Source organism: Triticum aestivum, chromosome 6D (assembly GCF_018294505.1).
Source record: "Triticum aestivum cultivar Chinese Spring chromosome 6D, IWGSC CS RefSeq v2.1, whole genome shotgun sequence".
NCBI lineage: Eukaryota > Viridiplantae > Streptophyta > Magnoliopsida > Poales > Poaceae > Triticum > Triticum aestivum.
The window spans coordinates 14,149,685-14,221,133 of record NC_057811.1 but is presented as its reverse complement, the minus strand read 5'-3'; the positions used below and the strand labels follow the sequence as shown (position 1 = coordinate 14,221,133).

Here is a 71,449-nt window from a genome sequence, read left to right as displayed (position 1 = left end):
TACGGCGATCGAACGAGCTGGGCAAATCGTGTGGAACGAGTCGTTCGGGTGCATGCCGTCTACGGACGGCAATCAAGGTACCACAACAGGGGGAAGAAGCCATGAACGGGTCAAGCCTGCTCAGCGTATTAAAATCCCTTCACAATTGGCATCCACGCTGAGTTCATTGCTAATTAAATAGGCAATTTTTCGATTAACTTAATCCATGAGTAAATCACTACCATAGCATTGACATAAATAAACGCATACTGATATTCAGTGAAGCAAGCACATACTACGCTAATTACAGAAAGATCTACGTAAACGCTAGCATGGCTAAAACAGAAAACAATAGGAGCGGAATAAACGAGTTATACCCTCCAGTAGGCCATGCAGAGGCCGCGGCGGTGGTGGCGGCAGCAGCATCCTGGGCGGCCTTCTTGTCGGCTTCAACTTTCTCGGCAGCGGCACGTTCGGCGTTGGTAGACATGGTGATGACAAGGGCGAAGCGGGCATAGAGGAAGTAGACGAACAGCGAGCACTCGCGTAGTCGTTTCTCAAAAACCTATCCGCCTCTCTCCCGTACAGGAACCGGAGAGAAGGGGTTTTGCAGACTTGCTATCCCGTCGATCGTGCACGCGGCGGACGGGATGGAGTCACCGGCAACAGCAGCAGCAAAAGGAACGACGGTGGGCATGCGTGTGGAGCAAGTGTGATCTGTTCGTGGCGGCTAGGGTTAGGAGACACCACAGGAAAAATAAGCGCGTTGGTGTGAGCTCAGCTCGGATCATTCCCGCCGCGCCGCGCCGCGCGACAAGGCGAGGCGGGCGGCGGAGGAGGAGTGCGCGAGAGCCTCTTCTATTCTCAAACTCCAATAGCATGTGGAAGAACATCCCTTATAAAGAGGTCCAACTCTTTCTCCACTAGCGAGATGAGACTAAACTTTCCACTACACCCAATGCCAATAAAGGACAAATTGAAAGAACCAAAACGCCGCCGGCGCTCCCTAGCTGCCCGAGATCCAGGAATAGTCACACGGGCGTACTGACTGCTAACTTGCTGACTGTGTTTTGCGGAACTGTTCTTTTGACGATTTAGTGCTGCATAATGCTTATTCCAATGAATAAGACGGGCACACTTCTCAAAATCAGACTTTGACCATAAATTATATGAATAATATATATTGTTGTGACTTAAAAAGTAAACCAATGAAAACTTTCTTTTCAATACAAATTCAACGATATAATTTTTATTACCACATATAATCCACATTTAGTTGGTCTAATTTATGATCAAACATGAATCCATTGAAATGGGGGAGTATAAAATAGCCATCGAAGTTTAGAGGGATGTTTGTTTTTTATCCTCCTAAAAGCGTCAAAATAGATAATGGAGCTACTTGGACAAACGGTGCTATATATCACAATCCCAGGTTTTGGCCTGCCCTTGGCTTCGATAATTTCTCTAGATACCACTCGACCGGATTAACTTACCAGCTGGAATGGAGCCAGAACTATAAGACTAAAAATCATAGGATAGATAGATACATACAGTACTACATATTGGAAGATCTAGGATCCATTTCAATTGCGTTGTGTCATCCAGCCAACCAACCCGTGCCAAATTTTGGTGGAGAAAAGGACCTGCAAGGCTCCAACGCCTCGTCAAACATTTGGTTGTGTAAACAGGATGAGGTAACCAAGCTTGGGAGAGCCAAATAATTGGATCTCAGTCAAACAGAACTATCACTTTCATCAACGCCAAAATATTTTGTCAGGCACTTTGAGGCTCTGATCCAAACTTGGCCCGAGATAGTTAATTCAAAATCTGATTTACGAGACACTATCAAAGATCAAGTTTTTTATCTAGTCTTTGATGTTTGTATATCTATTACTACCTTCGTCCTGGTTTATTAGCCCCCCTCGTGTTTAGGGTCATATTTTGACCATAAGTTTAACTAATAAAATATCAGTTATACATAGGAAAATTAGTATTACCGGAAACTATGTTCAAATACGGATTCATTGATATCGTTTTTTGTAACATGCATTAACATATTTTTATTAAAATCTATGATCAAAATCAGGCATAAAATACAAAGGGGCCAATAAACCAGCACAAAATAGTATTACTCTTCTATGATTTGAAAGATGCAAACTAATCTAATGCTAAAATTAAACTAACCATAATTTGATTGCTCATTCATGCAGCCGGCCGGCCGGCCAGAATGCACGGTAGATCAACAGGATTTGAACCCTGATGGGCTGGGGATACCACAGTTCCTCTAACCATCCAACCACAGGCTGGTTCGTGATTGTTCTTTTGTTTGTGCATAGAAAAAAGAGGAGTCTGCATTAATTATTTTGCTTAAATTTTCTTTTTTTTGAGAAATTTTTGCTTAAATAATATAGGACATCAGCACCAACGTGTACTCTACCATCACGCTTTTTTTATGGGACGCTTTTGTTTTTTTGGTGGACTTGCGATGGACAATCTATTCCCTACCATTCCTTTTATAAACTGGGCACTTTCCTAATTATCTATTGTATCTTTTTTTTGTTGCCTTACTTTTTTTAACAGAGTAACAAACGCAAGCGCTTATACATACGCGCATATACTCATCCTTATGAACACACACGCACACCCTACTCATGTGAGCACATTCAAAAGACTGAGCCGGCATATCATCTTGAGATTTAGGAAGTCACCACAGGCGCTTCGTCGTCGACGGAAACGTCTCCTCCACTGAAAGCGCATCACCGAAAATTCTGAAATAAATCCAGTAATAACGCGAGCGCCAAGACTTGAACCTTATTGGGCTGGGTTACCACTGTCCCTCTAATCATTCAACACAGGTTGGTTCGGTTTTGTTGCCGTACTTTCCTACACCAACCAAAGGCAGTTTTTTTTATATATAGATCTTTTAGTAGAAACACAAGTGAGTTAACCAAAAACGTGTTGGTTCTAGGAAAAAATAGACGTGTTGTACGTGACATGTCAAACTATTTGTCCATGGTAATATTTGTTTGTAAAGGTTGTATCTTTTAAATCTTAGCCGTTAATCTCTAAAATTTACAGTCAGGATAAATGTGAAGTAACGTGATGGCTCATTTGACTACTGTTTGATAAGTATACAATAGATAGATAGATTTGTGATCCTTATGGCACAAGCTGAACTGACAGCTGACGACGCCCATGTACATTTGGGGGCACAGTATATAACAATTTATTCAAACACGTTCACAAACGTAAACTCGATACAAAATGTCTTGCGCGTGCTAGGCCACAACACTTTAGATTCAGACAAGAGGAAAAGAGCCTTCGTATGAACCTCGCGCTCCCTGCACGCTGCTAATTATTGGCCGTGGTACTAGACGGGAATGGCATAGATTGTTGGTACGTACGTCGTAGCAGCCTACTACGGTTTGGTCGCCTTCTTGCCAATGCCAAACACCGGATTGGCGTACGGCATGAAGTGGCACACCGGCGTTCCAGGGTGTGTACCTAGCACCTGGAACGATGGATGAGCCGGGCTCCACTTGGACGTGTCAAAGTGGCAGAATGCTAACAACTTGGCTGTCGGGCTCCCGCCGACGAGTCCCTGGAGAGAGACCACGTAGCCCTTGTCCGTCAGCCCGGCCGTCATGTGACACTGGTAGACGCGGTAGGGGAATGGCATCTTGTGGCAGCCGACGAAGTAGTCACCATGGAGCTTGGTGACCGCCTGGACCTCGTACAGCTGACGTGGCAGGCCGCCGCCTGCCGGGAGCACCGACGTGGCCGTCCACATACCGTGGTCACCACCGGTGGAGCGACCAATTAGCATGTTCATGGCGCTCCGCACGGTGCTCTCCAGCGACGTGGTGCAGACCCTGATCTCGCCGGCGTGCGGCAGCGACTGGCACAGGCTCAGTGTTTTCGCCACGTGGGATGCCTCGGCGGAGCCTGTTGGGATGTTGAAGGTGGTGAGGACGGCGCTTAGGTTTGCGAAGGGGACCTTCTCGGCGAGGTCGTGTGGGAGGATGGGTGGCTCAGCTTCTGCAGGGAAGGACATAGTCATGGTGCTGCCCGGACGCAGCTGTGCCTCGTAGAAGAAGATGCCCGTCGGTGCCGCCAAGCTCGCCGTGCACATGCCGGTCCAAGCACCGCACAAACTGATGCTGGGGAATGCAGGGTAGCGCCTCACTCGAGGCGCATCATCGATGCCTGGAGAAGACAGCAGACTTATTTAGAAACTCGTGTCAACATGACATGGTTACTTATATTATATCTAAGCAAAAGTGACGTACCTTTCCGCACAAGGTCTGCGATGGCCTCTGGCATCGGCGTGCCCGGGAGCTGGTTGTGGGACAGCAGGCTGGTTGTGGCGGAGCTGCCGGACCCGGTGCTGAAGGGCGCGTTCCCGCCCGAGGAGATGCAGATCATGGCGCACGTACCATGAGTGCCTGCAGTGGGACCCCGAGGCCAGGCCCGCCATGACCGAGGTCGTCCAGATCCTCTCCACCATAGCGCCCCTCGCCGAAAAGCGCCGCCGCCACCACCTGTTGAAATATTAGGGTGGGCCTAGAGCCCATCTACCAATTTTTGATAATCTCTAAGGACCCATGTGGGTATAATTGGCACTAGGTGTAGTGGAAAGTTAAGTCCCACTCTGAAAGTTGTAAAGGAGTTGGACCTCCTTATAAGGATTCCTCTTTCACATGCTATTTGACCTTGAGAACAGAAGAGACCCTCATGCACTCCTCCTCCGCCGCCCGCCTGATCACGACATGCCGCGCCGCGGGATGCGGGAATGAGCTGAGTGGAGCTCACACCTATGCGCTTATCACTAGTAGGAAAAGGGGCTTTTACCCCGGTTCATAAGGGTCTTTAGTCCCGGTTCAGGAACCGGGACTAAAGGGTCGTTACTAATGCCCTAGCCCTTTAGTCCCGGTTCTTACACGAACCGGGACTAAAGGCCGTCCACGTGGCCGGTGCGGGGAGCCCAGGCAGGAGGGCCTTTGGTCCCGGTTGGTGCCACCAACCGGGACCAATAGGCATCCACGCGTCAGCACCTGGCAGGAGCTGAGGTTTTTGTTTTTTTGAAAGGGGGTGGTTTAGGGGTTTTGGGGGGTTAATTTAGGTGTTTCATATATTGTGTTAGCTAGCTAATTAATAGAAAGAAGTGTCCTCTCTTATCTTCGTGCTTGGTCGACGCTACGTACTATATACGTATGGAGAGGAGTAGACACGCTAGCTAGTAATCAAATGAGGGAAACAGAAGATCGTCATGAACATATGCATACAGAGAGAAGTGATATCGACCACCTCTCCTTCTCCGAGATATTGGTCGAACAACAAGTTCTCGTATATCTATCCGACACTACCGGCTACATATATACAATAATTATCTCTTACAATACAATCTCCTAATTATATTGTAGGAACGCAGGGTCCACATAGTATTCTCCGTTTTCAGCGATCACGTGGTCAAGGAAGAATGCCGCCAATTCCTCTTGAATTCCTAGCATACGATCTTCTGCTAGGAGTTGATCCCGCTTCCGAAAAATCTAATTTGAAGAAGGGGGTCAATACGTATATATATGAATAAATGAAACTCAACACAAATGATGGTAATAAAATAAAATTGTGAATATTATTGCTTACGCACTTCATATTGTTCTTCAGTGGAGCCCCGCTCACAGGTATGGTAGCGGATGGACTCGCAAACGTAGTATCCACAGTAATTATTCCCGGGTTGCTGCCACAACCACTTTACAAGAAATAGAGGTCAATCAAACTGATAAGCAAGCATGCTAAATGGTATTGATCAAACTAGTGCTTGAATCACTAGGAGATGCGCGGAACATGCTACTATAGTACTTACTTTCGGGTGTCTAACTTGCAGCTGGTTCGGCAGTCCCGGGGCTTTTGAGGTGAATTTTCTCCAAACCCTGCCAGACAAAGAAAACAATTACTTGATATCAGGAAATGAACAAAGTTGCTGATATGGTGGATAATGATCGATTTAACTTACTTCTGGAGCATTTGAGTCATGTTCGCATAGTCCTGGGGATCTTTTCGTCTCGAGTCTAAGACGGTTACTACTCCCGGCTCAAGCTTAATCTCTAGGAGAATATAGTGGAAGCTGCGCATGCATGCATAAGTCATCAATTACATTACCATAACCTGGACTAATAAGGGAAACCGAATATGCAGAAGACAGTAACACTCACTTGAAGTTGTAAGGAAAGAGTATTATATCTTTGTTTTGATTTAATACCAACGATTGTAGCAAGTTGGCCTCGGCTTCTTTGGGATGTTTTTCAACCGTATATGCATCTATGAGATTTGTGTTGATGAACCCAATATCACCGATTTGTCTTCTCTTCAATTCGGCGATCTTCAATCTGCATAATATAGTGAGGATAAGTATAAATACATGCAATGAAAGAGCTGACCTATATAGAGAGACTTAATGACAGAAGTAGTACTACTTACAGACAGTAGCAAGTGATCGTTGTTTTATCGAGGGACTTTAGATTGTAAAACTGGAAGAAATCCTCAAATGGAACATTCAGCAGTTCAATTCCAATGAGGTCATGCTCCGGTTTAACTCTCAGCGTCAAAGTACTCATCCCATCAGACTCTCTGCAGGTTTTCATGTACCAATCATGTAGTCTTCGCATCATCATGCTTAGAGTTCTGACATCTTTGACGAGAGGCTTCCCGTAATGGTATTTGTGGTTGTCCACCTCCATGATTTCATAATGTACATCGTCGGGCAGGTAATCTCCAAGATTACTATAACCGGGCACCATACCCGGATCATTAGCGACGATGTCTTTTGACACCTTGAGCGGGGGGCACGATTGGTTCGCTTGTTCGCCGAGCTGGGCAATTTTTTTCCCAGCTCGTCGTTCTTTCATCCTTTTATCACTGACAGTACTTCCGACCGCTCCGCTTCGGCATATGCCTTTCCAAGAACGCGCTCATAGTTGCCTCTTGGCGGAGACTTTGGTGGTTTTGTCAGGGCAGCCAGAGTGCGCTTTGCTTTCACCGGATCTACCTTCTCCTCCGGAGGTGGATGTTTCTTTGCTTTGACCCCTTCAAAGAAGTTCTTCACTTCGGCTCGCACGATCTCCGCGTTCTCCTCCTCGGTCCTCTCATATGGTAACTTCTCTGGAGTCTTCAGAGAAGGACCGAATCTGTATTGCCTCCCGCCTCTGGCAGCTGTACTGCTAGACGCCGGCAGAGCAGACGGAGCGGCTGCGGCTGTCTTCTTTCCTTGCTTACGAGGCGGAGGAGAAGGACTACGACGCGCCGGAGCAGCTGCAGCGGCGGCGGGTCTCTTCCGCCCTTGCTGACGAGGCGGAGAAGGAGGAGGCTGGCTGCTCTGGCGCGTCGGCGCTGGCTGAGAAGGAGGCGGAGTGCCGCCACGCGCCGGAGAAGGAGGCTGAGTGCCCTGATCACTCGCCGGAGGAGGAGGCGGAGGAGGAGGCGGAGTGCCCTTACTCGCCGGAGCCGTCCAGTTCGGAAGCTTGAATAGCTCCTTCCGCCATAGGCATGGAGTCTTCAGAGCTAAACCCAGCCGAGTCTCCCCTTCACCGGTAGGGTGGTCAAGCTGGAGGTCCTCAAATTCCTCCGTTATTTCATCCACCATCACCCTAGCATATCCTTCTGGAATCTGCCGGCAGTGGTAGGTTGCGCCGGGTTCGGTAGGTAAAACAGAGCCAACAGCCGCCTTGACTTCCAAGTTCTGCCATTCCGCCATAAGGTGGCAATGTTGAGACTCCGTGATAGCATCCACGGGGTAGCTAGGAGTAGCCGCATGCTCCAGCTGAGGCAGCTCGATAGAAGCCACGCTGCTTCTACGTTGAGATGGCGGTGTAGCTTCGGGGGCAGTTTCAGCATCTCTATTGCCGTCTCGTTCCTCTAGCACTTGAATCCTTTCGTGCAGACGCTGAATTTGGATCTGCTCCACTTTTTTCCTCCTCTCCTGGGTTTTGTAACCGCCCGCGTCCGGAAAACCAGCCTTCCACGAAACGGAGCCTGGCGTGCCTCGTGTCCGTCCAGGGTGCTCAGGATTCCCGAGGGCCATTGTGAGCTCGTCGTTCTCTCTGTCTGGAACGAACGTCCCTTGCTGCGCTGCATCGATATAGTGCTTAAGCTTCTTGACGGGTATTGCAAGTTGCTCGTCCGTCCAACGACACCTCCCTGATACAGGGTCCAAGGTTCCGCCAGCCCCGAAGAACCAAGTCCGGCAACGGTCTAGCCAGTTCATTGTCTCTGGTTCGATCCCTTTATCAAGCAGATCCCTCTCAGACTTGGCCCACTTAGGCCGGGCTTTGAGGTAGCCACCTGACCCCGTGCGATGGTGAAGCTTCTTCTTCGCAGCATTCTGCTTGTTTGTCGCTGACATCTTCTTACTCTTTTCCGATGTCTTGTGGGCCACAAATGCGGGCCAGTGATCTCTGATCTTCTCATACCGGCCGACGAATTCTGGTGTCTCTTCTTTGTCGACAAAAGTTTTCAGCTCATTCTTCCACCTCCTGAATAGGTCTGCCATCTTCTTCAGAGCATGAGACTTGATTAATTGCTCTATAACTGGCTTCTCCGGATCCTCCTCTGGCGGTAGGGTGAAATTTGCCTTCAGCTCAGTCCAAAGATCATCTTTCTGCATATCATTGACATAAGACACCTCAGGGTCTTCCTTCTTAGGCTTATACCATTGGTGGATGCTGATCGGGATCTTGTCCCTAACTAGAACCCCGCACTAAGCAGCAAAAGCATCCTTTGTCCGGAGGGGTTCAATCGGTTGGCCGTCGCGCGCGATTGCTATGATCTCAAACCTTTCATCCGAGCGCAACTTTCTCTTCGGGCCTCGTCTCTTTACCGCAGTTGTGCTCGATCCGGAGGGCTAGAAAAAAGAAGAAAGACGAGTGTTAATTAATATGTGTACATACCAAAACAATGAATGCATCAATTAGCTAGTCAGCACAGGCTTAACTAATATATTTACCTGGCCGGACTCTGTTCGGTCACCGGAGCCGTCACCACGGGCTCCTTCTTGCACCAGCATTGGGTCACCGGAGACATCATAATCATGTCTTTCCTCCTCCACTCTTCGATCACCGCAGCCTGCTTCTTCACCCTGTTCTTCCAGACCATCATTGTCGTTAAGATACGACAAGATATCACCTCCGGCTAAGATTATGTCCCCCAACACATCTTCTGCTTGCCCATCTCGTCCGTGCTCCATTGTTTCTGCAAATATTACAACATGGCAATTATTACACAAACATGACAGCAGGTGGATATATTAGTGCAAACGTAGACCTAGCTTATTCCGGGTTTGGGGTGGCCTAGGCAACGCTTCAAGGGTAGGGGCGCGGCGTCGGGGGGTAGGAGACCGACATCGTTTTTTTCTAGGGTTTGGGTGTCCTCGAGAGTTTTGGTCGAGCGAGAGGGCCGGGGGGTGCTCCCGTGGTATAAGTTATCACGGTCGAGAGGGGGTATACATATCGACCGTCCATCATGTCGAAGTTATCTGGGAGGGAGTTATATATATCGACAACGACGACATACATACACGGGAAAATAATGTTATCGGGGAGGGGGTATATATCGACCCCCCCCCCCCACGTGTTGAAGTTATCGGGAGGGGGTTTTATATCGACAACGATGACATACATACACGGGAAAATAATGTTATCGAGGAGGGGGTATATCGACCCCCCCTCGTGTTGAAGTTGTCGGGAGGGGGTAATATCGACAACGACAACATACATACACGGGAAAATAATGTTATCGGGGAGGGGGTATATCGACCCCCCCCCCACGTGTTGAAGTTATCAGGAGGGGGTTATATCGACAACGACGACATATATACACGGGAAAATAATGTTATCGGGGAGTGGGTATATCGACCCCCCCTCGTGTTGAAGTTATCCCCCCTCGTGTTGAAGTTATCGGGAGGGGTATATATCGACGACGACAGACCCGATAAAACATAAGAAAACGAAGAAGAAATAAAAAGAGGAGAGAAGAAGAAAGGAATAGAGGAGAGGATTGAAGAAAAAAGAAGAAGAAAAAAAAAAGAAAAAAAAGAGGAGAAGAAGAAAGGAATAGAGGAGAAGAAGAGAGAGCCACCTCGCTAGCTAAGAGAGAGCCGCACCTGTTTATAAGGTGCGGTGCGCCTGAGCTGTCGAGCTCCTCTCTAAAGCAGGCTTACGGGCCTAACCTCTCTGCACTCAGGGCTTATAAAGCATTTCAAATGAACTCTGAAAAGGTTGAAAGTTGGCGTGGTATCATCATTTCATCCACATAGCATGTGCAAGAAAGTTGAGAGGGTTACGGCAAAAACTAGATGCACTTCTTGTACAAAACGGACAATGGTATCATACTCGTCTATTACAAAGTTGGCATGGTATCATCATAATAGTTGCGGGAGAAAGTCTTCACTTTTTCTTCGCTTGTGTCATTTGCTTATTGTGCCATAACCATGGATAATCTTCATCGTTTATCAGGATGCTTGGGTCAGCCTTGACTTTGAAGGGAGGAATTTCATGAAACTTTTCATAATCTTCAGACATGTCTGTCTTGCCCTCCACTCCCACAATGTCCCTTTTTCTTGAAAGAACTATGTGCCGCTTTGGCTCATCGTATGATGTATTCGCTTCCTTATCTTTTCTTTTCCTCGGTCTGGTAGACATGTCCTTCACATAGATAACCTGTGCCACATCATTGGCTAGGACGAACGGTTCGTCAGTGTACCCAAGATTGTTCAGATCCACTGTTGTCATTCCGTACTGTGGGTCTACCTGTACCCCGCCTCCTGACAGATTGACCCATTTGCACTTAAACAAAGGGACCTTAAAATCATGTCCATAGTCAAGTTCCCATATGTCCATTATGTAACCATAATATGTGTCCTTTCCCCTCTCGGTTGTTGCATCAAAGCGGACACCACTGTTTTGGTTGGTGCTCTTTTGATCTTGGGCGATCGTGTAAAATGTATTCCCATTTATCTCGTATCCTTTGTAAGTCAATACAGTCGAAGATGGTCCCCTGGACAACGAGTACAACTCATCACAAACAGTGGTGTCACCTCTGAGACGTGTTTCCAACCAACTGCTGAAAGTCCTGATGTGTTCACATGTAATCCAGTCGTCACACTGCTACGGGTGTTTGGAGCGCAGACTGTTCTTGTGTTCATCGACATACGGGGTCACCAAGGTAGAGTTCTGTAGAACTGTGTAGTGTGCTTCAGACCAAGAATATCCGTCCCTGCATATTATTGAGTTCCCCCCTCCAAGCCTGCCTTTTCCAGTCAGTGTCCCCTCATACCGCGATTTAGGGAGACCTATCTTCTCAAGGCCAGGAATGAAGTCAACACAAAACCCAATGACATCCTCTGTTTGATGGCCCATGGAGATGCTTCCTTCTGGCCTAGCGCGGTTACGGACATATTTCTTTAGGACTCCCATGAACCTCTCAAAGGGGAACATATTGTGTAGAAATACGGGCCCCAGAATGACAATCTCGTCGACTAGATGAACTAGGACGTGCGTCATGATATTGAAGAAGGATGGTGGGAACACCAGCTCGAAACTGACAAGACATTGCGCCACATCACTCCTTAGCCTTGGTATGATTTCTGGATCGATCACCTTCTGAGAGATTGCATTGAGGAATGCACATAGCTTCACAATGGCTAATCGGACGTTTTCCGGTAGAAGCCCCCTCAATGCAACCGGAAGCAATTGCATCATAATCACGTGGCAGTCATGAGACTTTAGGTTCTGGAACTTTTTCTCTGGCATATTTATTATTCCCTTTATATTCGACGAGAAGCCAGTCGGTACCTTCATACTGAGAAGGCATTCAAAGAAGATTTCTTTGTCTTCTTTCGTAAGAGCGTAGCTGGCAGGACCTTCATACTGCTTCGGAGGCATGCCGTCTTTTTCGTGCAAACGTTGCAGGTCCTCCCGTGCCTCAGGTGTATCTTTTGTCTTCCCATACACGCCCAAGAAGCCTAGCAGGTTCACGCAAAGGTTCTTCGTCACATGCATCACGTCGATTGAAGAGCGGACCTCTAGCTCTTTCCAGTAGGGTAGGTCCCAAAATATAGATTTCTTCTTCCACATGGGTGCGTGTCCCTCAACGTCATTCGGAACAGCTAGTCCGCCGGGACCCTTTCCAAAGATTACGTGTAAATCATTGACCATAGCAAGTACGTGATCACCGGTACGCATGGCGGGCTTCTTCCGGTGATCTGCCTCGCCTTTGAAATGCTTGGCTTTCTTTCGACATTGATGGTTGGTCGGAAGAAATCGACGATGGCCCAGGTACACATTCTTCCTGCTTTTGTCCAGGTATATACTTTCAGTGTCATCTAAACAGTGCGTGCATGCGTGGTATCCCTTGTTTGTCTGTCCTGAAAGGTTACTGAGAGCGGGCCAATCGTTGATGGTTACAAACAGCAACGCGTGCAGGTTAAATTCCTCCTGTTTGTCCTCATCCCACGTACGTACACCGTTTCCATTCCACAGCTGTAAAAGTTCTTCAACTAATGGCCTTAGGTACACACCGTTTCCATTCCACAGCTGTAAAAGTTCTTCAACTAATGGCCTTAGGTACACATCAATGTCGTTGCCGGGTTGCTTAGGGCCTTGGATGAGAACTGGCATCATTATGAACTTCCGCTTCATGCACATCCAAGGAGGAAGGTTATACATACATAGAGTCACGGGCCAAGTGTTGTGATTGCTGCTCTGCTCCCCGAAAGGATTAATGACATCCACGCTTAAACCAAACCATACGTTCCTTGGGTCAGCTGCAAACTCAGCCCAGTACTTTCTCTCGATTTTTCTCCACTGCGACCCGTCAGCGGGTGCTCTCAACTTCCCATCTTTCTTACGGTCCTCACTGTGCCATCGCATCAACTTGGCATGCTCTTCGTTTCTGAACAGACGTTTCAACCGTGGTATTATAGGAGCATACCACATCACCTTCGCAGGAACCCTCTTCCTGGGGGGCTCGCCGTCAACATCACCAGGGTCACTCGTCTGATCTTATACCGCAATGCACCGCATATCGGGCATGCGTTCAGATCCTTGTACGCACCGCGGTAGAGGATGCAGTCATTAGGGCATGCATGTATCTTCTGCACCTCCAATCCTAGAGGGCATACGACCTTCTTTGTTGCGTATGTACTGTCGGGCAATTCGTTATCCTTTGGAAGCTTCTTCTTTAATATTTTCAATAGCTTCTCAAATCCTTTGTCAGGCACAGCATTCTCTGCCTTCCACTGCAGCAATTCCAGTACGGTACCGAGCTTTGTGTTGCCATCTTCACAATTGGGGTACAACCCTTTTTTGTGATCCTCTAACATGCGATCGAACTTCAGCTTCTCCTTTTGACTTTCGCATTGCGTCCTTGCATCGACAATGACCCGGCGGAGATCATCATCATCGGGCACTGGTTCCTCTTGATCTTCAGCAGCTTCCCCCCTTGCAGCATCATTGGGCACATCGTCTGGTTCCTCTTGATCTTCAGCAGCTTCCCCCGTTGCAGCATCACCGTATTCAGGGGGCACATAGTTGTCATCGTCCACTTCTTCTTCGCCGTCTTCCATCATAACCCCCATTTCTCCGTGCCTCGTCCAAACATTATAGTGTGGCATGAAACCCTTGTAAAGCAGGTGGGCGTGAAGGATTTTCCGGTCAGAGTAAGACTTCGTATTCCCACATGTAGGGCATGGACAACACATAAAACCATTCTGCTTGTTTGCCTCAGCCACTTCGAGAAAATCATGCACGCCCTTAATGTACTCGGAGGTGTGTCTGTCACCGTACATCCATTGCCGGTTCATCTACGTGCATTATATATAATTAAGTGTGTCAAAAACCATTACAGAACATCATGAATAGATAATTAAGTGACCAAATTAATAGAAGTTCATCATCACATTAGAACCAAAGTACATACATAGTTCTCATCTAACAACATATATATAGCTCTCCAGAGCATCTAATTAATTCAACCATACATTGAAACTATGTAAAACATTTCAATGCGAAAACAAATGCGATCATAATCGCAACCAAGGTAACAATTGATCCAACGGCATAATGATACCAAGCCTCGGTATGAATGGCATAGTTTCTAATCTTTCTAATCTTCAAGCGCATTGCATCCATCTTGATCTTGTGATCATCGACAACATCCGCAACATGCAACTCCAATATCATCTTCTCCTCCTCAATTTTTTTTATTTTTTCCTTCAAGTAATTGTTTTCTTCTTCAACTAAATTTAACCTCTCGACAATAGGGTCGGTTAGAATTTCCGGTTCAACCACCTCCTAGATAAATAAAATCTATGTCATGTTGGTCGGTATATTTGTCATAAACAATAAATGAATCAAATAGTTATAAAAAGATAATATATACCACATCCGAATCATAGACAGGACGAGGGCTGACGGGGGCGGATACCAAAACCATCGCACTATGTAATAAGAAGGAATAAAATAGTAAGAAAATTAGACAAGTATCTATCTAAAGTAAGAATTTTTTTCTTTCAAAAAGAAGATAAGAACAAGAGGCTCACCACGGTGGTGCCGGCGACGAGATCGGCGCGGGCGGTCGACGGCGGTGAAGACGGGAATGGGACGTGACGGGCCGCTAAACCTAGACAAATCTCGAGGAAAATGGAGCTTTGAGGTCGAGCTTCGAGAGGACAAAGCTTAACTAGTGTGGCTCGGGCATTTCATCGAACACCTCATGTTCATAGGAGGTGAGCTAGAGCACCACAAAGCCCTCCCCTCGCCGGCCAGAGAAAAACAGAGCACTGGAGTGCTCTGGTCGCGGGCGAGGGGTATATATAGGCACTTCATTGGTCCCGGTTCGTGGCATGAACCGGTACTAAATCCGGGCCTTCTATCCCGGTTCATGCCAAGAACCGGGATAAATGGTTGTGGGCCAGGAGCGAGGACCATTAGTCCCGGTTCGTGGCTCGAACCGGGACAAATGGTTCCATACGAACCGGGACCAATGCCCACGAGGCCCCGGCCGGCCCCCTGGGCTCACGAACCGGGACGAATGCCCCCATGGGTCCCGGTTCGTGACTGAACCGGGGCTAATGTGAAAACTGCCCTGTGACCTATGCCCTGTTTTCTACTAGTGTATTTTTGCCAGTCAGTAACGAAGAATTTTCGGACTGCTAGGCCACGATCTGGGACGTTGGATCGTGGGCTGTCACGGAGTCAGACGTGGGTCGAGCCCACGTCTCTCCACGCGGTTGTGCCTATATAAGTGTGAGGTGTCTCCTAACCCTAGCCACCACGAACAGATCACATCTGCTCCACGTCCACCGTCGTTTCTTTGCTGCTGCTGCCGCCGGTGACTCCATCCCGTCCGCCGCGTACGCGGTCGACAGAACAGTAGGTATCCGAAACTCCGCCTCTCCGGATCCTGTATGGGAGAGGGGCGGATAGGTTTTTCGAAAGCGACCACACGACTGCTCGCCTCTGATCCGCTACTTTCTTTACGTCTGCGTCGTCTTCGTCAACACCATGTCTCAGACCGAAGCCGACTGTCTCGCCGCCCAGAAGCTCGAGGCCGACAAGAAGACAGCTGATGACGCCGCTGCTGCCATCGCCGCCGTGGCTTCTGCTTGGCCTACTGGAGGGTATAACATGTTTATCCCACTCTTGTTTATTTCGTATTAGCAGTACTAGCATTATGTGTAGATGTGTCTACTGTTTGCATAGTACATGCTTGTCTAGATCAGAATCAGTATGTCTTTAATTCTGTCAATGCCATGCTAGTGATTTAGCTATGGATTAAATTAGTCGAAAATTGCCTGTTTACTCAACAATCCAAAAACCTATTATGTGTAGGAATTTTTCGGCAAGTGGCTTTGCCGCTGCACTGAAACCGAATAAATTTATCAGTATGTACTTTAAGCGTCGGCAGACTAAGACCACTTTATAGCTCACGGCTATGAATGTGTTCTAGGTCGCCGGTGTCTCCACAGGAACGATTACTCCTGAACAGGAGAACGCGTTCAGGGAGGCCACCATCGTATTTGTTGGAGCAGTTCTTAGTGTGATCGGAGTTAAATTGGTCGACGCATATTTATATGTGCACGTTGCCAAGGACTTGTGGGAGGCGCTCGAATCTAAATTCGGGGCCGCCGATGCTGGGAGCGAAATGTATATTATAGAGCAATTCCACGATTACAAGATGGTTGAGAACCGTCCTGTATTGGAGCAGGCTCATGAGATAATATGCATCATCAAGGAGCTTGAGCTTCTTAAGTGCAATTTACCGGGAAAGTTTTTGCGGGATGTATAATCGCTAAGCTCCCTAATTCGTGGAGAAACTTTGCTACCACTCTGAAACATCAGAGGCGTGAATTCTCAGTAGAGGATGTCATCGGCCATCTGAGTGTTGAGCATAACTCAAGGGCAAAGGACTCACATGGAAAAGGGGTCGAAGGAACTTCTGTCGCCAACATGGTGAACCAGAGGAACTTTAACTCCCACAAGTCCAAGGGAAAGAACGATGTCCAACACAATACTGACTGGACATTGGGCCAACAAGTGACCAAACAAGTATAAGAAGTCAGGATAGGATTCCAAGTCAATCAACATGATTGTGGGCAACAATGAGAATGGTGCATCTGGGTACGGTAATTTATTTACTGTTTTTTCAGTGTTTCAGCCCACCGATTGGTGGGTGGACACAGGTGCAGATGTTCATGTGTGTGTGCTGGCATTTCATTGTTTTCTTCTTACCAGGTCACAGGCCACGGATCCGTATTGATGGGGAATGGCGCGAGGGCTTCTGTTCATGGTGTTGCCACGGTCAATCTGAAGTTTACTTCGGAAGATCATGCAGCTAAATAATGTGTAGCATGTCCCCGCCATCAAGAAGAACCTCGTTAGTGGCTCCCTTCTATGTAGAGAAGGATTTAAGTTGGTCTTCAAGTCTAATAAATTAGTTGTTACTAAATATGGACTATTTGTTGGAAAAGGATATGAGAGCGGAGGGATGTTCCACCTTTCCCTTGTAGATTTTTGTAACAAAGTCATGAACCATATTCATTCGAGTGTTAATGAATCTGAAGTTTGGCATTCACGTCTTTGTCACATTAGTTTCGGTGTTATGACGCATCTAGCTAAGTTGGATTTAATCCCGAGTTTAACTTTAGCCAAAGGTTCTAAGTGCCTTTCATGTGTGCAAGCTAAGCAACCTCGCAAGCCCCACAAGGCTGCGGAGGAAAGACACTTGGCACCATTAGAACTCATACATTCTGATCTTTGTGAGATGAATGATGTGTTGACTAAAGGTGGAAAGAAATACTTCATGACACTGATAGATGATTCCACTAGATATTGCTATGTGTATCTGTTAAATACTAAAGATGAGGCTCTACACTACTTTAAAATCTATAAGGCGGTAGTGGAGAATCAACTTGGAAAGAAAATTAAAAGAGTCCGATCAGATCGTGGTGGAGAGTACTTCTCGAGTGAGTTTGATTCCTTTTGTGAGGAACACAACATTATTCATGAGAGGAAGCCTCCCTATTCACCCCAGTCAAACGGGGTTGTTGAGCGAAAAAATCGTACTCTAACTAACTTGGCTAATGCCATGTAAGATATATCGGGTCTATCCAAGGCATGGTGGGGGGAGGCTATATTGACGGCATGTCGTGTCCTGAATAAAGTTCCGACAAAGGATAATGAGATCACTCACTATGAGAAATGGGCGAAGAGAAGGACAACACTCTCATACTTGCTTACTTGGGTTTTTCGGCGCAAGTCAATGTGCCTATCCCCAAAAAGCATAAGCTTGGACCAAAGACTGTGGACTGCGTTAATTTGGGATACGCTAAGAATAGTGTTGGCTATAGATTTCTAGTAATGAAATCTGAGTTACCTGACCAGAAGGTCGGTACAATTATGGAGTCTAAGGATGCTACATTCTTCGAGGATATTTTTCCTATGAGAGATATGCAAAGCACTTATAGACAGGAATCCGAGAAGACTCCTAAGCCTTCCATTCCTATGGAATATTATGAACAAACAGATGATGAAAATCCTGAGGAGGATGACGACGAAACCCTTGGTAGGGGTAAGAGACAAAGGACTGCAAAGACTTTTGGTGATGATTTCTTCGTGTACCTCATGGATGATACTCCCACTTCTATTTCATAAGCGTATGCCTCTCCAGAACCTGACTACTGGAAGGATGCGGTCCGTAGCGAGATGGATTCCATCATGGCTAACGGGACATGGGAGTTCACTGAACGTCCCTATGGTTGCAAACCATTGGGATGTAAGTGGGTGTTCAAAAAGAAGCTTAGGCCCGATGGTACGATTGCAAAGTACAAGCCTAGGCTTGTGGCCAAGGGCTATGACCAGAAAGAAGAGGAAGATTTCTTCGATACTTATTCACCTGTGGCCAGACTGACCACCATTTGAGTATTACTCTCGTTGACGGCCTCGCATGGTCTTGTCGTCCACTAGATGGATGTTAAGACGGCTTTCCTGAATGGAGAGCTAAACAAGGAAATCTACATGCAACAGCCAGATGGCTTTGTGATAGATGGTTAGGAAGGAAAAGTGTGTAGGTTGCTGAAATCTTTATATTGCCTGAAACAAGCACCTAAGCAATGGCATGATAAGTTTAATACAACTCTGACATCTGTTGGCTTCTTTGTTAATGAAGCTGACAAATGTGTATACTATCGCCATGGTGGGGGCGAAGGAGTTATACTGTGCTTGTATGTTGATGACATACTGATATTCGGAACCAACCTCAAAGTCATTGAGGAGGTCAAGTCATTTCTATCTCAGAACTTTGAGATGAAGGACCTTTGTGTGGCTGATGTTATCTTGAACATCAAGCTAATGAGAGATAACGAGGGTGGGATCACACTTCTGCAATCCCATTATGTTGAGAAGGTGTTGAGTCGTTTTGGATATTCGGACTCCAAACCATCTCAGACACTATATGATCCTAGTATGTTGATTCGAAAGTTCGAAGGCACAACTAAGGATCAATTGAGATACTCTCAAATTATTGGTTCACTCATGTACCTAGTGAGCGCGGCGAGGCCTGACATCGTGTTTTGCTGTGAGCAAACTGAGCCGGTTTGTTTCCAAACCGGGTGATGTACATTGGCATGCTATTGAAAGAGTTATGCGCTATCTGAAAGGTACTATGAACTATGGCCTTCACTATACCGGATACCCGTTGGTACTTGAAGGGTATAGTGATGCGAATTGGATCTCTGATGCTGATGAGATGAAGGCCACAACTGGGTATATGTTTACTCTTGGAGGTGGCGCTGTTTCCTGGAAGTCTTGCAAGCAAACGATCTTAACGAGATCGACTATGGAAGCAGAATTAATAACATTAGACACATCTGGTGTCGAAGTAGGATGGCTTCGAGATCTCTTGATGGACCTGCCATTGGTTGATAAACCGGTTCCGGCTATCCTTATGAACTGTGACAATCAAACTTTCATCGCCAAGGTGAAGAGTTCAAAGGACAACATGAAGTCCAACAAACACATAAGAATGAGATTAAAAGCTGACAGAAAAATTAAGAAACTCTGGAGTGATAGCATTGGAGTATGTCCAAACGGCTAAGAATCTCACAGATCCCTCTACAAAAGAGCTATCACGTGTTGTGATAGATAATGCATCGAGGGAGATGGGTATGAGACCCACATGAGTTGCCATAGTGGTAACCCAACCTATGTGATCGACGATCCCGTGAAGTAGGACCTGGGAAAATAAGCCAGTGGTGAACTGAGGAGAGTGACTATACTAACCCACTCCGTTGGAGATACAATACTCTCGATACTGTACCATAGGATGACTATTGTATTAATGTGTTCCAAGGCTTATGAAAGCAAGATGCTATCCTACAGAACGATCTTTGGAGGAACACACCTATATGAGCCCGACTGCTGGTCACAGTCTATGAGATTTGGGTGATCTCTTTTAAGCTCATGAATAGGCCAGGAGTGTGACTTATATGCTCCACCCGAGGGGTCAGCCTTCGGCAGGCTAATACCAGTAAGACATGTGGTGAAGTTTCTTTACACCAAACTGACAATTCAAGGCATAGTCCATTGTTCAGTTGTGAAGGGGTGTAGCTACTTTCTCTAGATGAAGTTCAACATTAACAGGTCTTCACTGAAACACTGGTATATCGAAACAACAATTGAAATAGAGGACACAATGGGCCCTCGAGATCTGGTGGAGGATTGTTGAAAATATTACGGTGGGCCTAGGGCCCATCTAACAGTTTCTGAAAATCTCTAAGGGACCCATGTGGGTATAATTGGCACTAGGTGTAGTGGGAAGTTTAGTCCCATCACGGAAGTTGGAGACAAGTTGGACCTTCTTATAAGGGTTCCTCTTTCACATGCTATTGAAGCTTGACAATAGAAGAGGCCTTCGCGCACTCCTCCTCCGCCGCCCGCCTTGCCACGTCTCGCCGCGCCTTGAGTTGCGGGAATGAGCCGAGTCGAGCTCACACCTATGCGCTTATTTTTGCCAGTTAGTAACGGAGAGTTTTCTGATAGCTGGGCCACGATCTGAGACGTCGGATCGTGGGTTGTCACAGATTCGGACGTGGGTCGAGCCCACGTCTCTCCACGCAGCTGCGCCTATGTAAGTGTGGGGTGTCTCCTAACCCTAGCCGCCACGAACAGATCACATCTGCTCCATGCCCACCGTCGTTCCTTTGCTACTGCTGCCGCCGGTGACTCCATCCCGTCCGCCATGTACACAGTCGACGGGAGAGCAGGTCTCTGAAACCCCGCCTCTCCGGATCCTGTACGGGAGAGGGGTGAATAGGTTTTTGGGAAGCGACCACGCAACTGCTCGCCTCTGATCCGCTACTTCCTCTACGTCCGCGTCGTCTTCGTGAACACCATGTCTCAGACCGAAGCTGACCGTCTCGCCGCCGAGAAGCTCGAGGCCGACAAGAAGGCAGCTGATGACGCCGCTGCTGCCACCGCCGCCGCGGCTTCTGTCTGGCCTACTGAAGGGTACAACACGTTTATCCCGCTCCTGTTTATTTTTCTATTAGCAGTACTGGCATTATGTATAGATGTGTCTACTGTTTGCATAGTACGTGCTTGTCTAGATCAAAATCAATATGTCGTTAATTCTGTCAATGCCATGCTAGTGATTTATCTATGGATTAAATTAGTTGAAAAATTGCCTATTTACTCAACACCACCTGCCTAACGCCGCTGGCGCCTTCTCCCCGGGCTTCTGCGCCGAGTGGCCTCAAGAATGCTCAGCGTGGCAGGACGGCGATGATGACCGTCGCCGCGATCACCTGCACCGAGCGAACGGCGACAATGTCAAGGACGCCGTCGTGTCAGGAGAGGTCACGGTCAACATTGGCACGCCGATGGTGATGGGCCGGAGCTAGCGGTCAGCGAAGCAGGAGGAGGTGGACCTAACGGAGCCGCGGCTGGAGACGTTCACGCAGCCGTGGACGGCGACGAGCCTCTATTGGTGAAGGGTGGTAGAAGAGGCAGATAGGGATAGTCAATTAGCATCGGATCGAACTCTGATGTGATCCTCTGCGCGTGCATGGCGGGATTGATCTATCTTGTAGAGACAAAACGTAATCAATCAATTTGAGAAGAAACGTGGTTACTAAGATCAACTGATAGTCGTCCTTATTTTTCCGTCACCGGTCTGGGAAAATCCTATGCGCCGCTCATTGCGTCAAATTGTCAACAGAACGCACAGGCAATACCCCCCATCGCTAGCAATGGGCCGGCCCATTAAACCAGAGCTTGTCATCCGGTTTTGGGAACCCTGTAGAAGGTTCCCTGAACCGCTTCTTCTTTTTTGACAGTTTTTCCTGTTTCTTCTTGGGGTTTTTTCATTTTTTTTCTTTTTCTTTTCTCTGTTTTCTGTTTCTTTTTCCTGTTTTCCCTTTTTTTCTTTTTTTGCTTCTTTCGAAAAAAATTCAGAAAGTCCAAAATTTGTTCGTGTTTCTAAAAAAGTTCCAAATTTCAAAAAATGTTCGCGTTTAAAAAATTGTTCAAAATTCAAAATTTGTTCTAGCTTTTACAAAATTTATTCGGAATGTTTTGTTCAAATTTTTTCACATTTTATAGAAAATGTTCCTGTTTTTAAAAATTGTTCATGTTTTCATTTTTTTCAGAAGTTTCAAAAAATGTTCCAATTTTGAAAATTTGTTCATGTTTTCATTTTTTCAGAAGTTTCAAAAAATGTTCCAGTTTTAAAAATTGTTCACTAGTTTTTAAAAAATCATGTTTGGAAATTTTGTTCAGGGATTTCAAAATATGTTCACCTTTCCAAATTTTGTTTTGAAATTTGTAAAAAGATTCTGGTTTCAAAAAAATTGTTCAAGATTTTCAAAAAATGTTCTTGTTTTTAGAAAATTTTATAGCTTTCCATAATTTGTTCACAAATTTGGTAAGTGTTTGCGTTTCACACAACATTTTGTTTTTTGAAAAAATATTGCTTCCGAAATTCCTAAACTAATTCGGATCTGCGCAGCTTGTTTGTTCTTTAAATCTGATGCTAGCTATTTTTTCAGTGTCAACCGCTAGCTAAGTTGGCAAGAACTATAGCAGAGCGTCGCTTGTTCGAATCCCCAGCAACGTGTATAATTTTTTTTTAGCTACAGTGCGCTTTCGATTTTTCTGTTGCGGTCGCTGTCTTCATGGGCTAGCCCAGTCGAAGTCCCCCCTGTGCGAAACAGTGACGACTTGATGCAGAGAGCGTCACATAGGAGGTCCCACCGGTCTGTTCACATCACGTCACGGCCATAGCCGGCGGAATTGCGTTTCTTCCCCACTTTAGTCAATTTCTCTGCAATTGATCTTTACTCTGAGATTCATGCTGCATTTTTTCCGGGCCGTGTTTGTTGTGCTGTGCTTGTTTTGGTTCAATCAATTTGCTACTGGGCCAAAGCCCATTAACTGTGCGATCCATCCATCCTCTTTTTTTTAATGTTTTCTTGTTTTTATGTGTTTTTGTTTTGTTTTTCTTTGATATTGGTTTTTATTTTTCGCTAGAGCTGATGGTGACCAATCTTCATGCTATCTAGGCAAACCAGTGTCTGACAATCTAGGTGCAAGACTTGAACGTTCTGAGTTCTGTTCGAATTTTTTTTGTCATCTACCATATGCATTCATCTTATTGTCTCAAATGCTTACAGCTCAATCCATCGCAAGGGTGGAACAATGTGCCAGTTGCTTCACTTGGAGTTGGGCGTGTTCCCACTGATATCCAAAACCATGTGAACTCCAAGTTATGTAGATGAAATTCTTGCTTCTTGACTTCCTATGCCTGTACTCTTCCTTGTGTTTGTGCTTGATAACTTGTGCTTTGTTTTCTTGAGAACATATATTGCCTTTTATGTTGTTGAATGGTGATTTGTCTATGATGTGTCACCTTAATTATGTGATATGTGGGATGTGATATAATTGCTATATACGTGAAAGACTATTGCTATATATGTTTTGCTGCATGGATAATTGAAAACCAAGTTTAAAAAACTGTTGAAAAGAAATTCGCCGAGTGCACCACTCGGAAAAGATAGCGATGCCGAGTACACCACTCGACAAAGGTGACCAAACTGGTGCAATCTGGCCACCGATGGCAGCACGGCAGCTGTGGCCACCGCCCACCGAGTTGGTAGTGGTAGTTGGTGTCTAATCCAAGCCCTAGCTCTCTCTCTCTCTCTCTGGCACGAACCTAGAAGGAAGAAGAAAGGAGAAGAGGGAGAAAAGCAATTCTCCCATGCACGGGAGGTTCCGTGCATGGGAGAGCCGTTGATATTTCTTGGAGATCCGATGCCATGCATTGGAGGTTCCATGCTGCTGGTACTTGCTGCATCTTTCTCTGACACATGGAAGCACACTGTCCCGGCTAGGCTCCATCATCCCATACTTCTTCATTCTATTTACAAGTTAAAATCTACTTTATCTTTTGAACCAAAAGGACAATTTATGACCCGTTTGCATATTTGTGTTTATGACGAGAACTTTAGAAGGAGATCACTTTTGAATATATCTTAACAAGTTTGAAAATTCATGTTCTGAAACATGGTGAAACAAAGTGAAACACTGTAAAATTAAGAACAATCAATTTGATACACATCGGCACACACTGTAACATTATGATACACAACGGAACACGGCGAACCGTAGTGTAACAATTAATTTTTTTTACGAAATAGAATGCAAAATTATTATATTTTTCGGATTAAAAGAATTGTACGAAACAAGTTTGAAGCATGGTGATTTAGTTGTCTAAAAACTAATTTCTAAAAATATATTCAATATTAGTCTTGTTTTAAAGAACTTGTCAGAAAAAAAGCAATTATGCAAACAAAATGTAAATCAAACTTTCACTTCCACATACATTAGGCATATATATATATATTTGAATGAAACTTAGTGAGTAGAGAAAACATCATAGACGTGTCATTGGTCCCACAAACAATAAATGAGGTGGTGGATGCATGAACGGGAGGTCCCATGCATGATAGAAAATCCCCTCTCGGAGAAGAGGGCACAATGGACACATAGAGGTTTACCGGCGCACGCCCGCTGCAACAGACAACTATACTTCGAGCATGAACTTAGGGCTCCGTTTTTAGATTTTTTTTTAGCTTTGTTAGGGTTTGTGTCCTGCTCAGAAAGGCGAGACGGTGGCGGTTCCCTGAAAATGGAATAAAGTTCTCCCCGCCTATCCCCTGTTCCGGTGATGTATCTTGCATCATTGGTGGGCATGTGGAGTTGTGTCTCTGGCGAATCTGTCTTTGGTGGATTTACGGACCTGTTCGTCCTTTGTCTTCGTTTGTGTATTTTCAGGTTGGATACTTTTGATGTACACTCTTCATTCGCGGCAGTTGCTGTTCTGGTGCGTTGGTTCTACGGGGCCTTGGCACGACGACTTTCCTACTGTCTACTACAACAAGGTTTGCCCGGCTCCGGCGAGGGAGGGGCGATGACAACGGCGCGCCTTCGGCTCGCTTCAGTGCTTGTAGTCGTCGCTAGGTGGTCTACAGATTTTGATGTAATTTTTATTGTTTCGAGTGTTCGTTGTACTACCATGATTGAAGATGAATAGATTGAAAGTTTTTCCTGCAAAAAAAACTCGACAACTCCACCGTTACAACGATCACTGCAGCGATTTTATACCCGGGCCAGCGCTGAGCCATGACCCCCACTCCTGCGCTCCGTTCGGCCCGCTCTGGACGCGCCCGCGACGGAGACCTCCTATATGCCGCACTCTGCAGCAGAATGTCAGGTTTCGCACAGGGGCAGTCCCCTGACTGGGCCGGCCCACCCAGGCTGCAAGCGGTGTAAAAAACAAGAAAAAAAATGCTGTGCGTCGGCCAAGATTCGAACTAGCAATCGACCACTGGTAGACAGACGTAGCTAGCCACCACGGCTGATTCTTGTTGGTGGAGAAACGATAGCGCGAATACTTTAGAACCAGCCATGAGGGCAGGTGGGATTATTTGTCCTTTTTCTTAATCATTTCTTGGAATTCAGAATATTCTTATAAAAGAATCGGAACGTTTTTCACAAAACCCGACCGAGTTTTTGAAAAAGTGAATAATTTTGTGAATTTTTAATATAATTTCAAAAACAGGTATAGTTTTTGAAGTCGTGGACAATTTTCGATACATAAGAACATTTTTAAAAATTTCCGACCAATTTTGATAACCATGAAAAAAACTTAAAGAAAGAAAAAGAATTTGTGAATTTGTGAAAACATTTAAAAATAGGAACATTTTTGAAATTTGTGAACAAATCTTGAAAAACACGAACGTTATATAAATTCTGCACAATTCGAAAAATTCACGAAAACTATTGCCAAAAATCAGAACAATTTTTGAATATGTGAACAAATTATCAATAAACGAACATTTTTGAATTATTGAACAAATTTTGAAAACAGAAACATTTTTTGAATTTGTAAACAAATTTTGAAAATGTGAATATTTTTGAAATTTTCAAACATTTTTTGACAATCACGAATTTGAGCAAAATTTGAAAACACAAATAAATTTTAAAATTCCAAATAATTTTTATAAACCCGAAACAAAATTCAAACTCTAAACTTTTTGAAAACCACGAACAAATTTTCATATACCGGATTTTTTGAAAATGCAAACAAAAAATTGAAAAATTCAAACATTTTTTGCAAACATATACAAATTTCAAAATTGCAAACATTTTTGGAAATATAGGAGGTCTCCACCGGGAAAAAAATGAACAAGATGAAACGAGATTGTTTTTCAAAATTACGAGGAATTTCTTGAAAATGCAAAACAAATTACGAAAAGAAAGGAACAAAAAACTGAAAGCGCGAAATTTTCCAAAATTACGAACAAATTTTCCAAGAAGTGAATACATTTTGAATTCCCCAGAACATTTTTGGAATTTGGTGCCAAATCTGAAAAACATGAACATTTTCATGATGTGAACAAATTTGGTGAACAAATGTTAATAAATGTGAACCTTTTTAGAAATTCCCAAACATATTTTCAATTTGTGAGCAAAATTATAAACATGAACATTTTTTGAATTTGCGAACAAATTTGGAAAGCTGGAACATTTTTGGAAATTCCGTTTCTTTTAAATTGATAATAATTTGGAAAGGGGAAACATTTTCTGAGGTTGTAAACAAAAATAAAATTTAATTTAATTTCCCGAACCTTTTTTTGAATTTACAAACAAATTTTGGAAACATGGACATTTTTAAAATTTCTGAACTGTTTTGAAAACAGGAACATTTTCTGAAATCCGTGAACATTTTTGAATTATTGAACATAATTAGAAAATGCAAAAAAATGAAATTGTAATATGTTTTAATTTTTGAACATTTTTTGAAAAGAAGTGAACAAATTTTGAAGTACTAATCTTTTTTGGAATTTGCGAAGGAAATTTAAAAACAGGAATTAAATCTGGAAAATGAACAAATTTGAAGAAATACGAACATTTTCTTATTCCAGATTTTTTTTGAAAAAAAGAAATAAATGCGAAAAAGAAAACCGAAAGAAAATAAAAAATAAAAAAGGAAACGAAAAAAGAAACAGAAAATAATATAATGACTAAAAAGGGAAAAACGAAAAATAGAAAGGAAAAAAAGAAACCCGGTTCAGACACTTCTAGAAGGTTCCCAAAACCAGAAAAACCTGTTGGGAATCCTCTAGAAGCTTCCTAAAACCAGAACCTGAAAACTGTATGTCCGCTTCTAGTTGGGCCAGCCCAAATCGTTCGCTAGCTCATGTCCCATGTGCGATTCGGCGACTGTTTGACGCAAAATGCGTCAAATAGGTTTTTCCCCGCGACGCGCTCCTACGCGCGCACGATGCACCGAGACCGCAATAAACTAGCGCGAGCACACAGCCCGGCTCGCCAACAGCTTCAGCTGGTCCTGTGCGACGTACACGCGCACACATACACGCGCACACACACACTACTCGGACACTATCTAGACATGCCCCAGATAATGGCCATACACTAGTCGGACGGTGCTTGTACATTGCCCAGACACGGGCTCGACGCGGCCACGGACCGCACCCGACACGTCCAGCAGCGCACGCACACGCAATGGACTAGCCCGCCGTGGTTTATTCCTAACAATCACCTCCAAAGCCACGGCCTAGAGGAGTGCCGGTCCCTCGACGTTGACGTCTGCGAGAAGAGCCTGCTCCACCGCCTCAGCCTTCCGCGGCTTCGCGCCGGAAGTGCCTACGTTGGTCGCAATTGTAGCAGCAACCGCCGCCCGATGCTGTGGCCAACACCGTCGTCGTCGTGGTCGAAGCCGTCGTCGTGCTGTCGCTAGTGTGCAGCCCACTCCACTGCCGTGAGCATTTGATGCTCGTCCGCCTGCTCACCGACGTCCAGCGGGTGCCGCCGCGATCTCTCCTCGAATGCCTTCTGCCACCCGAGCACCTCCTCGAACGACATGGTGTCGACGCCGCAGAACTGTTCGATGCTGGCCACCGCCGTGTACAGTCGGTCCGTCACTGGGTCCAGTGGCTTTTTCACGATTGCCGCGTCGTCCCAAGCCCTGCATAGTGCGTCGCCATGCCACCGATCCTGCCGCCGTAGGTGTCTAGTGACTCGCCGTCCGCCATGTAGCCGATTGAAGTCGCCCCGGAGTGTGGCCAGCCGCGCCGTCCTAACCCAATCCACACAAACGAATCGAGTGTTGAGGCTCGTCCATACCTTTGTCGCCGTCTTCTTCGACGACACCTGCAGCAGGATGTCTTCGGCGAGCGCTCCAAGCAGGTACGCCCTCGCCGTCTTGTTCTTCTTCGCGTCCACCGCCGTCGCGCTATCCGTCGGGGCCACCGCCTCCCATAGCCCCTGCGTGTTGAGGTTGGCCTCGACCTTGATTACCCATATGGTGTAGTTGTCAACGGTGAGCGTCGGGCCCTGCTGGGTCAGCGAGCTTCCGCTCCGCCGTCGTACGGCCCCAGCGATATCGCCGGCGATCACCCACGCAACCATAGCTCTGATGCCAATTGTTGGTGTCTAACCCTAGCCCTAGCTCGCCCTAACTCTCTCTCTCTCCTCTCTCTGGCACAAACCTAGGAGGAAGAAGGAAGGAGAAGAGGGCACAGTGGACATAGAGAGGTTTACCCGCGCACGAACAGCCGCTGCAACAGACAGTTATACTTCGAACACAAACTCGACACCTCCACCGGTACAACGATCACCATGACGATCTTATACCCGGGCCAGCGTTGGGCCACGACCCCCACGCCTCCAACCACTCCTGCGCTCGGTTCGGCCCGCTCTGGACGCGTCCGCGACACGCTCCTACGCGCGAGCTCACAACAAACCAACGCAAGCACACCGCCCGGCTCGCCAATGGCTTCAGCCTGGTCCGGTGCGACGTATGCGCACACACACACGCGCGCACCCTACCCTACACATGCACACACGCACGCACTACTCGGACACTATTTGGACATGCCCCAGATAATGGACATACACTAGTCGGACAGTGCCTGTACAGTGCCCAACGCCTGACACGCCCAGCCCTCGCACGCACACGCGCTGGACTAGCCCGCCGTGGCTTATTCCTAACAGAGGCGAACAGCAGGAACAACACGGCGGTGCCGGCGAGGTGCGCATGGACTGGTCTGCTCATGCCCCCTACCCGATGTGAGATGGTCGAGTAGAGAGAAGTCCAGTCCGTCGAGGATCACACATTCACACGCTGGGTCCCACAATATAAAAATCGAGGGACTGGCGGCAAACGACCTTGCCGGCTTGCCCTAGTCGTCTGTATGCATACGGCCGGCGGGCACCGTGAAAGGGCGACGAATGGTGCCATCACATAGCACCGGTCAAGGACCAACTCGAAAGATCCTCAAACGCCGCCCAAGCTCCCTAACCAAGATCCCGGTCCATTGAGTCACATAGGCGTGCTGACTGCTATACTCAACTTTTCTTCCTCAAACGTTTGGTTTGGTACATATAAAAATAGCAAACGGAAGTTTGTTGCTAATCCTTCGCGTCCTTTCTCGGAAAAAGATCCTTCCAGTGTCGAAATAGGTAAAAGAGCTATCCCAATCCATTACATAACTACAAACGGCCGGGGTTATCAAATCAAAACACATATAAAGAACATTGCTAAGAGCGAGACACGCCTTTAGCCTGCACGGAGGGTGTCATCGTGTCCAGAGAAGTCGCGGTCAATGTCGGCACGCTGGTGACGATGGGCCGCAGCTGGCGGTCGGTGGAGCAGGAGGAGGTTGACCTGACGAAGCCGTGGCTGGAGACGTTCACGCAGCCAACGACGACAGCGAGCCTCTTCAGGTGAAGGAGATGGATCGAATACGTAGTTGAAGAGATAGATAGATTAGTCAAGTAGCACCAGAAACTCTCCTGCGATCAGTTCATGGCGCCTTGGCGTGATCGGACTTTTTTTTTTTTAAATGGAGGTGTACCCCTTTTTTTTTTGGCGTGATCGATCTACATCTTGTACAGGAGAAACATAATTAATCAATTTGGGGAGAAGAATGGGAACGAGACTCATTGCGCCCAAATTTACTCAAGGAATTGATGATATTGGTATCATATTGTAGAGAACACAACCAGTAATAACATAGCTAACGTGACACCTTCTTCATAATCTTACATTGCACACCATCCACAAAGAAGAGAAAAGCACATCTCCAAGCCTTAACTCTAAAGAGCATACCAAACCATAGCCAGAAACCAAACACAATCCCAGCAATCACCCAATAGCACAACCACTGATCCTCATCTTCGCCATTTCTCTCATTTGGTGAAAGCAAAGTATTTGCACACATGTCGAGAGGAAATCCACAGAGCCCAGAATTATTAGAGTAAATTGATGGGTCAGTCAGGGTTTGCATCTGACTCCCAGTGGGTATCTTGCTCGACAAAAGATTGTTCGAGACATTCAACGAGTTTAGCCATGATAAGCTCGACATGCTGGGAGGAATTGCTCCTGTAAGTCCATTAGATGACACATCAAGGGACTCGAGACAAGTCAAACTGCCAATGTCTTCAGGAATGTTGCATGACAGGTGATTTCTTGATAGATTCAGGAACTGGATGCCCTGAAGTTTGGTTAGCTCTTTAGGGATGCACCGAGATAACAAATTGTCCGACACATCAATACCACTTATTAACTCTAGTTTTCCGTTGAAAGTTCGCTCTTGCCCCTTCCAGTTTATTTTGATCTTATCCCAATATTTTAATCCGTCGAGCGGTCTCAGAGTTGACATATTATGTGGACGCCTCATGGAGGTCAAGTTTCCGAAGGCTACCGGAATTGCTCCAATGAAGCTATTGTTTGCCATGTCGAGCAACTGAAGCTGAGAAAGTTGTGATAGCTCGAAAGGAAATTCTCCGGTGAAGTTGTTTGATCTGAGCCTAAGGATTCTCATTGATTGAACCCAAATCACAATCCATGGAGGGAGAGCACCAAAGAACCTATTGTTCCCGATGTCTAGGGTGGCCAGCGAGTTGCAGGCTCTTAGGACCTGTGGGAAGACACCAACAAAGCCATTTCCGGAAAGGTACAATGACTCGAGAGAGCAGTTGTGTCCTGCCTTAGCCAGAGGGATTTCACCTAAGAAGGAGTTGTCAGACAGGTCCATGAACTCTAGAGCCTCCAGGTTCCACCAGCAGCCAGGGAGCTTCCCAGTTAGCAGGTTTTTGGACAGCTTCATGTACCACAGAGCCTGGAGATTGCACCAGCACGCTGGGAGGTCCCCGGTGAGCCGGTTGTTTGATAGATCGAGTATCTCGACGGAAAGTAGCTCGCAGAGTTGGTGTGGGATGTCGCCGATGAGCTTGTTTTTGTAGAGTTGGAGGCTGACGAGGTTTTGCATGTTGCCGAGCTGTGGTGGGATGGAGCTATGGAACTTATTGTTGCCGAGGTCGAGGATGGCCAACGAGTTGCAGCCCTCTAGGTCTGGGAAGGTTCCAGTGAAGGAATTTTTGGCGAGATTTAGGGAAATGAGAGAGCAGTTGTGACTTGCCTTAGTCACGGGGATTTCACCTGTGAAGGAGTTCCTGGATAGGTCCATGAGCTGCAGAGCCTGTAGATTCCACCAGCAGTCCGGGAGGTTCCCGGTGAGCCGATTGTTTGACAAATAGAGTATTCTCATGGAGAGGAGCCCGCAGAGCTGGTGCGGGATGGCCCCAGTGAGGTTGTTATTGTAGAGCTGGAGGTTGATGAGGCTGCGGATATCACCGAGTTGTGGTGGGATGGAGCCGTTGAACCTATTGTGGCTGAGGTCGAGGGTTGCCAGCGAGTCACAACCCTCTAGGTGTGGGATGGTTCCAACAAAGGCATTTTTGTTAAGTTTTAGGAGGGTGAGAGAGCAGTTGTGGTTTGCCTTGGTCACGGGGATTTCACCTGAGAAGGAGTTATTGGCCAGGTTCATGGAATGCAGAGCTTGCAGATTCCACCAGCAGTCCGGGAGATTCCCGGCGAGCCAGTTTTTTGACAGATTGATGTATCGCAGAGCCTGGAGTTTGCACCAGCAGTTCGGCAGGTTGCCTATGAGCCGATTTTTTGACAAGTTGATGTACTGCAGAGCCTTGAGCTTGCACCAACAGTCCGGGAGGTTCCCCGTGAGCTGGTTGTTTGACAGGTCGAGTTCCCTGACGGGAAGGAGCCTGCAGAGCTGGCGCGGGATGTCTCCGAAAAGGCTGTTGTTGCGGAGGCTGAGGGACTGGAGGCCGGGCATGTCACCGAGCTGCGGCGGGATGGAGCTGTTGAAACAATTGCTGCTGAGGTTGAGTTCGTTGATGGAGCGCAGTAGCGAGATGCTAGCCGGGATTTCCCCGTTGAGGTTGTTCCCTGCGAGGTTCAAAATGGCAAGCGCCGGGAGCGCGATGGTGTCGAGCGAGCCGAGCCCGCCCGAGAGACCGAGTCCCTCAAGCCTTAGCGCCCGGACGTGTCCGGCGGCATCGCAGGACACGCCGACCCAGTCACAGGCCGGCGCGGCGCTGGTCCAGTTGGACAGCGTGGCCGGGTCGTCCAGGCTGGCCCTCCAGGCCAGAAGGGCGTCGACCTCCGATGGCACCACGGCAACTGTCGTCGCTGGGATGGTGGCCACCAACAGGAGGAGCGCGGCGGTGCCGGCGAGGTGAGCGTGGGTGGCTGGTCCTACCATGTCTCGGACGGACCCGGGATGAGAATTGTTGATCAGCAGGAGAAGTCTAGTCCGCAACTCCGAAGAACACACACTATATGGATGGACCGACCCACGGCAAACGCCGAGTGCGTGCGCTTCGTGTGGCAGAAAAATCATACAGGAGCTGTTTTAGTTTACACCAGTGGGTGCGTTACTTGCCCGAGTCAACTGTATGCATACGGCAGGCACCGCGACAGGGCGACGAATGGCGCCATCAGACTTTTTCAAACAGCACCGATCAAGGACAAAGTCGGAAGATCCTCTGGACGCCCGCCTGCCCTGCCTACCCAAGATCCCGGGCTCCCAGTCCTGTCACATGCACGCGCGTTCGCGAAGGCGCCGTGTACATTTGTACTGATTTTTTTTGAAGAGTGTGGATTTTCTACTCTCGGGTGTAGTACATCCGAGTTTGCAAAAAATTGGAAAAACGTTATGAAACAAAGTTGAAAAACCTGAAATTTTGAGACTTCAAACTTCATCAAATGTTCAAGCATTTTGCACAATTTCAGCCAAAAGTAACATCGGAGAAGCTCTCCTCAAAAAACAAAATCAATGTTCAAAGTTGTGTGCACTGTTGGAGCGGTGATTTTGTTTTCTTTTGGTGAGAGCTCCTCCCTTGTTTTTTTCTGGCTGAAACTTTGCAAGAAGCTCAAACTACTCCTTAAGTTTGTTGTCTCAAAATTTTAAAAAAATTGGATTTTGTTTTATCGCGTTTTTTTTTTGCAAACTCGGGTGTAGTACACCCGAGAGTAGTCACACCTTTCGGGTGTTTTAATCTGAATACCTATGGAACGTCAAACATTTGCTAGGGCAGGATCTCCATGGAACAATTTCGTTCGCTGGGAGAACTCCCCGGTGCGACCTAGCAGCCCGGCAGGCTTTTTAATAGGCCTCCCCCTACTAGCGTAATCGTTATGCCAAAAACAAAGAAAGACATAAAAAAGGCGCCAGTTTCCTGCTGACTAGGACCAAGTCTTCAAACTGAATTTTGGATCTGACTATAGAAAGCAAAAAAAAAATATTCGATACATATAATAAATTGCCATCATGTTCAAATGGATCTGGTAAAAACATGTGTCAAAAAGTGAATTTGCAATGTCTAAGGAATACAAAAAAACCAGCTCGTGGGGGTATGTTTGTAGGAAAGTTTAGTATTGTGGGGAAAATGTAAAAAGTAAGTTTAGAAACCAAAAAATATTGTGAAATTGCCATGAGGCTATAAAAACACTATTGAAAATGCTACAAATGTCGTGCGATGAACTTGTTGGAAATATGCCCTAGAGGCAATAATAAAATGGTTATTATTATATTTCCTTGTTCATGATAATTGTCTATTGTTAATGCTATAATTGTATTAACCGGAAAACCGTAATACATGTCTAAATACATAGATCACAACATGTCCCTAGTGAGTCTCCAGTTGACTAGCTCGTTCATCAATAGATGGTTATGATTTCCTGACCATGGACATTGGATGTCGTTGATAACGGGATCACATCATTAGGAGAATGATGTGATGGACAAGACCCAATCCTAAGCATAGCAATAGATCGTGTAGTTCGTTTGCTAGAGTTTTTCTAATGTCAAGTATCATTTTCTTAAACCATGATATTGTGCAACCCCCGGATGCCGTAGGAATGCTTTGGATGTATCAAATGTCACAAGTAACTGGGTGACTATAAAGGTGCACTACAGGTATATCCGAAAGTGTCTGTTGGGTTGGCACGAATCGAGACTGTGATTTGTCACTCCGTATGACGGAGAGGTATCTCTCGGCCCACTCGGTAATACATCATCATAATGAGCTCAATGTGACTAAGAGTTAGCCACGGGATCATGTGTTACGAAACGAGTAAAGAGACTTGCCGGTAACGAGATTGAACAAGGTATGGTTATACCGACGATCAAATCTCGGGCAAGTAACATACCGATAGACAAAGGGAATTGTATACGGGATTGATTGAATCCCCAACATCATGGTTCATCCGATGAGATCATCGTGGAACATGTGGGAGCCAATATGAGTATCTAGATCCCGCTATTGGTTATTGGCCGGAGAGGTGTCTCGGTCATGTCTGCATGGTTCCCCAACCCGTAGGGTCTACACACTTAAGGTTCAGTGACGCTAGAGTTGTAATGGGAATAGTATGTGGTTACCGAAAGTTGTTCGGAGTCCCGAATGAGATCCCGGACATGACGAGAAACTCCGGAATGGTCCAGAGATGAAGATCGATATATTGGACGAAGGGTCTTGGAGTCCAGAATTGTTCTGGGAGTACCGGGTGACGACCAGCGTGACCGAAAGGAGTTTCGGAGGCCCCGACAAGCGTTTGGGGGCCTTATGGGCCAAGGGGAGGGGGCACACCAACCCACTAAGGGGCTGTGCGCCCCTCCCACCCCATCTCACGTAACCTGGAGAGGTAGGGGCGCCTCCCCTAGGGCAGCCGCCCCTCCCGGCTTGGGGGCCAAGTTTCCTAGGGGTGGGGGCGCCCAAACCCATCTAGGGTTTCCCCTGTGGCCGCCGCCCCTCCCCTAGGGAAACCCTAGGGCACCTCCTGCTCCCCCCTTCCCCCTATATATAGTGAGGGAGACAGAGGGCTGCAGATGACCCTTCCCCTGGCGCAGCCCTCCCCCTCTCCAACACCTCCTCCTCCGTAGTGCTTGGCGAAGCCCTGCCGGAGAACCACGAGCTCCACCACCACGTCAACGTGCTGCCGGAGCTCTCCCTCAACTTCTCTTCTCCCCTTGCTGGATCAAGAAGGAGCAGACGTCCCCGGGCTGTACGTGTGTTGAACGTGGAGGCGCCGTCCGTTCGGCGCTTGGATCGGATCTTCCGCTATTTGAATCACCGCGAGTACGACTCCATCAACCGCGTTCTTGTAATGCTTCTGCTTAGCGATCTTCAAGGGTATGAAGATGCACTCCCTCTCTCTCGTTGCTAGCATCTCCTAAATTGATCTTGGTGACATGTAGGAATTTTTTTGAATTATTACTACGTTCCCCAACAGTGGCATCATGAGCCAGGTTTATGCGTAGATTATATGCACGAGTAGAACACAAGTAGTTGTGGGCGATGATTTGTTCAATTTGCTTACCGTTACTAGTCCTATCTTGATTCGGCGGCATTGTGGGATGAAGCGGCCCGGACCGACCTTACACGTACGCTTACGTGAGACAGGTTCCACCGACTGACATGCACTTGTTGCATAAGGTGGCTAGCGGGTGTCTGTCTCTCCCACTTTAGTCGGATCGGATTCAATGAAGGGGTCCTTATGAAGGGTAAATAGCAATTGGCATATCACCGTTGGCTTTTGCGTAGGTAAGAAACGTTCTTGCTAGAAACCCTTAGCAGCCACGTAAAACATGCAACAACAATTAGAGGACGTCTAACTTATTTTTGCAGGGTATGCTATGTGATGTGATATGGCCAAAAGGATGTGATGAATTATATATGTGATGTATGAGATTGATCATGTTCTTGTAATAGGAATCACGACTTGCATGTCGATGAGTATGACAACCGACAAGAGCCACAGGAGTTGTCTTAATTTATTGTATGACCTGCGTGTCAATGAAAATGCCATGTAATTACTTTACTTTATTGCTAACCATTATTCATAGTAGTAGAAGTAATAGTTGGCGAGACAACTTCATCAAGACACGATGATGGAGATCATGGTGTCATGTCGGTGAAGATGGTGATCATGCCGCGCCTCGAAGATGGAGACCAAAGACGCAAGATGATATTGGCCATATCATGACACTTTATGATTTGTGTGTGATGTTTATCATGTTTACATCTTATTTGCTTAGAACAACGGTAGCATAACTAAGATGATTCCTCACTAAAATATCAAGAACATGTGTTCCCCTAAAGTGTGCACCGTTGCAAAGGTTCGTTGTTTTGAAGCACCACGTGATGATCGGGTGTGATATATTCTAACGTTCACATACAACGGGTGTAAGCCAGATTCACACATGCGAAACATTTAGGTTGACTTGACAAGCCTAGCATGTACAGACATGGCCTCGGAACACGAGAAACCGAAAGGTCGTACATGAGTCGTATAGTAGATGCGATCAACATGGAGATGTTCACCGTTGATGACTAGTCCGTCTCACGTGATGATCGGACACGGCCTAGTCGATTCGGATCATGTATCACTTAGATGACTAGAGGGATGTCTATCTGAGTGGGAGTTCATTAAATAATTTGATTAGATGAAATTCATTATTATGAACTTAGTCTAAAATTGTATTTACAATTTATCTTGTAGATCCAATGGCCCACGCTAATGTTGCCCTCAACTTCAACGCGTTTCTAGAGAAAACCAAGCTGAAAGACAATGGTAGCTACTATACGGACTAGGTCCATAACTTGAGAATCGTCCTCACAGCTGCCAAGAAAGCTTATCTCCTTGAAGCACCGCTAGGTGACACACCCATTTTCCCAGCAACTGAAGACATTATGAATGCCTGGAAGTCGCATAGTGATGATTACTCCCTGGTTCAGTGCGGCATGCTTTACAGCTTAGAACCGGGGCTTCAAAAGCGTTTTGAGCAACACGGAGCATATGAGATGTTCCAATAGCTGAAAATGGTTTTCCAAGCTCATGCCCGGGTCGAGAGATATGAAGTCTCCGACAAGTTCTATAGTTGTAAGATGGAGGAAAATAGTTCTGTCAGCGAGCATATACTCAAAATGTCTGGGTTGCACAACTGCTTGTATCAGCTGGGAGTTAATCTTTCAGATGACTCGGTCATTGACAGGATCCTCCAGTCGCTTCCACCTAGCTACAAGAGCTTTCTGATGAAGTACAATATGCAAGGGATGGAGAAGTCCATTCCTGAGTTATATTCAATGCTGAAATCAGCGGAGGTGAAGATCAAAAAGGAACATCAAGTGTTGATGATGAATAAGATCACTAGTTTCAAGAAAGGCAAGGGTAAGAAGAACTTCAAGAAGGATGGCAAGGGAGTTGCCGTGCCCGGTAAGTCAGTTGCTGGGAAGAAGCCAAAGAATGGACCCAAGCCTGAGACTAAGTGTTTTTATTGCAAGAGAAAAAGTCACTCGAAGCGGAACTGCCCCTAGTACTTAGCGGATAAGAAGGCCGGCAACGCCAAAGGTATATATGATATACATGTTATTGATGTGTACCTTACCAGCGCTCGTAGTAGCTCCTGGGTATTTGATACCGGTGCGGTTTTTCACATTTGTAACTCAAAACAGGAGCTGCGGAATAAGCGGAGACTGGCGAAGGACGAGGTGATGATGCGCGTCGGGAATGGTTCCGAGGTCGATGTGATCGCCGTCTGCACGCTACCTCTACATTTACCTTCGGGGTTAGTTTTAAACCTCAATAATTGTTATTTAGTGCCAGCTTTGAGCATGAACATTGTATCTGGATCTCGTATAAAGCGAGATGGCTACTCATTTAAATCCGAGAATAATGGTTGTTCTATTTATATGAGAGATATGTTTTATGGTCATGCCCCGCTGGTCAATGGTTTATTTTTATTGAATCTCAAACGTGATGTTACACATATTCATAGTGTGACCCAAAAGGTGTAAGGTTGATAATGATAGTCCCACATACTTGTGGCACTGCCGCCTTGGTCACAGTGGTGTCAAACGCATGAAGAAACTCCATGCAGATGGACTTTTGGAGTCTCTTGATTATGAATCATTTGACACGTGCAAACCATGCCTCATGGGCAAAATGACCAAGCCTCCGTTCTCCAGAACAATGGATCGAGCAACCAACTTGTTGGAAATAATACATACTGATGTATGCGGTCCAATGAGCGTTGAGACTCGCGATGGCTATCGTTATGTTCTCACCCTCACTGATGAGTTAAGTAGATATGGGTATGTCTACTTAACGAAACACAAGTCTGAGACCTTTGAAAAGTTCAAGGAATTTCAGAGCGAGGTAGAGAATCAACGTGCCAGGAAAATAAAGTTCTTACGATCAGATCATGGAGGAGAATACTTGAGTCATGAGTTTGGCACGCACTTATGGAAATGTGGAATTGTTTCACAACTCACGCCGCCTGGAACACCTCAGCGTAATGGTGTGTCCGAACGTCATAATCGCACTTTATTGGATATGGTGCGATCTATGATGTCTCTTACCGATCTACCGCTATCATTTTGGGGTTATGCTTTAGAGACTGCCGCATTAACTTTAAATAGGGCACCGTCGAAATCCGTTGAGACGACACTGTATGAATTATGGTTTGGGAAGAAACCTAAGCTGTCATTTCTGGAAGTTTGGGGATGCGATGCTTATGTCCAGAAACTTCAACCTGAAAAGCTTGAACCGAAATCGGGAAAATGCGTCTTCATAGGATACCTTAAGGAAACTATTGGGTATACCTTCTACCTCAGATCTGAAGGCAAGATCTTTGTTGCCAAGAATGAATCCTTTCTGGAGAAAGAGTTTCTCTCGAAAGAAGTGGAAGGAATGTAGAACTTGATGAAGTACCCCCTCTTGAACCGGAGAGTAGTACAGCACAAAAAGATGTTTCTGTGATGCCTGCACCGACTAGAGAGGAAGTTAATGATGATGATCATGAAACTTTGGATCAAGTTGCTACTGAACTTCGTAGGTCCACAAGGACACGTTCCACACTAGAGTGGTACGACAACCCTGTCCTGGAAATCATGTTGTTAGACAATGGTGAACCTTCAAACTATGAAGAAGCGATGGCGGGCCCGGATTCCAACAAATGGCTTAGCCATGAAGTCCGAGATAGGATCCATGTATGGGAACAAAGTATGGACTTTGGTGGACTTGCCCGATGATCGGCAAGCCATAGATAATAAGTGGATCTTTAAGAAGAAGACATGCGCGGATGGTAATGTGACCGTCCATAAGGCTCGGTTTGTCACTAAGGGTTATCGACAAGTTCAAGGAGTTGACTACGATGAGACCTTCTCACCCGTAGCGATGCTGAAGTCCGTCTGAATCATGTTAGCAATTGTCGCATTCTATAATTATGAGATCTAGCAAATGGACGTCTAAACGGCATTCCTTAACGGTTTCCTTAAGGAACAATTGTATATGATGCAGCCAGAAGGTTTTGTCGATCCTAAGAATGCTGACAAGGTATGCAAGCTCCAGCGCTCCATCTATGGGGTGGTGCAAGCATCTCGGAGTTTGAGCATTCGCTTTAATGAAGTGATCAAAGCATTTGGGTTTATACAGACTTATGGAGAAGCCTGTATTTACAAGAAAGTGAGTGGGAGCTCTGTAGCATTTCTCATATTATATGTGGATGACATACTATTAATGAGAAATGATATAGAACTTTTAGAAAGCATAAAGGCCTACTTCAATAAGTGTTTTTCAATGAAGGACCTTGGAGAAGCTGCTTACATATTGGATATCAAGATCTATAGAGATAGATCGAGACGCCTCATTGGTCTTTCACAAAGCACATACCTTGACAAGATATTGAAGACGTTCAATATGGATCAGTCCAAGAAGGGGTTCTTGCCTGTATTGCAAGGTGTGAGATTGAGCGCAGCTCAATGCCCGACCTCGGCGGAAGATAGAGAAAAGATGAGTGTCGTCCCCTATGCCTCAGCCATAGGCTCTGTTATGTATGCCATGCTGTGTACCAGACCTGATGTGAACCTTGCCATAAGTTTGGTAGGGAGGTACCAAAGTGATCCCGGTATGGAACACTGGACAGCGGTCAAGAATATCCTGAAGTACCCGAAAAGGACTAAGGATATGTTTCTCGTTTATGGAGGTGCCGAAGAGCTCGTCGTAAAGGGTTACGTCGATGCTAGCTTTGACACAGATCCGGATGGCTCCAAGTCACAAACCGGATACATGTATATTTTGAATGGTGGGGCAGTCAACTGGTGCAGTTGTAAAGTACACACGGATCTGAATGTCGCAGATCCGTTGACTAAACCTAGCAAAACATGATCAACACTAGAACTCTATGGGTGTTCGATTCATCACAATGTAACTAGATTATTGACTCTAGTGCAAGTGGGAGACTGTTGGAAATATGCCCTAGAGGCAATAATAAAATGGTTATTATTATATTTCCTTGTTCATGATAATTTTCTATTGTTCATGCTATAATTGTATTAACCGGAAACCGTAATATGTATGTGAATACATAGATCACAACATGTCCCAAGTGAGCCTCTAGTTGACTAGCTCGTTGATCAATAGATGGCTATGGTTTCCTGACCATGGACATTGGATGTCGTTGATAACGGGATCACATCATTAGGAGAATGATGTGATGGACAAGACCCAATCCTAAGCATAGCACAAGATCGTGTAGTTCGTTTGCTAGAGCTTTTCTAATGTCAAGTATCATTTCCTTGGACCATGAGATTGTGCAACCCCCGGATGCCGTAGGAATGCTTTGGGTGTATCAAATGTCACAACGTAACTGGGTGACTATAAAGGTGCACTACAGGTATCTCCGAAAGTGTCTGTTGGGTTGGCACGAATCGAGACTGGGATTTGTCACTCCGTATGACGGAGAGATATCTCTGGGCCCATTCGGTAATACATCATCATAATGAGCTCAATGTGACTAAGGAGTTAGCCACGGGATCATGTGTTACGGAGCGAGTAAAGAGACTTGCTGATAACAAGATTGAACAAGGTATGGGGATACTGACGATCGAATCTCGGGAAAGTAACATACCGGTAGACAAAGGAAATTGTATACGGGATTGATTGAATCCCCGAAATCGTGGTTCATCCGATGAGATCATCGTGGAACATGTGGGAGCCAATATGGGTATCCAGATCCCGCTATTGGTTATTGGCCGGAGGGGTGTCTCGTTCATGTCTGCATGGTTCCCGAACCCGTAGGGACTACACACTTCAGGTTCGGTGACGCTAGAGTTGTAATGGGAATAGTATGTGGTTACCGAAGGTTGTTCGGAGTCTCGGATGAGATCCCGGACGTGACAAGGAACTCGAGAATGGTCCGGAGGTGAAGATCGATATATTGGACGAAGGGTATTGGAGTCCGAAATTGTTCCGGGAGTACCAGGTGACGACCAGCGTGACCAAAAGGAGTTTCGGAGGCCCCGACAAGTGTTTGGGGGCCTTATGGGCCAAGGGGAGGGGGCACACCAGCCCACTAAGGGGCTGTGCGCCCCTCCCACCCCATCTCATGTAACCAGGAGAGGTGGGGGCACCTCCCCTAGGGCAGCCGCCCCTCGGCTTGGGGGGCCAAGTTTCCTAGGGGTGGGGGCGTCCAAACCCATCTAGGGTTTTCCTTGTGGCCGCCGCCCCTCCCCTAGGGAAACCCTAGGGCGCCTCCTCCTCCCCCCCTTCCCCCTATATATTGTGAGGGAGAGAGAGGGCTGCAGACGACACTTTCGCTGGCGCAGCCCTCCCCCTCTTCAACACCTCCTCCTCCTCCGTAGTGCTTGGCGAAGCCCTGCTGGAGAACCACGAGCTCCACCACCACGTCATCGTGCTGCCGGAGCTCTCCCTCAACTTCTCCTCTCCCCTTGCTGGATCAAGAAGGAGGAGACGTTCTCGGGTTGTACGTGTGTTGAACGTGGAGGCGCCATCCGTTCGGCGCTTGGATCGGATCTTCCGCGATTTGAATCGCCGCGAGTACGACTCCATCAACCGCATTCTTGTAACGCTTCCGCGTAGCGATCTTCAAGGGTATGAAGATGCACTCCCTCTCTTTCGTTGGTAGCATCTCCTAGATTGATCTTGGTGACACGTAGGAATTTTTTTGAATTATTACTATGTTCCCCAACAGAACTTGCATCGTTACCTTATTGAAGGCGTTCTCTAGTAGCTTTGCGATTGTGCTGGTCTTCATTGGCAGGCATCGGAAACTAGGATGAAAATTCTTGTCTTGGCCATCTCCGGCCGGACAAGGCAATGATGGCGCAAGGACGTTTGTCTTCTTGAAGACGTAGCTATAGAAGAAGTCAACTTAATCGTAGGTGTTTCTCCATAATAACAAATAAAACTAGATGTATGCATCATAATGATGTAGAAGCATGGGATTTTAACCTACCTTTCGAAGAGAAAATTCTAGTTGCATATCTAACCAATTTTTATTCTTGTTGTATCCCTTAAAATTAGAAAAGAGATTTGAAACGATTAGACGCCTATTCATCCCCCCTCCCCCTCCTCTAGTTGACCATACTGATCATTTGAGCAGGGGCGAAGCCGGGTTGTGGTTGTGTAGTCGCTTGACTACACAGGGATTTGGGAAGTGAAAGACCCCATATGCATGCGTACTCAGCTGCTCAATAAACAAATTCTGGTAATTGACTACAAGGGCCACTTGTCATCTGGTTTGGGCAACGTTTGGCTGGGTAAACAGAAGCAAACTAGCAAAGGAAGCCCTAACAACTACCTGATTGGTTGATCCACTAATCCCGTGATTTATCCATTCACAGTTGGATTTCTCAGTTGTTTCATCTTCCCGTGTAAATCTCACCAAAATAGAAAACTTAGGTGCGACCATTGATATGGGTGTTAGTCACATCTGCCGGAGTTTAATCTATTTTGGGTCAGCTCAATAACAATTTCAGAAATTCCTAATAAATTCTAGAGGCTCACTCAGCCAATTCGTGCAAGGCAAGAGATGAAACTAAAGTTTACTCCCACATTGCTAGTTTGGTAGGAGTTGGACCTTCTTTTAAGGGAGGTTGTTTCCCCACATGTATGAGCATGAGAATAAGAGGGACATTCACGCGCGCTCCTCCTCCACCGCTCGCCTCGGCTCAACGCGCGGTGGGTTGCGGGAACGAGCAAACCTCTTCAACGACATGGATGGCAAGGACATCGACCCCAAGACCGGTGCTTCTGCCGCTCTGCTCCGTACGTCTTTGTATCATTTTCTTGTTCTAGCCTCGGCTATATACATATGTTATGTTCTGGTTCACATGTGCAGATGCCACACTTTGATAGATTACATGACTTGTTTCATCTCTATTACAATAGTCATGTTTTATCTACTAGTTTTGTTAATAAAAGCATATGGTAAATTGCTCATATTTCCAACAACATCAACCTTCGGCTAGCCGGCAGCGTTCTTGATGCACCGTTAGTCATCATTCGAGGCCCTTCCCCTTTTATTGGTAAGTTTTATCTTCCTCCTCTTTTAATTTTTTTCTCTCACAATGAATACTAGGAACTTCATCGCAAAAAAATGAATACTGGGAACTAGAAGTAAGAGATAGGGTATTATTGAGGTTTTAGATGTCATTTTTCTCAATAATATCGCTCTTATGCATACATATCAAAATATGCATAATCGAAAGGGCCATCGGTCATATGTAGGGGTGGAAAGTGGTAGCGGATAATCCGAAATATCCGATATTCGTATTCGAGAAAATGCCTATTCGTATCCGAAACAGCGGCATCCGAACCAAAATGGAAATGGAAATTATCTGTATCCGAATTTATTAAACAAATAAAAAATAAAATATGGTAGGAGATTTTGACACAAATATGGATTTGGAAGTGGATATATCTGTATCCGAATAAGATTATGAGAGGTAATTTTCAAAATTTGGACCCAATCCAATTATCCAACATAAATGCCAAATAAGTGGTCAAATTTTACTCTTTATATGATTAAACTTATAAATTATTATGCATTACAGTAGTATTTATTCATAAACCTATTTATCATTGACTTATTGTATGTCACAAGTTGATTATTTCAGGTCACATAGCTATCGACTAATTTACTTAAGCAATATGTTGATATTATTCATATCCGTTCCGAATCAAGAAAATATCCAATACGTATCTGTATTCGAATAATATCCGAGCCACATCCGTATCCGATAACATCCATATTCGGATTCGTATTCGTTTTGAAAATATGAAAATGGAAGTGGTAAGAGCACTATCCGATCCGCATCCGATCCGTTTCCACCCTTAGTCATATGACTCTTCTGTTGCCGATATGTCGGTTTTCAGTTTTCTATTGTTAGACTGTTGGTTTGGCTATATGCATTTTAGTTATGCAGAGGCTGGGTGTTGCTCATCATGAGTTGTATTTACTTGATGCTACATTTTGAGTCAATAAAAGCACCCTCAATAAAAAGATAAAATTATTTTTGTGTACAATTTTTTGTTATAAAAATCTTGACATCACAACGTTTGGATCCGGGCACCGCCACTGGTTGGTAGTGTCACCGGCACATGCGTACAAGCCGAGAACGGCCAGGCGGCCTATATAATCCAAATAGAAGCCGAGAACGCGGCCACTCTGCTTTTAAGGGAGGCGAAGGGTTTTGTGTTTTAAAAATTAAAGTGAAAATATAAGCCAGACGAAGACGTAGTGTACTCGGCTTATACCGAACGTTGCTATAGTAGATGTTAAGCGCGCCGATGATGGCCACGTGACAAGGAACGTCTGTAAGCCGAGATCTTTTATAGTATATGCTAACCTTTTTCTTGGCTCCTCTCGGCTTATGTTTATTTAAACCGAGATCATTTTTGTTGCCGTGTGTTCTTCTTGTAATACTCGGCTTAAACTCTTATGAGCCGATTGCCCTAAAATTACGGGCGACTTACAACTCGACACATGGCAGCTTATAATTTTCCTGTAGTGCATGATTTATACCCAGTTTAGTTAGAGCTGATGGATTATTTGTTTATCGAGTAATCGTATGGAATGATCTATGTCCATATGTAGCAATCATTGTGTCAAAGAGATGGTTGGTGCGGATATGGTCATTGTAGTACTTTGTCGATCACTGTTTTGATCACTTTTTTTCTCGGTTAGGCATAGCTTTGTTCTTGTATGACTTTGCTCTTTGCCGGCATCTTTTAGGTATATGTGTGCCTTTGTGTTGGTTGTGGGCTTCCTAACAATGACGAGGGCGGGTGTGCGCTCACTATGTTTGTATCCACTTGATCCTTCATTTTGAGTACTTCCTCTATCCATCTATACAGGGCCTAATGTGTTTTTCGAGGCTAACTTTAACCACATGTTAGAGCAATAATATATGACATGCAAGTTACACAAAGCATACCATCAAATTCATACGTGAAAGGAGTTTTCAATGATATAATTTTCACATTATACATCTCATATACTATTAATCTTATCGATAGTCAAAGGCAATCTCGAAAAACATATTAGGCCCTATATATATGGATGGAGCGAGTAAATAAAATTCATCCTTTGTCGTAAGAAAAAAAATGTAGCAATCATATAGGGCGCCATCATATATTCATGTAGTCCCTGTATTTATGTGTTGTGCTATAAATATGGCGAGTTTCTATTTGAATGTATGTGTGCATAGACCTCGTCGCGTACACCCATCAGTTGTTGCTAGTGTTGCTCGACACAGATACAGCTAGTAGCCAGTGGCTTTGGCAGCGGCTTTCGGCGGGGATGGCTTCGGTGGAATGGGCGACGGCCGCGGTGGCATGGGCTTCGGGGGTGATGGCGGCGGTGGCATGGGCTTAGGAGGTGTGGGCGTCGGCTGGTTGTGGAAGCATTTGATCCCGCATGCTTTGTAGCAATCCCCTCGTTTACCTGTAAAACCAAAGGCAGCCGTGTTGGTTATATACTACGTACACATATACTATAAGAGTCGTAAGATGCATGTTACTTGTTTGGAGGGTGGTATATATACACATACATGGTGGCAGGGCGAGGCAGGTCTGGGAGACGCACATCTTGTAGCACACCGGCGGCAGGTCCTTGTAGCAACAGACGATGCACTTCTTCTTGCACTCGAAGTATTCCTCGCCGTCACCTTTGTTGCCACCTTTCTCGTCGTAGCCGTCGGCAATGGGGGCGCCTGAACCATCCTCGGTTTTGTGGATGGCAGCGAGAGTGCCGACGGCGGAGCGTACACCAACTGCACTGCCATCGGTAGAGTTGACGACATCGGGGGCGGGGGTGCCACCGTGGCCGTCGTCGCACGTGTGCATGCAGGAGGAGTAGCACGGCCAGCACTGGGCTTCCGTTGAGAGCTGCGGGGGTTGGGGGTCCGCCGCCCCTGCCGCGGCCAAGAGCGCGGCCGCGACCAGGAGGATGGCGATCTTGGCCGCCGCCATGGAGACTATGCTAGCTCTGCTACCCTGGTGAGGTGTGTGGGGGACTGGGGATGGAGATGGATGGGGTGTGGCTGGCTTTGCAGGAGGTGGTATATATGGTTGTTCGCGGGATGGGACCTGAACGCGTCCGGCTCCGGCAGCTATACGTACCTCCAACTCCATGCTTAATTTGCGCGTGGCCGTTTCACATGCGCCGCGCATGAATGCATTTGGGTACCTCCGTGCCTAAGTTGCTCGCGCCAGCTTCACATGCGTCGCGCATGAATGCATTTGGCTACCTGGCCGTAGGAAGCTAGCTAGGCAATGTTATTTTCACCTGTTTACCTTGTAACAAGACCTGTATTATGCTCATCTTTTGTTTTTGAGAGGAATTATGCTCGTCTTCTAAAAAGAAAGTGCATCCCATTGCAAAAATCCATCTCTGCACCCGAGCTCATCTGCACCCGCGCCGACGAAAAAAATCAAAACAAATACTAGAGAAATTCAAACAATTCCAATTTTTTTGTGATGTAGACAATTTGAAGCGTGAGGTCCGCTTCAATTTTCACATCATTTGGACAAATGAGGAGCTCTCAGCAAAAAAGACAAATTAAGGGTATGTAAAAATGTTTACTGTTCATGTACTGTTTTGGCCCGGTTTGTCTTTTTTGCTGAGAGCTCCTCAGATGTCCAAATTACATGAAATTTGGAGCGTGTCTCACGCATCAAATTGTCTACCGCACAAAGTTTCTTTTGGAATTTTTTGATTTTTGTGAATTTTTTACGAATTATTTTCTAACCGGGTGCAGATGAACCTGGGCACCGAGACACCCTACTCCATTGCCAAAATCTATCTCTGCACCCGCGCCGACGAAAAAAAATCAAAATTAATACTAGAGAAATTCAAAAAAATACCAAATTCTTTTGTGCTGTAGACAATTTGATGCATGAGGTCCGCTCCAATTTTCACATCATTTGGACAAATGAGGAGCTCTCAGCAAAAAAGACAAATTGATGGTACATATATCCTTTTCTCTCCATGTAGACAGAAATTCTCTCATTGTCTCTTTTTGTTTCCTAGTCGACGCTTAACCTTTCTTTAAGTCAAATCTTAATCTTGACCCGATAAGCAGTCCGACTAGCAGAAATTAATCATTCTATTTAGAAAATTGTTAAACATAGAAGGTACCGTTCTCCAAGATTTACAAACATATAGTATGTGTACATGTTTTTAGTCTTCATTCTTTCTTTGGTGAAAAACGAGTATAATACATGTGTACCATGCACACTCTCTAAGGGAAACTCCAACAATGAGACCCATTTCGTCCAGATGGGTCGTTTAGATCCATGTGGGCAAAAGACACGGCCCAGTGCGGTGACCCATTTCGCAAATATGTATGCATGTTGTCCGTGGGGACACAACTCCACCGTAAATTTGGCCTTTCGTCCGCCCCGGCTTCATGCGCCAGTGGCCCAACTACCGCCGAGTCATTCCTTTTTAAATGCAAGCATGAGGGGGGGGGGGGGGGGGGGGGGTAACCCGTTCCACGCGCGCCCATTCTTCTCCGTCCATCTCCCCCCTCCCCTTCTAGGCCGACAACCAACACTAGCCACCGCCCACAGCCGGCGCAAATGTCGTGGAAGTGGATCCCTAGGAAGGCCGGGAAGCATGACCACGAGGAGGCAGGCTCTTCCTCGAAGCGGCCCCGCGCGGCCTATTCACCGTGACACCGCCAGGGGCGGCAGCGGGAACGCCATGCCCGCTGACCAGTGCACGCGTCTACATGCCATTGCCCGACGTCCACCTGTCAAACGATTGGCATCTGAACCAGGAAGGGTCACAATGCTGGCCATTCTGGCCTCCAAACGAGCGCCGGAGGTGGTGATCCGCTATTGTCGAGCTCAGCTCCCCGACGACCTCTACCATGAACCGGCGTTTGCCCAGGACAGCCCATGGTGGGACACCTGGTTCTACGACGAGCAAGACCAGCGATGCCGGTCGTGCTTCACCACCCGTGCGTGTGCTCTAGCATACGAGCCTTCACGAAGGCTCGTGGTGAAGGCGGCGGAGGAGGAGGAGGCAGGTTGGGCGAGGCACCTAGCTAGCTATGCTATTTCCAAGACACAATGTTTGGAGTTTTCTGAAACTTGACAGTTTACCTACTTGCATGGGTGCGTCGATGCATCTCTCTTCATCAAGCTACATGATGAGGGTGAGAAGCGATACTCATTCCGGAACACTGGTTCATGTTTGTGTTCAAAGCCGAGTAGGCACCGAACTATTTCACCTGCATGTTTTAGAAGTCTGCAACTGCAGGGAAAGATTCAAAGAGATAGATGGGCTGAGTACAACGCAAGGCCAAACCCAATTTCAAAATCATTCCATGTGTGCCCTAAAAAAATTCATTCCATGTGTGTCTCGCGTGCCGTTGCCTAATTTGCTAGTATTTGGCAGTTAAGGGTGCCAAATATAGACAAATTTGTATGCAGCGCGCACCCACCACTTTGCTAGTATTGTCAGTGGGCCGGCCTATCTAACCATTTTAGCATTTTATTTTTCTGAGAAGCTCGTCTTTTTTTTGGGAAGCTTCCAAAAGCATCTGGGACAGGTTTAAGGGATGGTTTTCTCTGGTTTTTATAAGGCGAGTTTTGTTCTTTGTGGTGTGTTCCTTTTTTCTTGCTTTATTTTCATTAATTCCTAAAGTCTTTTCATCAAATTAGCGAACTTTTTTCAGATTCGTGAAGATTTTTCAAATTCACCACCATTTTGTAAACCCGCAAGCTTTTTTTTAATTTGTGAACAATTTTCAAATTGATGATTTTTTTCAAATTCACAGACTTTTAAAAATTCATGCATTATTTTTAAATTCATGAAAAAAATTCAAATTCACAAACTTTTTCAATTTTATGGAAGTTTCAAATTCAAAAATTTGCTAATTTGCAAACATTTTCGAAATCCATGAATAATTTTCAAATTCATAGAATTTTTAAAATTCATGACCTTTTGAATATTCGTGAAACTTTTTCAAATTTGTAACTTTTTAAGAATTCATGAACTTCTTTTAGATCCGTGAGGTTTTTTGATATCTACGAATTTTTTCAGGTTCACATTTAAAAGAAACACCATGAACTTTTTTTAAACTGGTGGACCTTTTAAAAATATGAACATTTTCTAATTTAAAAATTACATCCAGATCCATAGAAACACTGAAGCGAGTCAAAGGCGCGCAACCGTTATCGCCCCTCCCTTGCTATTTATTTTCAATCATGGTAGTGCAACGACACTAGAAATAACAGAAATCACCTCCATATCCGTAGACCACCTAGCAACGACTACAAACACTGAAGCGAGTCGAAGGCGCGCAACCTTTATGGCCTCTTCTTCGCTAGAGTTAGGCAAACCTTGTTGTAGTAGACAGTCGGAAAGTCATCGTGCTAAGGCCCCATAGGACCAACACACCTGAACAGCAACCGCCGCCGTTGAAGAGTAGCATATATCGGAAGGATCCAACCGAAAGACACACGAACGTAGACGAACTACGACAAGATCCAAGCAAATCCACCAATGATAAATCCACCAAAGAAGCACCTCCACACGCCCACCAACCATGCTAGAAGTACCGCCAGAACAGGGACTAGGCGTGAAGAACCTTATTCCATCTTCAGAAAGTCGCCTCCGTCTCGTCTTCCTGAACAGGATACGAACCCTAACAAAACTTGAAGGAACATCTAAAGACGGAGCCCTCCCGCCAGCAAATGTCGGGATCCACCGCGCCGCCATGGCCCTAAGGCCACCGGAGACGAGGTGGACCGGCGGCGGAGCCGGCGGGTGACAGAGGAAACCTAGCCTTTTCTTTTCTTGGGGAGGAGGTGTAACTTTTATACGGCGGCAGTGTTTAAACAAAAAGAAACTGTCATGTATTCGGAAGAAAATGCCACCTCTCCTCACTTCATCACAACTAAAAATGCAATCAAGTCGTTTGCATGTGTCACCTCCCTTGAAGAACGTTCTAGGAGGTTCCTTTGGCTAAGTGGCCGTAGGCAAGCAGCTTCTGAAAAGAAAGTGCACCTCCTGGGTCCCATTGTACATTGTCTTCTTTTCTCTCCATGTAGAAAGAAATTCTCTCATTGTCTCTTTTTGTTTCCTAATCAAATCTTAACCTTTTTTAAGTCAAAGCTTAATCTTGACGTGAAAAGCACGTTCGACGTAAATCTGTTTGTATGTTGTCTGTCAGACGTAAATCTGCCCCAAATTTGGGTTGGTCCACATGGACAGCTGACGCACGCACCGCACACCCACGCACTCTTATCCCTCCGCCTCTACCACCGGCCTGCATCACGATGGCGGCAGGCAGTGGCGGAGCTTGCAGCCCAAACATGGGCGGGCCAACAAGAAGAACATAACTTATGGGTTGCTGTTTTAAGGCCCAAGAGTAAATGTATACTGTATAAAACTTCATGGGCTGGGCGGGCCACGGCCCATTCAGCCTTGTTGAAGCTCCGCCAGTGGCGGCAGGCCCTGCTGCCAAACGGTGATTGGGGTCTCTTTGATGGTGATGGTGGCATCGTGTGGGTTGACGGCAGGTCGGGAGCGTGGAAATCATTGTGGCGTGTTGCGGTCCTCTCCCCTTGCAGCATCTGATGTATGGGTGGCGACCTAGCTCATAGCCGAGATAGTGGCAGTCGGGGGCGTGGCCGTGCTGCTCAACCATTTTGGTTCTCGGCCTGTAAGGGCCTGCTCCGGACACTACTCGTAGCAGCAGGATCTGCCTTTTGTGCTCTAGTTCTAGCACTGGCGGCCCCTGGGCCGACGTCCCTCGGCAGAGCTCTCTCTAATGAGGTCGTAGTCGGCAGTGATGTGCTCTGCCATTGGTATTAGTCCTTCTCGCGACTACTCCGGCCTATGGCGGCGACCTCGCAGTGGATTGCGTGGCCACTAAAATACCTTTGTGAGGGTTCCTCTCTCCAGATCCGGTGATTTTTTCGGCGATGATATGCAAACTATGGGTGACAACTTGACACAAAGGGATGATTCGAAGGCGGATGCGCATCACATGGAGCTGCTGGGGTTGCGGAAAAGTAGTGGCGACAATACACGAGTGACTTTGATGGTAGTGCTAATCGGGCACCTAATATTGAGCTTCGGAGTGAAAGCCTAGGTCTAAACTAAGTAATTTATACATGTGAATGATGATCTTTTTATTGTCATTACCTTATTGCAGGCATTACTCAAATCAATTCTTTAGGGTGAAAACCAAGAAGTTGGCCTTGGGAGGTTGGATCCGGTGATGGTGGCGTTTGAGTGTCACTCCCTTCTTAAAGGCATTACTATTGAAGAACTTTTTTGTCCACGTGGTACCATGAGATGGTTGGTGTAGATCTGGTCATTATCGTAGTTTGTCGATTGCGGAAGCGATCGTTTTGGGTTTTTATTTAGTTTTCTTCGCCTATGTATAGCTAGCTTTGGTTACATATGACTTCGCTACTTGCCGGTGTGTTTTGTGTGTGTCTGCGTTGATCTTCTTTGTGTCCATCCTAGCTAAGAAGAGGCTGGATGACCCTGAAAAAAGAGGTTGGGTGTGTGCTCGTTGTTCTTGTATCCTCATAATGCTCTATTATGAACGAATAAAATCCACCCTTTATTAAGTAAAAGAAGCTCAGAAGAAATTGGAGTGCCCTCGGATAAAGGAGGCAGAAATGTCCTAGGAATTGCTGCGAAGGATGTAATTACCAAGGATTCAACAACAATAGTTGGAGATGGTACTACAAAATAGGAAATAACAAAAAGGATGACACAAATCAAGACCCAGATTGTGGTCTGTATGTGTATTGTGAATTTAATATTCTTTGTTTCCATGTCCTATTTGTGTAATCAAATCTTTTACTGAAATTAGAGAGAACCAACACAGGGGCCTCAATTAAAGCTTGCTTGAGAACATCAAAGGATTTCTTGGGCTTTTCCGAATTTGCTTGAGAGCGGTCCTTGCATTAGTATGAGTTTGTGGACGCGTAACGAAAAACAGTAATTTTGCTTTCCTCCGCACTTTGGCCCCCATTCTTTCGCACCCCAACGTCGGTGGAGACTCAGAGAGCTGCCTCAAATAGCTTAGCTTCAAATAGCTTTTCCTGCACTAGCGCACATCTCACTAAAGTGTGGATGAAAATGCCTTGACTAAAATTTCGTTACGTATCTTTATTTTTCTCCCAGGTTACTGACATGAACATAAAAATGAAAGCTAAAAGAGAGGAGAACCAAATTATATGGTGATGGTGTTGCCATTCAGGTACAGCTGACGTTCCACACTAAGATACATATTGATCGATGCACTAGGCTACAATTCCAGAAAGGCACCCGGTAAGGCACTAGGTTGCATTAGCAGCGTATAATAGCTATAAGATAATACATCTTGGTTATAAGTAAGAGCACAGACTGAAACTGAGCTAAAGGAAAAGAAACCAAGGGTTGAAGACACGCTGAATGCAAGAAGGGTAATGCTTTCTCCTTGTTAACTTCCAATTGATTTTTGGGATGTGTGTACCTGTTCGTCTCATTCAGAGGACCTTCTTCATAGTCTTACATTGCATGCCATCGACGAAGAAAAGAAATGCACATCTCCAGGCCTTAATTGTAAAGAGCATCCCAAACCACAACCAGAAACCAAACACAATCCCAGCTATAACAAAGTAGTACAACCACTGATCCTCCTCTTCAACATTTCTCTCATTCGGGGCGAGCGGAGTCTTTTCACACAGAATGTCCAAAGGAAATCCACATAGCCCGGAGTTGTTGGAGTAAATGGATGGGTCGGTTAGGGTCTGAATTTGACTCCCAATGGGTATCTTGCCCGACAGATGATTAGTTGAGACATTCAACGTGGTTAGCCACAATAAGCTTGAGATGCTCGGAGGGATTTCACCTGTAAGTTCATTAAATGATAGATCGAGGGATTCAAGAAAAGTCAAACTACCAATATTTTCAGGAATGTTGCATGACAGATGGTTTCTTGACAGGTTCAGAAACTGAAGGCCCTGAAGGTTGGTTAGCTCTTTAGGGATGCACCGAGACAACAAGTTATCAGATAAATCAATACCGGCTAATAACCCGATCGCTCTTTGGAATTTCTGCTCCTTGCCCTTCCATATTATGTCGATTCTATCATTGTATTTCCACTCCAGGAGCAGTCCCGTAGTCGATAGATTTTGTGGATGCTTCATGGAGGTCAAGCTGCCTAAGGATACCGGAATAGAGTCAGTCAAGCTATTGTCTGCCATGTCGAGCACCTGAAGTTGCGAAAGCCCTGATAACTCCGGAGGAATTTCTCCAGTGAAATTGTTTGATCTGAGGCTAAGGATTCTCAACAAAGGGACCTGACTCCCGATCCATGGAGGGATAACACCAAAGAACATGTTGTTCCCCATGTCCAGGGTGGTCAGCAAGTTGCAGCCCTCTAGAACCGGCGGAAAGACACCAACGAAGCCATTTCCGGCGAGGTAAAGAGACCTAAGAGAGCAGTTGTGGCTTGCCACAGGTGCGGGGATTATACCTGAGAAGGAATTGTGAGATAGATCCATGAACAACAGAGACTCTAGGTTCCACAAGCAGTACGGAAGCTTCCCTGTGAGCCGGTTGTTCGATAGGTCCATGAAGGACAGATGGTGGAGGCTGCACCAGCAGTCCGGGAGCTCCCCGGTCAGCAGATTGTCTGACAAATCTAGTGCAGAGATGTAGAGCCTGCAGAGCTGGTGTGGGATGTTACCTACGAGGCTGTTATTGTAGAGCTGAAGGTCGAAGAGGCTGCGCATGTCACCAAGCTGCGGCGGGATTGAGCTGTTGAACCTATTGCTGCTGAGGTCGAGGATAGCGAGCGAGTCGCAACCCTCAAAGAATGGGAATGGTCCAACAAAAGAATTTCTGGTGAGATGTAGCGTGGTGAGAGAGCAGTTGTGGCTTGCCTTAGCCACTGGGAATTCACCTGAGAATGAGTTATAGGACAGGTCTATCTCCTCCAGAGCCTCCAGGTTCCACCAGCAGTCCGGGAGCTTCCCAATGAGCCCGTTGCTTGACAGGTCCATGACTCGCAGAGACTGGAGGTTGCACCAGCAGTTCGGTAGCTCTCCACTGAGGTGGTTGTTGCTCAGGTGCAGTACCCTTAAGGATACTAGCTCGCAGAGCTGGTGTGGAAAGGGGCCGCTTAACGTGGTGTTGCTGAGGTCGAGTGTTTCGAGGGAGCGCAACCTTGAGATGCTCACCGGGATGGTGCCGCTGAGGTTATTGTGACCAAGGCCTAGAATGGTGAGCGCCGGGAACGCCAGGGTGTCGAGCGTATCGAGCCCGCCCGAGAGACCGAGTCGGTAGAGACTTAGCTCCACGACTCTTTCTTTGTCGCAGTACACCTGATCCCAGTCACAAACCGGCGTGGCCCGGGTCCAGGTTGAGAGCCCGGCTGCGTCGATGAGGCTGGCCTTCCATGCCAGAAGGGCATCGGCCTCTGAGGGCACCACCGCAGCAGTCGTCGCCGGGATGGCGGCCGCCAGCAAGAAGAGTGCGGCCGCGCCGGCGAGGTGAACTAGTCTTGTCATGTCCACGGACGGACCCGGAGTGAGATGCTTGTGTGTAGGGAAAAGTCAGGTCCGCGGGACACACTGGATCGCACAATAGAGTACTTATAATGGATATGCATTGGCAGGCGCAATCAACGTCGAGCGCACTCTGTAGTTAGTCTGGCTTACACCAGCGTACGTCCTTACCCTCGTCGTCTGTATGCATATGCCGGCCGGCAGACCAGGCTCTGCGACAGGGCGACGAATGGCGGCTTCAAACGTATTCAAATAGCACCGATCAAGAACAAGTCGAAAGATCCCAAAACGCCGCCGGCGCTCCCTAGCTACCCAAGATCCAGGTCCAGTCACACACGGGCGTACTGACTGCTGACTTGATGAGTGTTTTTTTTTTCTTTTTTGCGGGGCTATTCTTATTCACAATTTAGAGCATCAGCCGTTCGGCCCCACAAGGCACCGAAAAAGAGCCGTCTGGGGGTGAACCGGCGCTAGATTGGCGTCTGGGGTGACTTTGTTCCCAGTCGTCGGCCCACAAGTCGCCCCTGGTTCGGCGATATTCCGTACAAATATATCCAAACTCGGCGATTTTGGCACGAACTCGGCGAAACTTCATTGAAATTTGTAAAAAAAACATAAAAACATGCAAACTACGCCTAGCCGCCACGGCCGCCGCCGTCGCCGTCGTCTACATGCCAAGAAGCCTGTAGAAGCGGGTGTAGTCGCCATCGTCGTCGTCGTCGCGCGCCTCGCCTGTGGCGCCGTCGTCCCTGCTGCAGCCCTGGCCAGGGTCGCCGACGCGCGGTGGGGCGCTGGACGGCCCGGCCTCGTCCTCCTCGTCGCTGTCGAGGACGATGACGCGGCCCTCCTCGCGCCCGCGGCGCCGGGCCTGGAGCTCTGCGTACACACGGCGCTGGCGGCGTACCTGCTCCCAGATGTAGTCCTCCTTCGCCCGCTTGAGGGCGGACTCGTCGTCGAGGGCCGCCATCTCGATGTGCTCCGGCTTCACCGGGAGCAGCCCCGGCTCGGGCTTCGGCCGGACGAGGCGGAGGGAGCCGCGTGGGGAGGGCCGGGCACCACCCTCGTTGATGACGAGGGCGCCGCTGCGCGTACGGCACCCGAGCGGCGTCTCCTTCGGCTCGGGCTTGACGGGGCGGAGCGCCGGCGAGCCGGAGCCCGACGAGGAGGACGACCCCGGCTCCATCCGCCGCGGCGTCCAGGAGCTACCACGGCGGCGAGAGAAGGACAGCCGCGGCGGGTACTCGAGGCACGACACGTTGCCGGTCTCGATGTGGTCGAGGACGGCCTTGAAGGTGCGGCCTGGCACGCCCCACCACTCGCGCCGCCCGTCGGTGTTGAGGCGGCCGCGGGGGATGACGCCGTTGGTGGAGGTGATCTGCTCCTCGCGGCGGCATTGGAAGTTCATGGTCCAGAGGGTGTGGCTGTCGGCGGCGTAGCGCGGCTCGTTCCGCTGCTCCTCCGTCAGGGACGAGCGGATGCGGGTGATCTCGGCCTGCCGCGCCGCCCCTTCGGGCACCTGTGGCACCAGGACGCCAGCGGCACTCAGCCTCCACGTCCCCGACACTCGCATGTCCGGGGGCACCGAGTACTCGGCCTCGTAGAGTAGGCGCGCCTCCGGCTCTTGGAGGTGGCGGCGGCCGAAGCCGTTCGCCGCCGCGCCGTCGCCTGGGAACCTCTCGGCCATCTGTGCGTCGGCGGGAAGAGGGGAGAGGGTTGCTTTCGGCGCCGGAGAGGGAGGAAATGAGAGCTGTGGCGTCCACCGGCGGGGAGGTCGCCTTTTATAGCCGCAGCTGGGGCGGCGATGGGCTGCATGCCGGACGACGCGTGGCGGGAGAGGGCGGGACGGGCGTCGCGACGCCTTCACTGCGCCGCCCGTGAGGCATCAATGGAGGCTGACCGGCACGGCAGCGCGGTAGCATTCGCATTGATTCCCGCGGGAACCGAGGCGATGAAGCGGCGTCTCGCTGACTCGGCGGGCCCATCCTCTTTCGCGGCAAAAACGCTCGCCCCGGCGCCCCCGGGCGCCCCCAGCCCGCCGGGTTCAGCCTGGGTCCGCCGGCGCCAGTTTTGGCCCAAACAAGCGAAAAACGGGTTCCTGGGGCGCGACTGGGCTGATTTTTGGGCGCCAGCGCGGAAAAATCACCTGGGAGGGGGGCCTGTTGGGGGCGCGGCTGGAGATGCTCTTAATGCATTTACTTCCTCTATTCCAATGAATAACATGTGCACTTCGCAAAATGAAAACTTGACCATAAAATATATGAATAATATACATTTTGTGACTTCAAAAGTAAACCACTGAAAACTTCTTTTCAATACAAATTCAACCGTATATTTATTATAATCCACATTTGGTTGTTCTGATTTACGGTCAAACTTGAATCCATTGAAATGAGGAAGTATAAAATAGACATGGAAGTTCAGAAGGATGTTTGTTTTTAATCCTCCTAAAAGCGGCAAAATAGGTAATGGAGCTACTTGGACAAACGGGACTATCACCATGGGAAATGATTATAGTCATCCGGCCGATTGTACGCCTCGCATCCGCTGTGTTGAGAGCCAACCACGTGTCAGACCAGTCCCACGCATTGCAAGCCTCAGATTTTTGCAACATTTCATGTTTCCGAAACATGAGGAATGTCGCAGTGACAACATGACAGTGCATCCTAACCAAAAACACGACGGTGCGACGATGTGGGTGAAAAAATTCTGCAACATAACATTTGTTTCAAAAAAAAATCTGTAACACAACACCTATTACATTCTACAACATGACCTCTGGCGTAAAAAAATCTGCAACACAACATATGTTGCAAAATTGGATTTTGCAACACAACCTCTGTGGCAAAAGTGGAAAAAGTGAAGCATAACGCTCGGCGCTAGATAACGCCAGATCTAATGGCTCGCAAGGCAGCAGATCATTTAAAAACACCCATCGCCCTACACGTAGTACGTCTCTAACACAATCCAGGGTTTTGGCCTGCCCTTGGCTCCGATAATCTATCTATCTTCTATCTATCTATCTATCTATCTATTATATACTTAAAATGATAGAAAACGAACGGTTAAGATTCATCTGTACAAAGTTAAGATATTGAATGGTTGAGATTTGTTATGTAGGGCATGATGGATCGCTAGGGGCTAGATTGGGTGCCGTCCGATTGTAACTAAGGAAGAAAGTTCAGCTTAAAAAAAGTTGTCCGACTGCATGTAGGAGTTGTAGATGTTCTAAAAGAGCTGGTCCTCCACGTCTTCATGTAGGAGTTTTAGTTTTAGGCCACTGCTAGGCGTCATCCGGCTGACGCGAGAGAATCATAAACCGCCTCATGAGCCATTGGATGAGGCGATGCGCAGCTGTCCGATATGTGCCAGTTGGTCCACGAGCGTAAGTGCTTAACCCAGCAGAAATTGACTCCGTCGTCTCTCTAGTGCAGCACTCCTCCATCGCTCTTCATCATCCCGTCTTGTACTGCTGCGGTGCTGCCTGTTGACGACCCGCGCAATCAGCCGGTCATCTCCGCCACATCAAACACCCCCGTTGCATTGACGCTTCTGCGTCGTCTAGCTCACAGGCTCGACAAGATTCACCTAAGATGACCGGTGCATCCTGTTGCGTGCGTTGGGAGAGCTGCATAGCAGCGCCGGTGCCTCATGCCGAGTGCGTCGGGAGAGCTGCATAGCAGCGCCGACGAGGTTGCATAGCAGCGCCGGTGCCTCATGACGAGTGCGTCGGGAGAGCTGCATAGCTAGCACCGATGAGGTTGCATCGCAACGCCGGTGCCTCATGCCGCGTGCGTCGGGAGAGTTCCATCGCAGCGCCGGTGCCTTATGCCGCGTGCGTCGGGAGAGCTGCATAGCAGCGCCGGCTAGGTTGCATCGCAGCTCCGGTGCCTCCTGTCGCGTGCGTCCAGAGAGCTGCACAGCAGCGCCGGCGAGGTTGCATTGCAGCTCTGGTGCCTCCTGTCGCATACGTGGGGAGAGCTGCATAGCAGCGCCGGTGCCTCCCGTAGCTCCGCGCCCCATCCAACTTGCAACGCCAGCAACGTCGATGAGGTTGCATCGCAGCACCGGTCCACAGCGCGTCGCACTCCGACTAACAGCGGCTTGAATGCTTTATCAGAGCACTGGCTGGCACCGGCGAGTGCGCAACACCACAAAACGGCCATGGTGGAGAGGCGCACTGGCTTGGGGACAGCGCGTCCATGGCGGAGAGACGCATGGCCTTGGGGCAATGGCTTGGGGACAAACACGTCCATGGAGGAGACACGGACGGCTTGGGGCATTAGCTTGGTGACAGCACGTCCATGGTGGAGAGGCGCGGAAATCAGCAGTGGAAGGAATCGAGAGGTTAGAGACGAGGGATCACGGGGATGGCTCGCCTGTTTCGCTAAGAAATAAGGTTGGGCGGTGGCGATGGGCAGGGCCCACAACGACGCGTGGCGTGCAGAGCGGGCGGTTTATGCGAGTTGTGTTATCAATCGGTTGAAACAAAGAGATTTCCTTTAGATTTTCTAAAAGAGCTGGTCCACGTGTTCCACTCAAACATGTCCCAACCACAGTTATATAAAAGGAAAATGTTCATGCCCGGTGCGCCGGCCGAACTTTCGGCCGGCCCATGCGCCACGTTGGATCCTATGAGCCAGCCACGTCCACTCCCCACGCGTCATTTATGGGCCCTGCAAACCGCATCCATCTTCCTCCTCCCTTATCCCTTTCACACAGTTTTTCCCCAAATCAAACGCGACCTGCTCCGACGACGTCCGCCTCCATCTGCCCCGCGCATTTCCGGCAAGCAGCCGCATCCACCTCGCCCTGCGCTGCTCCGGCGACCTCCTCGCCTCCACCTGCCCCCGTGCTGCTCTGACGAGGGGCTGCATCTACCTACCTCCACATTTCTCCAGCCTTTTGACCTGCCCTACGCTGCTCCGGCGAGCGTCTCTCCCTCGACCTGTCGCCATGCCGCTCCGGCGAGCGTCGTCGTGCTCCACCCGTGCGGGAACGGCGACTACGTTGTGCACGACCGGACGAGATGCTGGAATCGGTGTCGGCGGGAGCTTCAATCGGTGGTATTTTTTGCTACATCTGGCTTCTTGTTTTGCTGGAATCAGCAGCATTTTTTGCTACGATCCCCCTTGTTTGAGTGCCTTTTGCTGCAACCAGTCCAAAACTTTGCTACCATCATTTTGTTTTTTGCTACTACCGTTGGAGTCCGTCTTTTGATATTTTTTTGCTTAATTAGATCCATCTTTTTGCTGGAACCACTCTAACTTTTTGTGACCATGGTCTTTGAAATTTGCTTCTGCCGTCTTAGTTTTTGCTACCACCCTGTTTTTGACTTTTTGTTGGATCCATCTTATTTTTGCTGGAACCACTTTAAGTTTTGCTACCATGGTCTTTGTATTTTGCTACCACCATCTTTTGTTTTTGCAACTACCCCATTTTTGATATTTTTGTTGGATCATTTTTTGCTGGAATCACTCAGAGAGAGAGAGAGAGAGAGAGAGAGAGAGAGAGAGAGAGAGGAGGTTGTGAATGGCATGGAGGGAGCTACAAACATTACCAAAAATGCTACAACCAACGCCCTGGGAAGCTTCAATCGAAGGTGATGAAATTTGGGACCGGCCATGACGCAAGCGCAAAAGCTGTAACCGTGCATGAAGAAAGCTTCAACCATTGTGTGAAAAAGCTTCAACCATGGCATGGTGGCTCTCGGACACATCGGGAGCTGCAGCCGACGACATGGCGGTGCTACGACGGCGACGACTAAGATGGACGGTGGCAGGTGGCGAGGACCGCGGCGAGGACCGCGACCGGCGACCGGGGCGAGGACGGCGACCTGGTGATGCTTCAAGGTCAGCCCTCGAGAGTCCATGGCCGGGTGTCCAGCACAAATAGCTGTTTTGGATTGGACGCGATTTTCTTGTGAGAAAAAAAAACGATTCAAAGGCTGAACTGACGGTGTGCAAATGACAAACTAACGTTCCAGATACGACCGGCCCAACAGTTGGGCCGGCACACCGGCGCAGATCACTGCCCTATATAAAAAGTAAGAGGCAGCCGCGAATACCTGCAGTAGGATGGAAACACAAAAAAAAAAACAAGGACTTTATACAGACTCAACTCCACGGCAGCTCGCCACATCAATTTGAACAAAGGCATCCAGCCGGCTATATATGCATGTGTGATACTATGAAACATGACGTGCAAGGAAAAAAAAGGGGAGATGCAAATGTGTTATGGGCCAGTTTATACAACTCTAACATGATCAAACCGAGAGATATGAGAACTGTCAGACGTACGTACGTGCACATGCCAATCCACCCACAAGGTCTCAAACCAACCTATATAACACAGGCCGTTCGTTGCAGAAGTTATATAACACAGGACGTCAGTTTTTTCTGATGGGATTCGCTGGACCAACATACTTACGTACCAATCAAATATTATTTTTGACTGGAGGAAAAATGATAAATTAGTTCAAAACAAAGACCAAATTCTTGGAAAAGATTAGAATATACAACTATATATATCAAGCATGTGGAAAAACATTCTCCAATTTTTCTTTTAGATAAAAACATAGTGATGAATACATGTCATTTGCATTTTTATTTGTATATAGTCTAGATGAAGCCAATAATGTATTAGATTTCAGAATAAATTTGTACAAAAATAATAGATTGGATTTGAAAAAATATATACTCTATAGCATATTTTGATATATTTTTCCAACACATGCAAATGAACGAAATTTTGCTTTTAGATTGGATTTAAAAAAATATATACTCGATTGATCGATCGATATTGCTTACACTGACAAGACTTGATATGAGCTAAAAGGAAAGGGCAGCAAAGCAATTTTGCATTTTCTCTTTGGCTTTGCTCTATCACAACTCTACATTAGGCGATTCACTTTTGATAAATTCCAACACATGCATATGAACGAAATTTCTTGGCTTTAAGATGACATTATCTTTACTTAAAAACGTTAAAAAATATGAAATATTAGATTAATTTAAATAAGAACATAATGAATTAGATTGTGTATATAACTTGATAGAGATAAATCTCTTATTGTTGGATGTATGAAAGGGCAACTTGATATTCTAAAAAATGCTGAGTAAATTAAAATGGAAAATAATGATTTTTATTTACATGACTTCTAGATGAAGTCCAAAATAGAATTATAGAATTATACAATATCCAAAAGTAACTAACATTATTGGATTTTTATATGAAAATAGAATTAGCAAGTTTTCAATGCATAGCATCCAATATGATGTGTGGGTTTCAAATGTTAGGATAATACGGTGTGAGAAGTGGAAGAAGTGGTTAACGAGAGTACATTGGCGCATACATTAATCAGTTGTCACTATCAGAGTTCAAGATGGTGAGAAGCGATAAGCTAAGATGCTGGATCAGAAGAACTACAACTTTTAAAAGGACCACATACACATCATACGAAAGATAATCGGTGTGAAAAAAATGACGTACGGATGCCAACATATTTCGTGCGCAGGTGATGATATATTATGAGACAGAAGAAAAATGATTTTCCAGGTAAAATAACAGAGGTTGAAGAAATAATTTTTGTGAAGTGTAATAAGTCATATTGATCATGTTTAACAATATGTAGACGCTAAGTAAGGAAAACCAATATGAATAGTGAGCGAGATAATGTTTTTCGCAACTTTCAATAAATACACATACAGCAACAATTAAATTGCTTAGGCTGTTAAGAAAATGACAAATTTAATAAGCTGAGCATGTGCGAAAGGATGCATCCGAGATTTGATCTTGCACCAATTGTAAGTGCAACTACAAAACACAAAGGGAAGGGCTGGTGGAAGAAAACAACATTGAGTTTAGATATGTGCCATTGATTTTGGTTTCAATCATAACTATAAATTCTCAACTCTTCAATTTTAATATATACACCAATGAACAAAGAAGAAGGATTAATGAAACAAACGATCACTTAATATGAAACTATATCGTCTCACTTGCACACTAAGGACTGCAATGCCTTGGTCCTCTATTGGCACCAGTAATTATGTGAGAAGTACATATAAAACAATATAACAATATGCCACATCGTGCCCTACAATTAAAATTTCTATTTAATATCCCACAAACATATTCTAATGTTATAAATAAAAGAAAATAAAAATATAAGATAAAAGTAATCTAGCCGCGCAAATGCGCGGGTCACCCCGCTAGTTTCTCTAGATACCAGTCCATCGGATTAACTAACCGGCCAGCTTGGTTAGAAGAAAAAATTATAATTTCTCAACATACCCGTTGGATGCGATGTTGAATATACTTCTAGCATATTCTGGATGCATAGTAAGAATATGACTGTATTCGATACATATCTATTTTTTTTAAATAGGAGCTTTATTGATTACTCAAGGGTAATACATTCGGGTGTACGTAATATATACAAGAGAAAAGTATGTTTTTGATCCCTTAGATTTACAAAAAATAGATATTTGGTCCCCTGCCTTTTTTTGGTCAACATTTAGTCCCTTATGTTTGAAAACCCAGAGAGATTACTCCTATAAAGGATGTTGGAGTACCCACCTCTCTGGGCGCCTCGCCGACCGAGAGAGCATTTGAATTATCCATTGTCAGGTGGTTTGTTGCAGGGTGGCTCCGCATCGTATGATCTGCTCGCACGGCTTGGACCCTGGCAACCCGGCTGGAAGGTCCGGAGCAACCGTCATGCGGCGGCTCGTCGCACCCCTGCCTCCACGCGAGAGCCTAGCCTTACCCGCATGCCGGTGTCTTCAGCCTCCTCGGCTAGTTCGATCACTATAGTTGTGGCGGGTCCACGCCTATTCAGCTGACCTGCCTCGGTGGTCCATGACGGGTGGGTCAGTGGCTCTGTCGGAGCCACCGCAGTGCTACTACTTGCGCTGCACCCTCGCCCGCGCCTGTACACGACGCCCTAGTTGGACCCGGTGATGACCCACAAGTGTGGGGGATTGGAACAGTCTTCGAGGGTAGTATTTCATCCAAATTTATCGATTCAACACAAGGGGAGCCAAAGAATATTTATAAGCCTTAGTAGTTGAGTTGTCAATTCAACCACACGTAAGAAGTTACTTCCTTGCAGCAATTTATTAGTAGCACAATAATATGATAATAGTGATAGCAGCGGTAACAAAGGAGCAGTAGCAGTAACAATAGTAGTAACAGATTTATAGCAAACAGAGCAACAATAGGAGCAAAGGCAATAGTATTAAAGCGTAGACATGTTTTAGCGATGAATATTTATATGAGATTTAGTATGTAAGAGTCACAATCTAGAGCAACACACAATAGCTCCAATTCATCAATCATATCTAGGCATGTATTCCGCATATAGTCATACATGCTCGCGATAAGAACTTGGATGCCATCTTTTGTCCTACCCTCTTGTGGCAGCGGGGTCCTAATGGAAGCTAAGGGTAATTAAGGTGCTCCTTTTAATAGAGAACCGAAGCAAGACATTAACACATGGTGAATACATGAACTCCTCAAGTGATAGTCATCCTCGTCGATATCCCAATTGATGGTCGCATTTGGGGTCTAAGATTCAGAACAATAACAGGTGCATACAACTTGGAGGTAAGATCAACGTCTCAAATATATTCAGGAAAGCAATGTGTTCAGATATGAAATCATGACACTCGAACCCTAGTGACAAGAATTAGACATAGCAAAGTCATAGCAATATCATTCTCAGTAAATAGTGGATATATACTAGGGATCAAGACCTAACAAATTGACTCGATTACATAAGAAATCTCATCCATCTCCATCTACCACTAGTATCCCTACAAGGCGTATCAGGCAATCTTGGCCGTCCTTGTGTTTTTTTGGGGGGGGGGCACCGAAGCAAAAGTGCTTAATTATATTTCCTAGTGTGTAGTGTTGTGTGTTGAGATGTCCCCTGTCTTGCAGAGTGCTGGTCCTGAATTGATTTTATTACTACAATGATGGTCATGCAGTGCATTTGCAAGACCTTTTCTTATTGTTGAAGTTGATGGCTTTCTGTCCCTCAATCAATTTGAGAAGAAAAACGGGAACGAGAAGCATTGCGCCAAAATTTACCCAAGGATTCGATGCTAATTTTCTTCTCGAATGTCAAAAAAATTGAGACAATAATTTTTGTGATTTTTGTCACATACAAATGCTACGTGTAAATTTTGAGGCAAAAAGGATAAGCATTTTGAACTGCGCAAAAAAAAAACAAATCGAATACAAAATGACAACCCAAATTTGTTGTTTTCACCGAAGAAACACCGCTGCTCCGTTCCACATGAAAATAGGAAAGCATGGTTGCGACACCAACACGATCATCGACAAAAAATTTCTAATTTTTTTTGAAAACATTTACTTTTTCGGTGTACTGTTCGCCGGGGAGCATATGCTCTGCGAGCCAAAACGCCGCTCCCACATTGGCAACAACAAGATATGGTTTTTCTATACCCACAAAAGGTATAACAGTATAACATTGTACACAACACAACTAATGCCTCACCTTTTTCATAATCTTACATTGCATGCCATCAACAAAGAAGAGAAATGCACATCTCCATGCCTTAACTGTAAAGAGCATCCCAAACCGTACCTAGAAACCAAACACAATCCCAGCAATCACATAGTAGTACATCCAGTGGTCCTCTTCAACAATTCTCTCATCTGCTGCAAGTGAAGTATTGGCACACAAAATGTCGAGAGGAAATCCACAGAGCCTAGAATTGTTGGAGTAAATCAACGGGTCGGTCAAGGTCTGAATCTGACTACCAACAGGTATCTCGCCTGACAAAAGATTGTTCGAGACATTCAACACACTGAGGGTTGATAAGCTCGAGATGCTCAGAGGAATGGCTCATGTAAGTTCATTAGATGATACATCGAGGAACTCTAGAAATGTCAAACTGCCAATGTCTTCAGGAATGCCACAAGTTAGATAGTTTCTTGATAGGTTTAGAAACCGGAGGCCCTGAAGTTGGGTTAGCTCCTCAGGGATGCACTGAGACAACAAATTATGTGACAAATCGATACCAATTAGTAACTTGAGTGCACCATGGAAAGTTATATCTTCCCCCTTCCAGTTGATGTCGATCCTATCCCAAAATTTTGTTCCTTGGTGCAGATTCATAGTTGACATATTTTTTGGATCCCTCATGTAGGTAAATTGTCCAAAGGCTAATGGAATTGATCAAGTAAAGATATTGTTTGCCATGTCGAGCAACTGAAGTTCTGAAAGACGTGATACCTCCAAAGGAATTTCTCCAGTGAAGTTGTTTGATCTGAGGCTAAGGATTCTCAACTGTGGAACCCAAATCACGATCCATTTAGGGATAGCACCAAAGAACCTATTGTCCCCGATGTCTAGGGTGACCAGCGAGTTGCAACCCCTTAGGACCTGTGGGAAGACACTAGCAAAGCCATTTTTGCCAAGATGCAATGACTTGAGAGAGCAGTTGTGGCTTATTTTTGCCTCGGGGATTTCACCTAAGAAGGAATTGTGGGATAGGTCCATGAACTCTAGAGCCTGTAGGTTCCACGAACACTCTGGGAGCTTTCCAGTTAGCATGTTTTTGGACAGGTTCATGAGCCACACAACATGGAGGTTGCACCAGCACGATTGGAGGTCTCCATTGAGCCGGTTGTCCGATAGATCAAGTACCCTGACGGAGAGTAGCCCATGGAGTTGGTGCGAGATATCACCAATGAGGTTGTTGTTGTTGAGTAGGAGGTTGACGAGGCTGTGCATGTCACCGAGTTGCGGTGGGATGGAGCCGTCGAACCTATTGTTGCGGAGGACGAGGGTAGCCAGTGACTTGCAACCCTTTAGGTATGGAATGGTTCCAGAGAATGCATTCGTGGCAAGATTTAGGAAAGTGATAGAGTAGTTTTGGCTTGCCTTAGTGGCGGGGATTTCACCTGAGAATGAGTTGTTGAACAGGTCCATGACTTGAAGAGCTTGTAGATTCCACCAGCAGTCTGGGAGCTTGCCAGTGAGCATGTTGTTGGACAGGTCCATAAACCACATAGCCTGGAGGTTGCACCAGCACGCTGGGAGGTCCCCATTGAGACGGTTGTTTGATACATCGAGTATCCTGATGGAGAGTAGCTTACAGAGCTGGTGCGGGATGTCACCAACGAGGTTGTTATTGTATAGATGGAGCTGCCAATGTCACCGAGTTGCCGTGGGATGGAGCCGTTGAAGCTATTGTGGCCGAGGTCGAGGGTTGCCAATGAGTCACGACGCTCTAGGTGTGGGATGTTTCCAACCAAGTCATTTTTGTTAAATTTTAGGAAGGTGAGAGAGCAGTTGTTGTTTGCCTTAGTCGCAGGGATTTCACCTGATAAGGAGTTACTGGCCAGGTTCATGAAATGTAGAGCTTGCAGATTCCACCAGCAGTCCCAGAGGATCACAGTGAGCCAGTTTTTTGACAGGTTGATGTATCGTAGAGCCAGGAGTTTGCACCAGCACTTGGGGAGGTTCCGGGTGAGCCAGTTTTTTGACAAGTTGATGTATTGCAGAGCCTTGAGCTTGCACCAGCAGTCCGGGAGGTTTCCGGTGAGCCGGTTGTTTGACAGGTCGAGTCGCTTGACTAAATGGAGTATGCAGAGCTGGTGCAGAGGCTGAGGGACTGCTGGACTGGAGGCCGAGCATGTCACCGAGCTGCGATGGGATGGTGTTGTTGAAATAGTTGCTGCTGAGGTTGAGTGATTTGAGGGAGCGCAGCAGCGAGATGCTGGCCGGGATGGCCACATGGAGGTTATTCCCCTGGAGGTTCAGAGCGGCGAGCGCTGGGGACGCCTTGGTGTTGAGCACATTGAGTCCGCCCGAGAGGCTGAGTCCCTCGAGCTTTAGCTCAAAGACGTGTCCGATGGCGTCGTGAAATTGCCGATGTCTTCTGGAATGCTGCATGAGAAGTGATTTCTTGATAGATTCGGGAATTGGATACCTTGAAGTTTGGTTAGCTCCTCTGGGATGCATCGAGATGAAAATTTGTTAGACAAATCAATACCAATTAGTAACTTGAATGCTTTATGAAAAATTATATCTTGCCCCTTCCAGGTTTTGTTGATCCTATCCCAAAATTTCATTCCGTGGAGTGGTCTCAAAGTTGGCAGATTTTTTGGATCCCTCATGGTTCATGGAGGTCAGGTTTTCGAAGGCTAATGGAATTAATCCAACAAAGCTATTGTTTGCCATGTCGAGCAATGGAAGTTGTGAAAGTCGTGAAAGCTCCAAAGGAATTTCTCCGGTGAAGTTGTTTGATCTGAGGCAAAGGATTATCAATGATGGAAAACGAATCACGACCCATGGAGGGACATCACCAAGGAACCTATTGTCCCTGATGTCTAGGATGACCAGCCATTGCATCCCCTTAGGACATTTGGGAAGACACTAGCAAAGCCATTTCTAGCAATATGCAGGAAAGATGCAATGACTTGGGAGAGCAGTTGTGGCTTGCCTTTGCGAGACGGATTTCACCTAAGGAGTTGTCAGACAGGTCCATGAACTCTAGAACCTGCAGGTTCCACCAGTAGCCCAGGAGCTTTCCAGTTAGCAGGTTTTTGGACAGGTCCATAAACCACTGAGCCTGGAGATTGCACCAGCATCTTGGGAGGTCTCCGGTGAGCCAGTTGTTTGATAGATCAAGTACCATGATGGAGAGTAGCCCGCAGAGCTGGTGAGGGATGTCACCAATGAGATTGTTTTTGTAGAGTTGGAGCCTGACAAGGTTTTGCATGTTGGAAGCTGTGGCGGGTTGGAGCTATGGAACCTATCATTGCCGAGGTCAAGGACGACCAGCGAGTTGCAGCCCTCTAGGTCTGGGAAGGTTCCAACGAAGGAATTTTTGGTGAGATTTAGGAAAATGAGAGAGTAGTTGTGACTTGCCTTAGTCGTGGGGATTTCACCTGAGAAGGAGTTCCTGGATAGGTCCATGAGCTGCAGAGGCTGCAGATTCCACCAGCAGTCCGGGAGGTTCCCGGTGAGCTGATTCTTTGACACATAGAGTATTTTCATGGAGAGGAGCCCGCAGAGCTGGTGCGGGATGGCGCCAATGAGGTTGTTATTGGAGAGCTGGAGGTTGATGAGGCTGCTGATGTCACCGAGTTATGGTGGGATGGAGCCGTTGAACATATTATGGCTGAGATCGAGGGTTGCCAGTGAGTCACAACCCTTTAGGTGTGGGATGGTTCCAAAAAAGGCATTTTTGTTAAGTTTTAGGAAGGTGAGAGAGCATTTGTGGTTTGCCTTAGTCATGGGGATTTCACCTGAGAATTAGTTATTGGCCAGGTTCATGAAATGCAGAGCTTGGAGATTCCACCAGCAGTCCGAGAGGTTCCCGATGAGCCAGTTTTTTGACAGGTTGATGTATCGCAGAGCCAGGAGTTTGCACCACACTTCAAGAGGTTCCTGGCGAGCCGGTTTTTTGACAAGTTGATGTATTGTAGAGCCTTGAGTTTGCACCAGCGGTCCGGGAGGTTTCCGGTGAGCTGGTTATTTGACAGGTCGAGTCGCTTGACTAGATGGAGCGTGCAGAGCTGGTGCAGGATGTCACCGACGAGTCTGTTGTTGCGGAGGCTGGGGGACTGCCGGACTGGAGGCCGAGCATGTCACCGAGCTGCGGTGGGATGGTGCTGTTGAAACAGTTGCTGCTGAGGTTGAGTGATTCGAGGGAGCGCAGTAGCGAGATGCTGGCCGGGATGGCCCCGCGGAGGTTATTCCCCCAGAGGTTCAGAACGGCGAGTGCTGGGAACGCCTTGGTGCCGAGCACATCGAGTCCGCCCGAGAGACCGAGTTCCTCGAGATTTAGCTCAAAGACGTGCCCGATGGCGTCTTAAGACACGCCGGCCCAGTCACAGATCGGCGCATCCCTGGTCCAGTTGGACAGCGCAGTTGCCTCGACGAGGTTGGCCATCCATGCAAAAAGGGCATGGCCCTCCGATGGCACTACGGCAGCTGTTCCGCCGGGATGGCGGCTGCTGCTACCTCTTGAGCACTGCATTGGTTTTTTCCTTGAAGAGGAAAGGGTGATGCAGTAAAGTAGCGTAAGTATTTCCCTCAGTTTTGAGAACCACGGTATCAATCCAGTAGGAGACCACGCTCAAGTCCCTCGCACCTACACAAACAAATAAGAACCTCGCAACCAACGCAATAAAGGGGTTGTCAATCCCTTCACGGTCACTTACGAGAGTGAGATCTGATAGATATGATAAGATAATATTTTTGGTATTTTTATGATAAAGAGAAATAAAGATGCAAAGTAAAATAAAAGGCAATAGAAATAGCTAAGTGTTGGAAGATTAATATGATGGAGAATAGACCCGGGGGCCATAGGTTTCACTAGTGGCTTCTCTCAAGAGCATAAGTATTACGGTGGGTGAACAAATTACCGTCGAGCAATTGATAGAATTGAGCATAGTTATGAGAATATCTAGGTATGATCATGTATATAGGCATCACGTCCGTGACAAGTAGACCGACTCCTGCCTGCATCTACTACTATTACTCCACACATCGACCGCTATCCAGCATGCATCTAGAGTATTAAGTTCATAAGAACATAGTAACGCTTTAAGCAAGATGACATGATGTAGAGGGATAAACTCATGCAATATGATATAAACCCCATCTTGTTATCCTCGATGGCAACAATACAATACGTGCCTTGCTGCCCCTGCTGTCACTGGGAAAGGACACCGCAAGATTGAACCCAAAGCTAAGCACTTCTCACATTGCAAGAAAGATCAATCTAGTAGGCTAAACCAAACTGATAATTCGAAGAGACTTGCAAAGATAACCAATCATACATAAAAGAATTCAGAGAAGATTCCAATATTGTTCATAGATAATCTTGATCATAAACCCACAATTCATCGGTCCCGACAAACACGCTGCAAAAGAAGATTACATCGAATAGATCTCCACGAGAATTGTGGAGAACTTTGTATTGAGATCCAAAGAGAGAGAAGAAGCCATCTAGCTAATAACTATGGACCCGAAGGTCTGAGGTAAACTACTCACACATCATCGAAGAGGCTATGGTGTTGATGTATAAGCCCTCCGTGATCAATGCCCCCTCCGTCAGGACGCCGGAAAAGGCCCCAAATGGGATCTCACTGGTACAGA

At 46.7% G+C, this 71,449-nt stretch overlaps 4 protein-coding genes and 1 pseudogene across 4 annotated transcripts; all 5 read right to left on the bottom strand.

Moving 5' to 3' along the window:
• Positions 1–3,397: 3,397 nt before the first annotated feature.
• LOC123142318 (protein RAFTIN 1A-like) lies at positions 3,398–4,404 on the bottom strand. The gene is made up of 2 exons (XM_044561289.1): positions 4,269–4,404; positions 3,398–4,185 (listed from the first exon to the last, which is right to left on the bottom strand). The coding sequence occupies exons 1-2, from the start codon at positions 4,402–4,404 to the stop codon at positions 3,398–3,400; spliced, it is 924 nt and encodes a 307-aa protein (XP_044417224.1).
• Positions 4,405–30,130: 25,726 nt separating this feature from the next.
• LOC123140773 (probable leucine-rich repeat receptor-like protein kinase At1g35710) lies at positions 30,131–32,678 on the bottom strand. Its single transcript, XM_044560057.1, has one exon. It carries the CDS (start codon positions 32,675–32,677, stop codon positions 30,131–30,133), a length of 2,547 nt encoding a protein of 848 aa, XP_044415992.1. The 5' UTR covers position 32,678.
• Positions 32,679–45,792: 13,114 nt separating this feature from the next.
• LOC123143087 (transcriptional-regulating factor 1) lies at positions 45,793–46,833 on the bottom strand. The gene is made up of 2 exons (XM_044561882.1): positions 46,329–46,833; positions 45,793–46,222 (listed from the first exon to the last, which is right to left on the bottom strand). The coding sequence occupies exons 1-2, from the start codon at positions 46,747–46,749 to the stop codon at positions 46,041–46,043; spliced, it is 603 nt and encodes a 200-aa protein (XP_044417817.1). The 5' UTR covers positions 46,750–46,833; the 3' UTR covers positions 45,793–46,040.
• Positions 46,834–53,280: 6,447 nt separating this feature from the next.
• Positions 53,281–59,325, bottom strand: LOC123141288 (probable LRR receptor-like serine/threonine-protein kinase At4g36180). The gene is made up of 3 exons (XM_044560466.1): positions 58,901–59,325; positions 57,449–57,506; positions 53,281–55,122 (listed from the first exon to the last, which is right to left on the bottom strand). Exons 1-3 carry the CDS (start codon positions 59,323–59,325, stop codon positions 53,281–53,283), a joined length of 2,325 nt encoding a protein of 774 aa, XP_044416401.1.
• A 6,490-nt stretch (positions 59,326–65,815) lies between these two features.
• LOC123142316 (receptor-like protein 15) lies at positions 65,816–70,238 on the bottom strand (annotated as a pseudogene).
• Positions 70,239–71,449: the final 1,211 nt, after the last annotated feature.

Coding starts and splice junctions, on each gene's coding strand:
- LOC123143087 (XM_044561882.1), bottom strand. CDS start 46,749: ATGGCGGCGGCCAAGATCGCCATCCTCCTGGTCGCGGCCGCGCTCTTG. Junction 46,223..46,328: donor CTGCCTCGCCCTGCCACCAT/GTATGTGTATAT, acceptor TTGGTTTTACAG/GTAAACGAGGGGATTGCTAC.
- LOC123140773 (XM_044560057.1), bottom strand. CDS start 32,677: ATGGTAGGACCAGCCACCCACGCTCACCTCGCCGGCACCGCCGCGCTC.
- LOC123142318 (XM_044561289.1), bottom strand. CDS start 4,404: ATGATCTGCATCTCCTCGGGCGGGAACGCGCCCTTCAGCACCGGGTCC. Junction 4,186..4,268: donor CGCAGACCTTGTGCGGAAAG/GTACGTCACTTT, acceptor TGTCTTCTCCAG/GCATCGATGATGCGCCTCGA.
- LOC123141288 (XM_044560466.1), bottom strand. CDS start 59,325: ATGGGGCGCGGAGCTACGGGAGGCACCGGCGCTGCTATGCAGCTCTCC. Junction 57,507..58,900: donor GCACGCAACAGGATGCACCG/GTCATCTTAGGT, acceptor TCATTGGAATAG/AGGAAGTAAATGCATTAAGA. Junction 55,123..57,448: donor CCAACAGGCCCCCCTCCCAG/GTGATTTTTCCG, acceptor GACTGGGATCAG/GTGTACTGCGACAAAGAAAG.